This window comes from Salvelinus fontinalis, chromosome 42, assembly GCF_029448725.1.
Source record: "Salvelinus fontinalis isolate EN_2023a chromosome 42, ASM2944872v1, whole genome shotgun sequence".
Taxonomy (NCBI): domain Eukaryota; kingdom Metazoa; phylum Chordata; class Actinopteri; order Salmoniformes; family Salmonidae; genus Salvelinus; species Salvelinus fontinalis.
Window position 1 is genome coordinate 19,725,220 of NC_074706.1, and position 53,151 is coordinate 19,778,370.

At 42.5% G+C, this 53,151-nt stretch overlaps 2 protein-coding genes across 3 annotated transcripts; both read right to left on the bottom strand.

The window, feature by feature from the left end:
* Positions 1-11,921: 11,921 nt before the first annotated feature.
* LOC129841444 (zinc finger protein 565-like) lies at positions 11,922-29,835 on the bottom strand. The gene is made up of 7 exons (XM_055909709.1): positions 29,325-29,835; positions 28,768-28,898; positions 28,397-28,582; positions 22,548-22,712; positions 16,850-16,961; positions 16,481-16,608; positions 11,922-15,405 (listed from the first exon to the last, which is right to left on the bottom strand). The coding sequence occupies exons 1-7, from the start codon at positions 29,605-29,607 to the stop codon at positions 14,581-14,583; spliced, it is 1,830 nt and encodes a 609-aa protein (XP_055765684.1). The 5' UTR covers positions 29,608-29,835; the 3' UTR covers positions 11,922-14,580.
* Positions 29,836-33,341: 3,506 nt separating this feature from the next.
* Positions 33,342-49,877, bottom strand: LOC129841429 (uncharacterized). Of its 2 annotated transcripts, XM_055909691.1 has the most exons (8): positions 49,362-49,877; positions 47,664-47,794; positions 47,318-47,482; positions 43,837-44,001; positions 43,412-43,522; positions 43,091-43,202; positions 42,740-42,867; positions 33,342-39,866 (listed from the first exon to the last, which is right to left on the bottom strand). In XM_055909691.1, the coding sequence occupies exons 1-8, from the start codon at positions 49,642-49,644 to the stop codon at positions 38,823-38,825; spliced, it is 2,139 nt and encodes a 712-aa protein (XP_055765666.1). In that variant the 5' UTR covers positions 49,645-49,877; the 3' UTR covers positions 33,342-38,822. The 2 variants fall into 2 exon arrangements, with proteins under 2 accessions (XP_055765666.1, XP_055765667.1); XM_055909692.1 differs by lacking the exon at positions 43,412-43,522.
* Positions 49,878-53,151: the final 3,274 nt, after the last annotated feature.

Sequence of the window (53,151 nt, forward strand, 5' to 3'; positions counted from 1 at the left end):
AGATTCTCCTGCTCCCCCTACCTCGGGCTTCCAGTGGCAGAAACACCAACGTTTTGCTGTATTTATTTGAAAGGAACCATTGATGTGCCACATTTGCTTAATGCCATGATATGTTTATTCGCCCGAAAAGGATTGTATACTTTGATCTGTATTTTGCCAACCCAATCTCATACTTCTGAGTGGGAGACCTTCCCAGGCAGTAGCCTGCCCAGCTCACAAACTAGAATCAGGGCGCCCACTCCGACAAGGTTAATTGACCCATAGTCTCACACGGTGACATGATATCATTGACGTGACGTGCAAATGTGCGGGTGCCCCGTGCCTCCCCGGCAAGATGCCGCCCGGGGTGGCTGCCCATGTTGCCAATACCTAAATCCGCCACTGTCTGCACATTGTTTTCCTGCCTCTAGCTGCTTTTGCCATAGCAAAAGTGATATCCAGTCATATCATGAACTCATACATTCCTCTTTGGATGTGTTATGTATGAGTTCATGATATTTTGATGTGCTATATTTCCAATATTGTCAATTAAGGTGACCAGATTTTGGAAATGAGAATTGGGGAAATGTGTTGTTTTTTTTGCACTATGAATGACTTGATTAGATAACTCATTATTTGGGTTGATTTGGGTTCGACCATATCATGGGCTGGTGCTACCAGCTGTAAAAGTTTGTGACACCAGGAGAAAATTAGTTGGCGGCGCTCAGTGATGTGGGCTGGTGTGGATAAAATGCTAGGCCCGAATTCTTTGTCCCAGTCCGCCCTGAAAAAACCCATCGCACTCCTTCAGTCACATTTCAATTCAAGTTACATCCCTACTAAACAGGCTCAGGGGCCTGTGAGGGTAAAACATCCTTTACCTGGATTTATTGCAATGCCTCGGCTGTAAACAAAAGTATGGATGAAGTGAATTTCTTCACTCGATCTACCATACGGGTCAAAGTGCACCAACCACTCCTCCAACTTCCTCAGGTATTACATCTGCACGTACTTTATGCGCCACCCCAGAGATAACCCCCTTGATAGGCGCTCTGCTTTGAAGATCCATGCACAAAACATTCCATTCATTTCTTGAGGCCTAATGCACGCTTCTTCTGCTCCATTTACACACACAAAATGTGACCCTTACTGGCACCACTTCACCCAACGCCTCATGCATGACATTTATCGAGACTTCAAACGGATCTCCCAGGTTCCATTAGTTCAAAATCCTTACTCCAACTAAAAACGAGTCTAGGAGTTTCTTATTTTCCACCACAACTTTACTTCTCTTGTTTCCTTTCTTGTTCTCAACTGTAACCCAATAACAACATGATTTCTCATTTTTGTTGTACATAAAGGAACAGGTTTCACCTGATTATGCCAAATAATGTTGGGGAAAGGAGTGCTAAAGGTGTTATAACCAAAGAGGGACATTATATTTGTTATGAATAGAACATAGCCAAAACCAAATTCAGAGGGGAAATATGGTGTTACACTTCGAGTGTTTCAGCTATCGGTAAATCCATTTGAATTTAATCACTTTTTGATAGCATCCCTTTTTATTTGAACAAAACCCATGGTAAAAGTGCTCAGAAAGTAACTTTTTGGATATGAATACCAAAACATTCAAGCAATAAAGGTGCTCAAAGTTTACCCATTTTGCATACCCCACCATACCATGAGAATTCCATGTTTTCATCAGTGGAAAAGATAGACGGTTGAGATTGATATTTAAGGCCTCCCGGGTGGCGCAGTGGTCTAGGGCACTGCATCGCAGTGCTAACTGTGCCACCAGAGTCTCTGGGTTCGCGCCCAGGCTCTGTCGCAGCCGGCCGCGACCGGGAGGTCCGTGGGGCGACGCACAATTGGCATAGCGTCGTCCGGGGTAGGGAGTGTTTGGCCGGTAGGGATATCCTTGTCTCATCGCGCTCCAGCGACTCCTGTGGCGGGCCGGGCGCAGTGCGCGCCAACCAAGGGGGCCAGGTACACGGTGTTTCCTCCGACACATTGGTGCGGCTGGCTTCCGGGTTGGAGGCGCGCTGTGTTAAGAAGCAATACGGCTGGTTGGGTTGTGCTTCGGAGGACGCATGGCTTTCGACCTTCGTCTCTCCCGAGCCCGTACGGGAGTTGTAGCGATGAGACAAGGTAGTATTTACTAGCGATTGGATACCACGAAAATTGGGGAGAAAATGGGATAAAAAAAAAATTAAAAAAAGAGATTGATATTTAAAAGCTTACAAACAGGGTTGTCAAACTATTTTAGAATTTCTGGAGATTTATTTTATATTTTAAAATTATGTATTAATAAAAAGTAAATTATCTAAACCTGTAATCAGATTTTTTTCATATTTGCATCTTGGCCTATTTTTACATAATCTAAAATGTTTGTGTTGTGCCCGCCGTCAGGTGAGACACAACATGCTGTTGAATACAGGGTGGTGTCATGTGTTGGATGATAAATGTACTAAAATGTAAACTTTCAAATGGTACCAGAAAGATGGTTGGAGGTCACATCACACATCCGAAAATGTTGACGTGAATGGGAATATCTGTTGTTTCAAATTCTACTGCCAATCCTCCATAGGAAACCTATTGAAATATAGATAATAGAATAGACATGACCATTTAAATTGACATTAAATGGTGGGTGGACCAAAGGTCATAGTTGTGGTAGTAATTAGAAGTAAAAATGTCAATTGCAGTGGTCTGAAGGAATAGGTCCGTTCTATGAGTTATATTTCTATGATTGAAATGACACCCACCCTGTATTCAAGAGCATGTTGTGTCTCAACTGACGGTCTCAAAACTCAGATAAAGTGAAACAGGGTCCAGGCTGCAACATTGGAGTTTACGCGTCACTTTCTGACAACTTCTTCCATGGGCAAACATGTACAGAAAGTTATGTTCAAATCATAAGGGATGCTGTCAAAAAGTGAGTCAATTCAAATGGATTTACTGTGCCAGCACACCAAACAACAAGTCTGTATCATGTGAGAATGTGAGCATACCCAGATGCTCAACTGAGGGAATCCCCAAAAAAACTCTCTAAGATACTTCACATGATAACCATAAAATGTCAGCTAAATTAAAGAATGGCTCCCAGATATCCCCAGCGCACACTTCAAGCCACACTGCTACGACTTCTCCCTGTTGTGGACACTCCTATGTTTGATAAGATTACTCTGGAAGGAGAAGCTCTTGTAACATAGTTTACACTTGAAGGGCCTCTCCTTGGTGTGAACTGTCTGGTGCTGCTTGATCTATTTAGTCTTAGCGAAGCGCTTCCCACACGTGGGGCAGGCGTATGGCTTTTCGGCGTCCGTCCTAATGCTCGGCATCCCACGTTGTGACACAATGACACCAGAGGAGGTAGAAGCAGGAGCCACCACCCTCAGGGGGTTAGTGTTTGAGCTCCTTCCTTGACCTCTAGCCATTGTTTGGGTGTTGTTGGGATTGTGTGCTGTGTTATAGGCTAGGTACCTCTTGTGGTACACGCCAATCCTGGCCCTGTCTGTATTGGTGGGGTAACCATGAGGTAACTGAGGATGGCTAGACCCAGGCCCAGGCCTTCTATGAACCCAGTCACTAGTCATTAAAGAAGACTCTTCCTGTTAGACTACCACCAGGGGGGTCTCCCACCGCTCTCTGTGAAGGCTGAAACCCAGTGTGACCTGCTCTGTTCATCATGGATACTGTGGTGTTTGTATCATAGGAACAGGAGGATATATCTTTATCAGCCCCAGGCCCTGCTTCATCCCTACACTGAGACTGTGAAGAGAAGCGTCTGGGCTGCGGATTGGAGCCTCTCTGATGACCACCAGGACTGAGGTTGTATAGTCCACCTGCCCACTGGTTGTGTTCTGTGTGGTGGAGTCTCTGTCCCTCGTGGTTCAGTCCTGGTTCTGACTCGGGAAGTAAGAGCGATGGCTCCTGATCCAGGGTTCTGATCCGGGGCCAGAGTTTGTAACCAGCCGCTTCAGAAGTCCACTCTCCCCCGCCAGCAACACCGGATATCAGCAGGTCCTCATGGACTGCAGACTGTAAACAACGATTGTACAGAAAATCATAAAAGTTTATACAAGAAACTCTGTTGAGAAACATGACATATAATAAAATGTTAACCACAGTCAAGCCCATCTCTCACACTGTAATTCAAGTACGTAACAATATGGAGCCATTGGAATGTATTATAAAAAATGTTCTTATGTGTTGATTAAAGAATTTAGTATGTTTTGGTTTGACTAAGAAAAGGGAAACTGCCTGAAATAAAAAAAAATAAAGTCATTCAGCACAGAGTCGATTTTTTATTTAATTTAAACCAAATGGTCATACACTCACTTTTTTATTTAACTAGGCAAGTCAGTTAAGAACAAATTCTTATTTACAATGACGGCCTAGGAACAGTGGGTTAACTGCCTTGTTCAGGGGCAGAACGACAGATTTTTACCACATAATGTGAAGTACAGTACTTTTATTGCACAAAGTGATATGTGACAAATAGAATAACTTCTCACTATGGTAACACTTGACCTTTTCATTAAATCCGGTACCCTCGCGTCGATAACATTAATAAAAAAATATTTTAGAGAAGGTTCAACATTACACACAGCTTCACTACTTCCTGTCACGTAAACATGAATTAAGGCAATATAATTTCCTCATTATAAAACACCAGCATCAAACAACATGATAAGGTTGTCACTCTTCATCAGTGAAGCATTTTTACAGACACCATCACACCAAACATCACCATATCATCTACTCTGCCTCATACTCATTCTTTCCTCAGTTCACCTCATCCAGTTTCCTACTACATCCGAAAGCTCCTCTCTGAGAACCTCTTCCCACAGTGCATACAGGCAAACAGCCTCTCTCCCGTGTGGACCTTCAGGTGCATCTTCAGCTGGTAAAAAACAACAACTCCCAAATGGATTCCCATCCACTGACCTCCACTATGTCGCCTCTGGTATTGGCCTGCTCAATGATGTCGTCCCCCGGGGCCTTGGCTGCACCCATCTGGGTCTGGGAATCCAAGATGTCTGCCCAGTCTCCTCTGTTAGCCTCCAGCCAACCACCTGCAGGAAGAGGTTAGAAAATAGACGTTTAAAAACATGGCAGAGATAACTCTACATATGGGGACCGTACTTGTGAACTTTTGCTTAGACCATTGTTTAATCCATCAGTCTAAAATGGCTAGCTACTAGCTTTTCTCATAGGGCAACCTGGCCAAATTAGCCACAGCGCTGTGGACGGTCAGCTGAACATATAATTATATCCGGTAACAAAATAACAAATCAACCCATCAGAGACCTTAAACGGTAGAGCCGCCATCCATTCGCATTTGTTCAATAGGTCAATTTGGCCAACTGCTTGGTTGAATTTGTTACCCATGGTCTAAGCGGAGTAGTGGCGTCATACACTAAAGTGGTCTACTCCAGATGTTGGCATATGGTGGCTGTGAGTTCAAATCCCATTCGGGGTAAGAATATTTTTAAAAGAGAGAACCCTCCACTGTTGGCCATCAAGGGAAATAGCCGATTATCAAAATGCATATAAAACCTTGTACAATTAAGTGTACATGTCTAAGTAACTTCGCCTATGTTCATTGTAGCGACAAATATTTCTGTATTAAGCCTGTTTTATAGCAAACGTTTTGGTCTGAGTGACTATAAATTGTGAAGCCAGAAGGAGGCTAGGCTTCACCTCAGTGGATTCCTGGAGACGCTGCGCCCTCACTGAACACTTGCTGAACCTACCCAGACCAGTCAATTTATACTTTGTTACATGTGAGACAAGGTAAGCTAGATAATGATTCTAAAAACGCATAACAAATGTTGTAGCCCTATCCTACATGTAGGCAAGTGTACACAACCATGCAGCCTCATATACTAAGATATGTTTAGGACCTAGCAGTATGTTTGTGAAGAAAGGCCTAGCTCCTGATTAAATTAATTCTTAATTTTTAAGGTGATGACTGCACTTTTCTTCTCAACACAATACCACAATGAATGTCCACATGAACAAAGGAAAAATGATGACCCCATTGGGGATTTGAACTTAAGTCGCAAGTTGTGAAAAGTGTCAAGAACTAGGCGTCTTACACTGTGAGCCAATTGTCCAGACACATTTTTGCATGTGATGCAGTTAATTTGAGTATCGGAATGTGTGGGTGGACTACTGGTAAGGATGCTTTAGGGTCGTTCAAACTCAAGAAGGTGGGTGTCGAAATCCTCTTTCTCAGATTGTGCTGAAACTGTTTTTGTTGTTTGAAACAGATAAGATTAGCATTCCTGCAACATTATCTGCTTGAAATATAATTGAATCTCTGAGAAATTAAGCTAATTGATTGCACCCAAAATTGTCCATTTTAATTTATAGGATTCATATATTGTTCAATAAATATAGCACCTAACATCTGATTTGGATCCAACTTTTTTCTAACAATAATTTGGACATGAGGAATCCAAATAAACTGTCAAACTCCACCCATGGACCCTCCACACCAATTACACCCCAGTGAATTTAGTGAATTTGGTGACCCCCCCCCCCCCCCCCCCGTCAGAGAAATGTGTCTTTTTAAGTTGTTAGGTTTATATCCATTCCTACATCGTGATATTACTGTATGTAGGCTATATGTATTTCTCCCTTACCTTGCTCCCCCATCTTTAGTCCACTCAGCAGGTCAATGCTCTCTGGTTCATCTTCTATTGTCTCCTCTTTGACCAGCAGCAGATCAGGCTTCCCATCCTCCATGTCTACTGACTGTAAGAGATACAGAGTGAGAGGATGTTGGATTAAGAAATTCGCTACGAGTACTATTCAAACATTTTAGTTGATTTGATACTATGCAAACGTGTTAGTTGATTTTATTTTATTATTTGACACTCATTCATGGTTTGATCATTGAAAGACATGGCCCGTGTCCGAATACCCATATTTGCGTCCTAAATAGTAAGCGGTTTGAATATATGAAAAAATCACCTCAGTGAGACTGTGTGTCGTCCTGTGCTGCTCAGATGGTTCCTCTATGGGTTCAGAAGGAGGTGTAGTCTGGTTGTCCTCCATGACCATGGTCCCCTCAGGGTTCCCCGGACCCTCCTCACACCCATCCTCCTTCACCAGCAGCACCTCTGGACCCTCCTTCTTCTGGAAGAGAAAGGTGATACAGATTACACAGACACACACTCCCTCAAGTACACACACACAGATAATAAACACACTTTCAACATGGAGTGTTTACCCATCCCCACTACGTTTGAGGCCTATACTGTAGTTACAGAATGACTTCATTGTTGTTAAACCCATCAGATGGACATAAATATGATGTTGTGGGTAAATAAAAGTCAAAAGTCATCATCAGACAAACCCAACTAAACTATTTTGACGTATATAGTAGTTTTTTTGTATTTTTTCCTACCACCCATCCCCTAATTGCAGTAAACTAATGGACAACTTCCAGCTAATACATACTATACACATTTTACGGACATAGTATATTTGACGTTAGTTCTCTTTTTTTTGGCCCACCCTTCAGCTACCCTCAACCCCTCCCATTTATCCCTGAAGACCATCCCGTTTTGATTTCTAATTGCCATATATTTTTCAAATGTGCTGTTTGACCAAAGTTCTGAACCTTTCTATTCTCATAGTTTCTACAATTGTCAATTAATGATGAACATTTTTTCTAAGAGTATTATTATATTTTTGATTGATTGACTATGACTTTTCAAATCACCCAGCAGTGCTATTTGCAGAGTTTGCACCAGGTAAATTAATAAATTCTTCAGCCATTCCTGAACCTGCGACCAAAAACAAGCTACATATGGGCAATACCAAAACAAGTGATCTAATGATTCTGTCCCTTCGCAGCAAAAACTTTTCGGGAAGTATTCAGACCCCTTCCCATTTTCCAAATTTTGTTATGTTACAGCCTTATTTTAAAACTGATTAAATTAATATTTTTCCTCATCAATCTACACACAATACCCCATACTGACAAAGTGAAAAGAGGCTTTTAGAAATGCTTGAACATTTATAAAAAATAATTATCAACTGAAATACCTTATTTACGTTAGTATTCAGACCCTTTGCTATGAGACTCAAAATTGAGCGCAGGTGCATCCTGTTTCCATTGATCATCCTTGAGATGTTTCTACAACTTGATTGGAATCCACCTGTGATAAATTTAATTGATTGAACATTGGACAGAGCGCTCAAAGGCACACACTTGTCTATATAAGTTCCCACAGTTGACAGTGCATGTCAGAGCAGAAACCAAGCCATGAAGTCAAAGGAATTGTCCGTAGCGCTCAGAGACAGGATTGTGTCGAGGCACAGATCTGGGGAAGGGTACCAAAACATTTCCGCAGCATTGAAGGTCCCCAAGAACACAGTGGCCTCCATCATTCTTTAATGGAAGAAGACTCTTCCTAGACTCTTCCTAGAGCTGGCCGACCGGCCAAACTAAGCAATTGGGGGAGAAGGAAGAACTCAATGGTCACTCAGAGAGCATCTGTGGAGATGGGAGAACTTTCCAGAAGGTCAACAATTTCCTCAACACTCCACCAATCAGGCCTTTATGGTAGAGTGGCCAGCCACTCAGTAAAAGGCACATGACAGCCCGTTTGAAGTTTGCCAAAAGGCACCTAAAAGATTCTTTGGTCAAATGAAACCAAGATTGAAAACTTTGGCCTGAATGACAAGCGTCACGTCTGGAGGACACCTGGCACCATCCCTACGGTGAAGCATGGTGGTGGCACCATTATCAGCATCATCATCCCGGATCCGGGATAATTGTCATCAGAAACGCTGACTAGCATAGCCTAGCCTAGCGCCACAGGTATATAATATAATTTCATGAAATCACAAGTGCAATATTGCAAAACACAGCTTAGCCTTTTGTTAATCCATCTGTCATCTCAGATTGAGAAATTATGCTTTACAGCGAAAGCAATACAAGCATTTGTGTAAGTTTATCGATCGCTCGACAAAACAATAAGTACACCTAGCATCAGGTAACTTGGTCACGAAAATCAGAAAAGCAATCAAATTAATCGTTTACCTTTGATGATCTTCGGATGTTTTCACTCAGACTCCCAGTTAGACAACAAATGTTCCTTTTGTTCCATAAAGATATTTTTTATATCCAAATACCTCCGTTAGTTTGATGCGTTATGCCCAGGAATCCACCGGAAAGAGCGCTCGCGACAACGCCGACAAAAATCGCAAATTATATCCATAATGTCCACAGAAACATGTCAAACATTTTTTATAATCCATCTTCAGGGTGTTTTTCAAATATCTATTCGATAATATATCAACCGGGACAGTTGGCTTTTCACTAGGACAGGGAGGAACAATTGCCGCCTTTCTTTGTTACGCAGAACTCACTCAGAGCCCCCACCTATCCACTTACGCAATGTGCCCTTTCACGCTCATTCTTCAAAATAAAGGCCTGAAACTATGTCTAAAGGCTGTTGACACCTTAGGGAAGCCATAGAAAAAGAAGTCTGGTTGATATCCCTTTAAATGGGCAATAGGGATGCATAGGAACAGAGAGGTTTCAAAAACAGGGTCACTTCCTGATTGGATTTTCCCCAGGTTTTAGCCTGCACTATCAGTTCTGTTTAACTCAGACAACATTTTTACAGTTTTGGAAACTTCAGAGTGTTTTCTATCCCAATCTGACACTTATATGCATATTCTAGTTTCGGGGGCTGAGAAATAGGCAGTTTCAAATGGGCACGTTTTTTTACCAAAAACAAAAAATGTCGCCCCCTAGTCTTAAGTTAATGAAAACATAACTACTGTCTTTCGCTCCCGCCCGCCGAACACCTGCCCTCGCCTTCGTTAACAGAACTGTGGGAAACAGGTGGGGATGAAGGACACTGTCTACCATTGTCCTAGCTAGCTAGCTAGCTAGCTACAATGAAAAACAACTATATGCTACCGCTGTCGCCCCCGCTTCTTCTTCTATGGGGTTTATCAGAGGTTGGCATCCAACTTATGATGCCTTACCACCACCTACCGTAATGGAGTGCTTCCGCCTGTGTACCGGAGTCCAAGCTTAAAAATTGACCAATAAAAGTATAAAGAGGTGTTTCAATCAACACTCTGAACTGCACTCTGAACACTCAGAGCCAGCTTGGAAAATTCCAGGATATGATGTTATGACTTTAGAAGCTTCTGAGAAGCTAATTGAGATCATTTGAGTCAATTGGAGGTGTACCTGTGAATGTATTTCAAGGCCTACCTTCAAACTCAGTGCCTCTTTGCTTGACATCATGGGAAAATGAAAATAAATCAGCCTAGACCTCAGAAAAAAATTGTAGACCTCCACAAGTCTGGTTTATCCTTGGGAGCAATTTCCAAACGCCTGAAGGTACCACGTTCATCTGTACAAACAATAGTACGCAAGTATAAACACCATGGGACCACGCAGCTGTCATACAGCTCAGGAAGGAGATGCGTTCTGTCTCCTGGAGATGAACGTACTTTGGTGCGAAAAGTGCAAATCAATCCCAGAACAGCAAGGACCTTGTGAAGGAGGAAACAGGTACAAAAGTATCTATTTCCACAGTAAAACGAGTCCTATATCGACATAACCTGAAAGGTCGCTGAGCAAGGAAGAAGCCACTGCTCCAAAACCGCCATAAAAAAGCCAGACTACGGTTTGCAACTGCACATGGGGACAAAGAGTGTACTTTTTGGAGAAATGTCCTCTGGTCTGATGAAACAAAAATATACATGTTTGGCCATAATGTCCATTGTTATGTTTGGAGGAAAAAGGGGGAGGCTTGCAAGCCAAAGAACACCGTCCCAACCGTGAAGCACGGGGGTGGCAGCATCATGTTGTGGGGGTGCTTTGCTGCAGGAGGGACTGGGTGCACTTCACAAAATAGATGGCATCATGAGGAAGGAATATTATGTGGATATATTGAAGCAACATCTCAAGACATCAGTTAGGAAGTTAGCTTGGCTGCAAATGGGTCTTCCAAATGGACAATGACCCCGAGCATACTTCCAAAGTTGTGGCAAAATGGCTTAAGGACAAGAAAGTCAAGGTATTGGAGTGGCCATCACAAAGCCCTGACCTCAATCCCATAGAAAATGTGTGGGCAGAACTGAAAAAGCGTGTGTGAGCAAGGAGGCCTACAACCCTGACTCAGTTACACTAGCTTTGTCAGGAGGAATGGGCCAAAATTCACCCAACTTAGTGGGAAGCTTGTGGAAGGCTACCCGAAACATTTGACCCAAGTTAAACAATTTAAAGGCAATGCTACCAAATACTAATTGAGTGTATGTAAACTTCTGACCCACTGGGAATGTGATGAAAGAAATAACATCTGAAATAAATCATTCTCTCTACTATTATTCTGACATTTCACATTCTGAAAATAAAAAGTGGTGATTCTAACTGACCTAAGACAGGGAATTTTTACTAAGATTAAATGTCAGAAATTGTGAAAAACTGAGTTTAAATGTGTTTGGCTAAGGTGTATGTAAACTTCCAACTTCAACTGTAGCCTCGTTGTGGTGTTACTTTTTTTACATTTAACAAAAAACTTTAGTGTATTTGGTAAATATTTTCTTAACTCTTCTTGAACTGCACTGTTGGTTAAGGGCTTGTAAGTAAGCATTTTACAGCAAGGTCTACACTTGTTGTATTCGGTGCATGTGACAAATAAAGTTTGATTTGCATCGACAGACAGCAGCATGGCACAAAAGTGTGTAACAGGCATCAACAACAGTCAGATGTTGACAACCTAACGAGGCAGGACTCAGCTAGAGCTGACCCGTTCCTGGACCAACAGGTGAAGTTATGACAGTGTGACAGTGCCCCTGATAATGAAATGGATGGCTAGAGAGTAACGTTATTTTGGATAAATGTATGGTTATAGCGGGTCTACATTGAGTTATGAGTCATGACATAATCCCATAAAACATTCTGATTCATGTTTATTGGTAGTTGAGTATGAATAGTCAGAATAGAATTGTCTATAGGCCGATATTACAAATGTAAATCGGTAATTACTATGGAGAGGGGCTAGCTACTCTTATTATTATTATTGTTATTTTAAAATCAGAATAACTGATTTTGCCTCGTTTCATCCTAGATATAACCCAGTCAAGAGCAGAGGGGCCCAAACAGTCACATCTGTTGTTTTTCTCTCAGACCCTTCAGGGGGATAGAAGACGGGGCTTCATGAAAGAGTGGTACAGTATGCATAAATGGCTAGAATACTCTCAGAGTAAAGACTCTGCCTACTGCTATGCTTGCCGGCACTTCAGTCTCTACATCTGAAGAGGGGTTCAAAAATGTGAAAAAAGCAACTTACAAAGATGGGGGATTTGTAGGCCATGCCAAATTAGAATCACATACTAATGCTATGTTAGCATGGGCAGAATATGAAAAGTCGACTACAACCAAATGCTCCCTCAGCCTCCTTAAATGCAGAATCTAATAAATTAGTGAGGGGAAATAGAGAGTAGATTAAAACTGTTGGAGAAACCCTGCTCCTCACAGCTACGCAAAACATTGCACAAAGAGTATAAAGAAACGGAAGGTCAGAATAAAAGGACATTTCCTCTCTATTATGGAACTGCTAGCCAAGCATGATCACAGTCAAAAGAAAAATGACAAGTCAAAGAAATGCAACATACTTTGGGCATAGTACACAAAAAAAGTAATTGATTGCCTGGCTGAAATGGTCCGCACCTCAATAATTAGTGAAGTTGCACAAAGTGAGGCTTTCAGCATTATGGTTGACGAGACCAAAGACATTAGCAAGAAGGAACAGATGTCCTTTGTAATTCAATACTATTACAATGGGTCAATATGTGAACGTTTCCTCACCTTTGAAGCAGCAGAGCGCCTGGATGCTACAGCACTTTCACAGAAAATTGTACAAATACTGCAGATGTTTGTCCTTGACTACAGAAACCAACTAGTAGGGCAAGCATATGATGGTGCCTCTGTCATGAGTGGAAAGAACACAGGTGTGCAAGCACGCATTCAATCAGAGGCCCCATTTGCTTTTTATGTTCACTGAAATGCACATTGCTTAAATGTAGTATTAGTTGACAGTGTGAAATGCATCCCTGAAGCCTATTGTTTCTTTTCTATTTTGCAGAAACTGTATGTCTTTGTGTCAGGGTCATATGTGCACCAAAGGTGGCTAGAGGTACAGAGGGTGATGTTTCGGGGGGCCCCGAGAGAGTTACAACGGCTGATAGAGACACGGTGGGCATGTAGGTACAATGCTTGCAAGACAGTGAAGGACAGACTGCCAGCCATCATACGTCTACTGAAAGAAATATCTGACGAGAGAAATGGTGACAGAGCTGTAAAGGCAAGAGGTCTATTAGCCCAAATATATCTAAAGTTTGTTGGCCTCCTTGTAACATTCACCAATGTTTTTGGTGAGATAAAACACCTGTCAGATATTTTACATTCCCCCACAATTCAACTTGGGCACATCAAGGGTATTACATTTCCACTCCAATAGTTCAAAGACAGGTCAACACAGATGAGGAGTCATTTCGGGCAGGTTCATTCATTCCAATTGTTGATGTGCTTCTCTCTGAGGCGAAGAGAAGGTTTTCTAAAGAAAGTTGTGTGATAATGCAAGGGGTAGAAGCCTTAAATCAGAATGTGAGCGCAGTTTTCTGTGCTAACGTTAACACCCCCAAAATTGCTCGTCACTCATTGTATTTCTCAAGACAGTCTTGATTAAGTGTAGAGTCCAGAAGGGCTCAGGCCATAAATCTTGATGATTTTGTGGATGTGTTTGCCAAAAGACCCCGCAACAGGCAAAGAAAGCTGTATTGAAAAGAATGTAGCCTAATAAAGCAGGGATATGAATATATTGTGAGTAGGCTATAGTAAAATGTATATTGTTGTCCATGATTATGCTTTTGTTTTGTTTTTCATTTTGGGACATATATAATATTTTAGTTTACAAAAAGACACAGCAACGGCCAAATAAAGCTGTATTGAATATAATTGGAGGCCTCTGTGTGGTGTTTTTAAACTTGAGTAGGCTTGTTCCCAGTAAATGTTTTGTTCCTTACAATCAATGTACTCCTTCAAATTTAAAGCTGTATATTTGTCTTTTTAAGGAAAAGGACAACTAGCCTATTTGAAGAACAATGAATCGCCTAACACATGTATATTCAGATACATAACACATTAAAACAGGATTGTTGTGGAACTCAAAATGTTAACTGTACCGGTATTAGTCTATGCACATCAGATAATTAGTAACATTAACTGTAAAATAAGAAACCAAAGTATATCAGTATGTGATTCCTTAACTCTCATTTTGACATCGTTTTCAACTAGCCTATATACTACAACAGCATAATAGAATTCCTGAAATTCAGTTAAGGCTTTTGGTTTTGGTCTGCCACCCCAATATTTTCAGTGGCCCCATCTGGCCACCCTTATGAAAAATGTCTGGGGTCGCCACTAAACTGAGGGACTTTGAGTACTTAAAAAAAAAAATTCTTACCCCAAGACACTTCACATGATAACTGTAATATGTCAGCTAAAGAATGGTTCCCAGATATCCCCTGCGAAAAAGTCAAGCCACAGTGCTACGATTTCTCCCCATTGTGGACACTCTTATGTCTGGTAAGGTTAGTTAGGAAGGAGAAGCTCTTGTAACATAGTTTGCACTTGAAGGGCTTCTCCTTGGTGTGAACTGTCTGGTGCATCTTCACATAATTCGCCTGAGCGAAGCGCTTCCCACACGTGGGGCAGGCGTACGGCTTGTCGGCATCCGTCCTAATACTCAGCCTCCCACGTTGTGACCCAATGACACCAGAGGAGGTAGAAGCAGGAGCCACCACCCTCAGGTGGTTAGTGTTTGAGTTCCCTCCTTGACCTCTAGCCATTGTTTGGGTGTTGTTGGGATTGTGTGCTGTGTTGGTAGGGTAACGATAAGGTAGCTGAGACCCAGGTCCAGGCCTTTTATGAACCCAGTCATTAGGCATTAGACGAGACCCTGAAAGAGAAGACAGATTTCCTGTTAGATTCCCATCAGGGGAGTCTCCCACCACTCTCTCTGAAGGCTGAATCCCAGGGTGTCTTGCTCTATTCATCATGGATACTGTGGTGTTTGTATCATAGGAACAGGAGGGTCTATCTCTATCAGCCCCAGGCTGCAGACTGGATCCCTGACTGGAGCCTCTGTCTCTCTGATGACCACCAGGACTGTTGTTCAGTCCATCTGTCCACTGGTTGTGTTCTGTGTGGTGGTTGTGGTGGAGTCTTTGTCCCGGATCCGACTCAGGAAGGAAGAGCGGCGGCTCCTGATCCATGATCCTGATCTGGGGCCAGGGTTTGTGACCAGCCACCTCAGAGGTCCAGTCTCTCCCACTAGCAACACCGGATATCAACAAGTCCTCATGGACTGCAGACTGTAAAAACAAATGGAAGAGAAATCATAAAGGTTTATATAACAAACTTTTTGCTGTACACACAGAAACATGACAAGATATTCAAAAATATTAACCACAGTCAATGGGGGTATAGGGGATATAACCGGGTTGGGTTGGGGGATACTTTGGAAAAGGTTCAACATTACATGAAAACATTCTTCCCTCAGTTCCCTACTACATCCCAAACCAACAGAATTAACTACAAACTATCTAACTAGTACTACATTACATGTCACCACTATACATGGACTATGTGCATTTTCTGCTGGTGTATCCTGAGGTAGCTCCTCTCTGAGAACCTCTTCCAGCAGTGTGTGCAGGCAAACGGCCTCTCTCCCGTGTGGACCTTCAGGTGCATCTTCAACTGGTGGGAAAACCTCGTCTCACACTGAGGGCAGCTAAAAGGTTTCTCCCCTGTGTGGACCCTCTGGTGCCTCTTCATGTGGGACGAGTCAGAAAAACGGGCCCAGCACAGTTGGCAGCCCAACAATTTCTCCCCTGTATGCATCCTCTGGTGGATCTTAACCTGTTTGGGGAAACTGAATGCTTTCCCACAGAACGAACACGGGAAGAGCTTCTCTTTGCCACCAGATCTACTGATAGCATTACTTCTACTGTCATTTGTGAATGGGCTTGTGTAGCCATTTAGTGTCGAGTCACTGGCATTGTCTGAGGTCTGGTTTAACATCAAGAGAGTGTGAGGAGGACGAAGACCAGGGAATGTCTGTGTTGTCGCAGGGACCATGTTCCAGTTGATAGATCCTATAGAAGGCAGGATGAAGGCTGCACCTGTTAGGGGGTTAACCTGAGGCGCCATCAGTCTGTCTGAATCAAAACTATAGGAGCAGGACGGAGCATTGCTAGCCGAGTCTGTGGCTGTTCTCATACAGACACCTCCCCGTCCCCGCAGACCAAATCTATGCCTCACCCTGGTCTCAGCCAGTCTGTTGTCATGGAGACTAAGTTCGGTTGCTGTTCTGTGTTCGACTGTCTGTTTCTGGTTAACAGTTTTGTTCCCCAGCCCAGAGTTGAGCACGCTATCCCATCCACTGACCTCCACTATGTCGCTTCTGGTCCTGGCCTGTTCAGTGATGTTGTCCCCTGGGCCCTTGGCTGCACCCGTCAGAGTCTTGGAATCCAAGATGGCCGCCCAGTCTCCTCTGTTTGCCTCCAGCCAACCACCTGCAGGAAGACATTACAAAAATAGACTTTACAAACATGTCAAAGAACTCATAGACCAATGGAGTTTGAGTCAATTACCTGGTCAAGTTCATACATTATAATGTGTGTTTTAGTATGTAAACATAAGTTGTATTGATTTCATATTACCAATGAAGAAAATCAAGAATGAATAATAGCCAGGTGCATTATTATTCCAATTGAAGATCCATTACTGTATGTAGGCTATGTATTTCTCCCTTACCTTGCTCCCCCATCTTTAGTCCACTCCGCAGGTCAATGCTCTCTGGTCCGTCCTTCATTGTCTCTTCTTTGACCAGCAGCAGATCAGGCTTCCCATCCTCCATGTCTACTGACTGTAAGAGACACAGAGTGAGAGGATATTGGATCAAATGAGCACCCTGCTATGGAGCATCTTCTGATGGGTCAGTGAAGGATTGCTATAAGTACTACGCAAACATGTTAGGTAATTTGATACTATGAGAGCTTCAGCCGGGTGGACTGAACTCTGCCAACACTGCTCACCCAGTTCATGCTCCAGCCATTGCATCCAGCAACTTTAAGGAGGTCTGTCGAATGCTCACGTGGATGGCCAAGGACCTGGCAATGTCTCAGCTCACTCAGCAAATAGCTGCAGATGATCCTATGCCTGTTAACCCTTAAGTGAATGAGCTGAATACCCCCTCTAAATCTCCTAGGGGGCTAATGCACCTACATGTGCGTAGTATGATTTTTAAAAATGGGCAAAATTGACATTTGGATACATAACTAGTGTCCTGTCATTCTGGTTCTCTCGGAAACATGGTTAAATTGTTCTGTCTCTGAAAAAGACGTTGAAGTATATTATTATAATGTATTTAAATGTGACAGATTACAGAGGGGGGGGGGGGGGGGCTATATACAGTGCCTTCAGAAAGTACTCTTATCCCACATGTGGCTGCGTTTCAGCGTGCATTCAAAATTTAGTAAATATATTTTTTTAGCTCACCCATATACACACACACACACAATACCCCATAATGACAAAGTGAAAACATGTTTTTAGATATTTTTGCAAATTTATTGAAAATGAAATACAGAAATATCTATTTTACATAAGTATTCACACCCGAGTCAATATTTTGCACCATTGAGTACAGCTCTGAATCTTTCTGGTTAAGTCTCTAAGACCTATCCACACCTGGGATGTGCAACATTTGCCCATTATTCTTTCCAAAATTCTACAAGCTCTATCAAAATTGGTTGTTGTACATTGGTAGACAATCTATTTCAGGTCTTGCCATATATTTTCAAGTAGATTATCCACTCAGGAACATTCACTGTCTTCTTGTTAAGCAACAGTGTGTTAGGTTCTTATTTCTCAGAATAAATAACTCACGGACACTAGAGAAGCTTTAACCAAGTTTAATTCTTCCCAAAGGTTCTGTACAGCTGTAATCAGACAGCAAAACATTTTCCTCCATCACAGTTATATACATCCTACTTAAAACACTCCTTCTCCAATCCTTACAGTTTATGGCTCCACAGGAAGCTAATAAAAAGGGTAACAGGATAACAAACCTTTATTACTCCCTTAAAAGAATCTGACCTCAACCCCTCCTTCATCTAATCCACAGATGTCCATTGGTTTTTCTTCAGAGAACCATTAACTTCTGACATAACCCAGTCTAATTTCCTATCATTCATGTACTATCTCAATGATCAAAGTTTAGCCGATTCCAACAAATGTATATTTGGCCTTGTGTTTCAGGTTATTGTCCTGCTGAAAGGTGAATTCATCTCCCAGTGTCTGGTGGAAAGCAGACTGAACCAGGTTTTCCTCTAGGATTTTGCCTGTGCTTAGCTTTTTATTTTTTATTTTATCCTGAAGAAATCCCCGGTCTTTGCCGATTACAAGCTTACCCATAATATGATGCAGCCACCACTATGCTTGAAAATATGGAGAGTGGTACTCAGTAATGTGTTGTATTGGATTTGCCCCGAACATAACACTTTGTGTTCAGGACAAAAAGTGAATTGCTCTGCCACATTTTTGGAAAATGTATTCTGTACAGGATTCCTTCTCCCCCTCTCCCCCAGTTTTTTTCTATCACATCCATTAAATTCTGTAACTGTTTTAAAAATCATCATTGGCCTCATGGTGAAATCCCTGAGCAGTTTCTTTCCTCTCCGGCAACTGAGTTAGGAAGGACGCATTTACCTTTAGTGACTGGGTGCATTGAGTGTACACCATCCAAAGTGTAATGAATAACTTCGCCATGCTCAAAGGGATATTCAATACCTGTTTTTGTTTTTAACCATCTACCTATAGGTGCCCAGCTTTCCGAGGCATAGTAAAACCTTCCTGGTCTTTGAATCTGTGTTTGAAATTCACTGCGCGACTGCGGGACCTTACAGATAATTGTATGTGTGAGGTACAGAGATGTGGTAGTCATTCAAAACAATCATGTTAAAATGTTTTGTAAACATTTTGAAAAGCATAATTCCACTAACATTGTGGTATTGTGTGTAGGCCAGTGACAAAAAATATAAATGTAATCCATTTTAAATTCAGGCTGTAACACAACAAAATATGGAAAAAGTCGAGGGGTGTGAATACTTTCTGAAGGCACTGTATGTAAAATATAATTTTATGGCGTCCCATTTTTAAAAATATATTTCTGTTCCCAAGAAATTTGAGCTCCTGGTTGTAAATGTGTCCATAAACCAGAATACACATTTACTTGTTGCTGTGATTTACTCCTTGCTGCCATGGAGGATGTGCTTTTTCTGAGTGTTTATCCTTTTCCCCCGGCCTCAGATCAATTAAAGAGTACTGTGCCTTCGGAAAGTATTCAGACCCCTTGACTTTTTCCACATTTTGCTCCTTATTCTAAAATATATGTTTTTTAAATACTCAGCAATCTACACACAATACCCCATAATGACAAAGCAAAAACAGGGTTTTAGAACTTTTTGCAAATTTATTAAAATTAAAAAACAGAAATACCTTATTTACATAAGTATTCAGACCCTTTGCTATGAGACTTGAAATTTTGCTCAGTAAATGCACTGAAGCGTAGAAATTGCTCTTTTTCCCTGCCTAAGCAAGTTCTGTCTGACTCTGGCTAACTGATTTAGAATGAGATAAGTGATGCTTTTAATCATCATTTTACCTCGGCAGAATTTTATTTGAGTTAAACTGTGGTTTAATTTAAACTGGTCAGTCAATCGACTGCTCTTCCCTCTGCCAGACGCTTGCTGACTCGACGGTAAACCAACTTCTAGTGAGTCTGTTTAAATTTCACCAATTTACTACCTGTTATGTGCTAGATGACTTGCTGTTATGTGCTAGATGACATTTCATCATCTCCAGCAACACCATCAACATCAACATGAGCAAAGGCATGTGGACACCTGCTTGTCGAACATCGCATTCCAAAATCATAGGCATTAATATGGAGTTGGTCCCCGCCTTCGCTGCTATATCCACTCTTCTTGGAAGGATTTCCACTAGATGTTAGAGCATTGCTGTGGGGACTTTCTTTCATTTAGCCACAAGAACATTAGTGACGTTGGGCAATTTACCTGACTCGCAGTCGGCATTCCAATTCATCCCAAAGGTGTTCGCTGGTGCTGGTGTTGGTGTCAGGGCTCTGTGCAGGCCAGTCAAGTTTTTCCACACCAATCTCAACAAACCATTTCTGTATGAACCTCACTTTGTGCACGAGGGCATTGTCATGCTGAAACAGGAAAGGGCCTTCCCCAAACTGTTGCTAGATAGTTGGAAGTACAGAATCGGCGAATGTCATTGTATGCTGTAGCGTTAAGATTTCCATTCACTGGAACTAAGGGCCCTAACCCGAACCATGAAAAACAGCCCCAGACCATTATTTCTCTTCCGCCAAATTTTACAGTTGGCACTATGCACTGGGGCAGGTAGCGTTCTCCTGGCATCTGCAAAACCCAGATTCGTCCGTCAGACTGCCAGATGGTGAAGCGTGATTAATCACGCCAGGGAATGCGTTTCCACTGCTCCAGAGTGCAATGGCGGCGAGCTTTACACCACTCCAGCCAACGCTTGGCATTGTGCATGGTTCTCTTAGGCTTGTGTGCGGCTGCTCGGCCATGGAAACCCATTTCATGAAGCTCCCAACAAACAGCTATTGTGATGACGTTGCTTCGAGGCTTATGGCCGAGAAATTAACATTAAATTCTCTGGCAACAGCTCTGTTGGACATTCATGCAGTCAGCATGCCAACTGTACGCTTCCTCAAAACTTGAGACATCTGTGGCATTGTGTTGTGTGACAACTGCACATTTTAGAGTGGCTTTTTATTGTCCCCAACACAAGTTGTACCTATGTAATGATCCTGCTGTTTAATCAGCTTCTTGATATGCCACACCTGTCAGGTGGATGGATTATCTTGGCAAAGGAGAAATTCTCACTAACACGGATGTAAACAAATTTGTGCACAACATTTGAGTGAAATAAGCTTTTTGTGCGTATGGAGAATTTCTGGGATCTTTTAGCTCATGAAAAATGGGACCAACACTTTACATGTTGCTTTTATATCTTTGTTCAGTATAACTGGTTTAAAAATTACTTGACAGATAGAATTAAATGTGTATCTACAGATGGTGTTAAAACTGTTTTTCTAGACAAAACCAAAGGTATCTCACAGGGGTCAATTCTGGGTCCTGTACTTTTTACTGTTTACATTAACAATATTGTTGCAGGTTACAATTTTTTTTTACCTGCACTTGCATGCCGATGATACTATTGTGTATGCTATTGCCCCCACGATTGACCAGGCTTTATCTAAACTACAGTCTGTCTTCATCGTATTCCCGAAAAACTTTATTGACCTGAAATTAGTATTGAATCCAGGTAAAACTAAGCATATGTTGTTCTCTAGAGCGCCTAAAAATAACTCATAGCATATGTATTTTGGGCGGTCTCCATATCGATCATGTCCCTGCCTACAAATGTCTGGGCATATTTATAGCTGAAAAGCTGGTATTTAAAAAGAATATGGATGAGTTATTTAAGATGATGAGAATAAAAATAGGCATCTTCTAAAGAAATATGTCATACGTCTCGCTAAATAATAGAGCGCATATTATTCAGTCTATGGTGACATCGTCTATATGAACGCAGCTGCCACTTCATTAAAGCTGTTAGATGCTGTTATCATAGTGCTTTATTACAGGTCGACAGATTTAGTACTCATCAATGCAATCTCTATCAGAAAGTTGGTTGGCCCTTTTTGATGTCACGTAGGTTGATACATTGCAATGTTTTCATTTATAAAGTCTTTTTACAAATACTCCCACTGTACCTAACATTATTGCTAATCTTTAGACGTATGAGTTACCACACCCGGTGTTGGGGTTGGCGAACTCAGGGAATTCCTTTGGTCTCAGCTTTTAGTTTTCTTGCACCTTCTTTGTGGAACAATCTTCCAAATGTTGTTACATTTGATGTTTTGGTGCCTCTAAGGCAATTCAGAAGGCTAATTGAGGACCTTATTACTGATCAATGTGTTGCTGTTTTTTATGACTGTTTTTCTTCCTGGTTGCATTTTGGATTTATATTTCGATGTGTGTATTTTCTTAAATGTTTGTAATTCAGGGCTCATCTGTAAAAGAGACCTTGGTCTCAGTATGACTCCCTGATGAAATACATTTTAAATAAAAAAACATGTTAGTTATTTTGATTACTTGACACTCTAATGGTTTGTTTATTAAAAGGCATGGTCCCACAGTTTAGACCAAATTAAATCCACAAAGCATCTCAGAGTAAGAGTGCTGACGATTAGGTCCACACCTGTCTATATCGTCTTATTCCTTATGATCTAAAAGGCTAAACTGATCCTAGATCAGCACTCCTACTCTGAGAAGCTTTGTAGATACAGACCCTGACCTAATACCATACAGACAGTAGTTTATAGTGGGCTCACCTCAGTGAGACTGTGTGTGGTCCTGTGCTGCTCAGCTGGTTCCTCTGTGGGTTCAGGAGGAGGTGTAGTCTGGTTGTCCTCCATGACCATAGTCCCCTCAGGCTTCCCCAATCCCTCCTCACATCCCTCCTCCTTCACCAGCAGCACCTCTGGACCCTCCTCTTCCTGGAAGAGAGGTGATACAGATTAAATAGACATACACTCCATCAGATACATAATGTACACACACCGATACAGTGGCTTGCAAAGGTACTCACCCCCTTGGCATTTTTACTATTTTGTTGCCTTACAACCTGGAATTAAAATGGATTTTGTGGGTTTGTATCATTTAATTTACACAACATGCCTATCACTTTGAAGATGCAAAATATTTTTTCTTGTGAAACAAACAAGAAATAAGACAAAAAAACTGAAAACAAAAAAAAGAACTATTCACCCCCCCAAAGTCAGTACTTTGTAGAGCCACCTTTTGCAGCAATTACAGCTGCAAGTATCTTGGGGTATGTCTCTATAAGCTTGGCATATCTAGCCACTGGGATTTTGACCATTCTTCAAGGCAAAACTGCTCCAGCTCCTTCAAGTTGGATGGGTTCCGCTGGTGTACAGCAATCTTTAAGTCATACTGCAGATTCTCAATTGGATTGAGGTCTGTGCTTTGATTAGGCCATTCCAAGACATTTAAATGTGTCCCCTTAAACCACGCAAGTGTTGCTTTAGCAGAATGCTTAGGGTTATTGTCCTGCTGGAAGGTGAACCTCCGTCCCATCCTCAAATCTCTGGAAGACTGAAACAGGTGTCCCTCAAAGAATTTCCCTGTATTTAGCGACATACATCATTCCTTCAATTCTGACCAGTTTCCCAGTCCTTGCCGATGAAAAACATCCCCACAGCATGATGCTGCCACCACCATGCTTCACTGTGGGGATGGTGCTCTCGGGGTGATGAGAGGTGTTGGCCAAAAAGCACTCATCACCCCGAGTACATTATTCTATATGTTTGGAGAGTCTCCCACATGCCTTTTGGCAAACACCAAACATGTTTGCTTATTTTTTTCTTTAAGCAATGTCTTTTTCCTTTTTCTGGCCACTCTTCCATAAAGCCCAGCTCTGTGGAGTGTGCGGCTTAAAGTGGTCCTATGGACAGATACTCCAATCTCCGCTGTGACGCTTTGCAGCTCCTTCAAGGTTATCTTTGGTCTCTTTGTTGTCTCTCAGATTAATGCCCTCATTTCCTGGTCCGGGAGTTTTGGTGGGCGGCCCTCTCGGCAGGTTTGTTGTGGTATTCTTTCCAGTTTTTAATAATGGATTTAATGGTGCTCCGTGGGATGTTCAATGTTTCGGATATTTTTTTATAGCCCAACCCTGATCTGCACTTCTCCACAACTTTGTCCTTGACCTGTTTGGAGAGCTCCTTGGTCTTCATGGTGGTGCCCCTTGCTTCGTGGTGTTGCAGACTCTGGGGCCTTATATACTGAGATCATGTGACAGATCATGTGACACTTAGATTGCACACAGGTGGACGTTATTTAACTAATTATGTGACTTCTGGAGGTAATTGGCTGCCCCAGATCATATTTAGGGGCTTCATAGCAAAGGGGGTGAATGCATATGCACCACCACTTTTCCGTTGTTTATTTTGTCGAATTTTTTTAAACAAGATATTTTTTTTATTTCACTTCACCAATTTGGACTATTTTGTGTATGTCCATTACATGAAATCCAAATAAAAATCAATTTAAATTACAGGTTGTAATGCAACAAAATATGAAAAACGCCAAGGGTGATGAATACAAGGCACTGTAAACCAGGGCGAGCGCCAGAACGAATCCGTTGGACAGGCATTTGATTTTTTTTTATAGGGGAGCACGTTTTTTTGTAGATATATGCTAATAATAAAAATAATAATTCAAGTGTTCAATAAATTGTAATTGTGAAGTGGCTTTGTTACAACTATGAAACAGAAAGCATAGGTGTTGGCACCCGGTATATTTATAACAAGAAAATAAAAATAAATACACCAACAGCCAAGACGCACGGTCAGCAAGATGCACGGTCAGCAAGATGCACGGTCAAATGACAAAAGTAGCCTAAATGTCATTACAAGCGAAAATCATCAAAATAGCAATAATGGCATAATGAACATAATTGTTGATACGAGTCAAAAAGTTAATTATCAGTTAGAGCATGTACACGTCACATAGCCTAGACAATGAACGCTGTGGAGTGCGTTGCTGAATATGTTTCTTGCTTTAGATGTAGGACCTACTCTTTGATAGTGGCCTGTAGAATTCTCACCGGCTTGTTCTATTCCGAATGGTGCCGTCCGCTTTCCTGTCTCACCATTTCGTTTGGTGGTGGCGCTGGCACCTGCTCAGTGCGCACAATTATGTATTTTTTGCACTTAGGACTCGGAGGAGTAGGTTCAGGTTGAGGCTCAGAATCAGAAGAATACTCAGAGATGTGATCATGATTCATTCTTCCCCAAAATCGGAGTCGTTTTTATTCAGATTTTGTAGCAACGCTAACGAATGCATCCATTCATCTTGGCCGTCTTGCCATTGTAAATTACGCACGCTCTCACTGTGTACTCCAAGTAGGCCAGAATAGACTGAAAGAGTACATACCATATTTTTTATTAGAATAGATCAATAAAATAGAATGGCCCGCCCTGTCCTTCATCAACAATTGGTGATTACATAATTATGCATTGTTCGCTTCCCCTTGCTCATCAACCCATCATACTTTAGCCTAATTCATTCATTTAATCTGTTATTATGTGTGTGAATTTAGTTTCGGTATAGTTTAGTTTCAGCTTCGAGATAATTATCAGCGTGATTATCAACTGGGCATGGCATTTTCAACTATCGGATAAGATATTTTTTTTTATTCATGAGCAGTCCAAATGATTGCTTTAGCGCTTCTATTGTTAGTTTTATAGTAATGACATGTCGTTTAACTGTAAAAATGTATTAGTCTACCTTTTAATGTGGCATGAACACAACACGTCATGTTTTCATCTGATTGTAAAACAAATCACTTCAAAAAGTAGGTTACCTTCGCACGTTAGTCCAAAATAGCATCGGAACGACTGACAGAGTGCCTTTCTGTCTTACAATGTGTAGCCCATGTATCTGATGCGGTCAAATAAGAGAATGTCATGCCATACTCTTTTAGTCCAGACAGCATCAGATACATGGGCTACACATACTGAGACAGAGTGGTGCTGTTTTGGTTGCTCGGATGCTTTATCTGACAGCGATGGGTCTTTCTGTCGGCGCACGTCTCGGTCAAATAAATTATAAATATTTCAATGGGTATGTAGATACGGTATGGCAGGCCAGGCCCCCTAAGACCCGCCCATAATGCTGTAATAAACACACTTTCAACATGAAGTGTTTAACCATCCCCACTACAGTTATAAAGCTCTGTCGGGTGTATGCAGAATAGGGTGAGATCAGATGTGATGTATACTAAAGAGTCTCAATGCAAGTCTTGAGAATGAGAAGTCCCATTTTGTGTTTATTAAACATTTTCAAGTGTTAAACACACCACATGAAAACCACACAGTCTCTGCATGCCTGGCAGACATCTCAGCTTGTATGTGGACCCACCACCTCAAGCTCAACAAGACAAAGCTGCGGCTCCCCTGTGTCACCCTCCCAGAGTGCAAATAACATCGAAGCAGTGACTTGCTCCTGCAGGTTCATGCTCTACAACAGGGGTGTTTAGTTTGACACGTGCTCTATAACATCTATAGAGTACGACCCTTCCTCACACAGGAAGAGGCGCAGGTCCTAATCCAGGCGCTTGTCACCTCCCGTCTAGACTACTGCAACTCTGTTGGCTGGGCTCCCTGCTTGTGCCATCAAACCCCTGCAGCTTATCCAGAACGCCGCAGCCCGCCAGGTGTTCAACCTTCCCAACCTCTCCCATTCCACCCCGCCGCACATTCCACTGGCTTCCAGTCGAAGCTTGCATTCACTAGCAGACCATGGTGCTTGCCTACGGAGCAGCAAGGGGAACTGCCCCTCCCTACCTTCCGGCTATAATCAAACCCTACACCCCAACCCGAGCACTCCGTTCTGCCACCTCTGGTCTCTTGGCCATCCCACCCCTACGGGAGGTCAGCTCCCGCTCAGCTCAGGTAATGCTCTTCTCTGTCCTGGCACCCAATTTGTAGAACCAGCTTCCCCCTGAAGCTAGGACAGGAGAGTCCCCCTGAAAACGTCTGAAACCCTACAGTACCTCTTCAAAAATAATCTAAAATGAATCCAACCCCCCCCCCCCCATTAAAATAAATAAATACAAATAGTATTTTCCTACTTGCACAGATATTGCTGATAACTACTTTGATGAGGTAAACTGTACTTGCTATGACTGTGATAAGTTGCTCTGGATAAGAGCATCTGCTAAATGATTGAATTGTAAATGTAATGTCTCAACAAAAAAATTATCAGGAACTTGATAAACTGCATTACATTTCTCCTAAAAATTGTCTTGGATAAGAAATTAAGTAGTTGAATGGAGGTAATGGAACAGGCATTTCTGAACACCAGATAGCCTACACAGTACAAACCCAATATGTAACAGACTTTTTAGGCTTATATATGCGTTGTATATCACACAATATCTGGATGCAATATTCTACCCAGTAATATTCAACATTGAAATCTGTTACTCTCATTATTCCGAATGCATCTGTGGATCTTTTCTGCTGACAATGAAAATCAGAAGCTATCGAGTGGAATGGTTTTTCTGCAGGTGTATCTTGAGGTAGCTCCTTTCTGAGAACCTCTTCCCGCAGTGCAAACAGGCAAACGGCCTCTCTTCCGTGTGGACCTTCAGGTGCATCTTCAGGTTGCCAGCCTGGGCAAAGCACATATGACACCGGGGGCAGCTGAAAGGTTTCTCCCCTGTGTGGACTCTCTGGTGCCTCTTCAGGTGGCAAGCCTGGGTGAAACGCATCTGACACTGGGTACAGATGAAGGGTTTCTCCCCTGTGTGGACCCTCTGGTGTCTCTTCAAGTTGCCAGCATCAGCGAAGCGCATGTGACACTGGGTACAGCTGAAGGGTTTTATCCCTGTATGGACCCTCTGGTGGATCTCCACCTTCTGGGGGCAGCTGAAGCCTTTGTTACAGAACACGCAGAGGAACTGTTTCTCTTTGCTATTGCCGGATGTTGGTGTCTGTCCCTGAACCTTGGCCCTTTTGTCTTCTGAGTTCAATACCTGATCGAAAAGGACGCAGCCATGTGAATTGGAAGGCCCCATCGACGTGGACACAGGTTCACGATCTCTGAGCACGTGCAAATGGGAGTGGGTCGCGACATTTGGATTTGTCTCCAAGCTTTCCCTGTAATCTAAGAAATATCTGCCTTTTGAGTGTCCTTCCTCTAAGTGAGTCTTGTCTACATTCCACGTCAGAGGCCCGTCGCCCTCCACTTTCACAGTCACATTATCTACCACTACATCCTCCCCTTTCTTATCGTGGCACCCTTCAGAGTATACACTACTACTGTACCGGTTCCAGTCCCCTCTAGACAGATCAGTCTGTGTCTCTAAACCCAAGGGCATGTTGCCAGGGTCCATCTCTGTAGTGTAAGAACAAGACAGATCATTGCCAGTCTCTAACGCATAACCTGGGTCCCGATGGGAATGAACCGTCCTCGGACTCGTGATACCGTAAAGCAAATACTCTGAGCCGGGAGCAGGAGGACAGCCCAGTGGTCCCAACTCCAGTCTCTCTGGGTCTGATCTGTGGTCAGGTCCTGTGTGTAAGAGCCTGTGTATTACAGTTAAATTCTCGCTTTCTGTCTCTGACTTGAGGACGGCGTTCAGCGTTCCACTGACCTCCATGATGCTGCATCGGTTCTTAGGCTGGGGCGGGGCAGCGGGGTCCTCCGTGGCTAAAGAGGGCGCCATACCAGCCACTATGCCAGTCTGGATGTCTCTGCTGTGTTGTGGGTCATCTCCTTCAGTACTCTCCTGCTTGACCAGAGACGATCCTCCAGGACCTGCAGCCTCTCCATCTGCAGACTGACACATGAAGAGAGGAGGTTATTGTCGGTACATGAGTTGAATTGGATAACAATGTTGTAGGGAAGTCTCACAAGCTCCCCTGTGGCAGATAAATAAGGACGTAGAAATGAATAGCTGAGGGGAGCCTTTCTGTAATTCTGTAATGACGTACTGTAATTTTTATGTTTCACTATGACACTAACCTCTATTATGATAACATGCTGAGTTGAGGTTCCACTCCCCTCATCTACAGCTATGGGTTGGTCATCTCTCCACGCATTGTGTCCCGCTGGCTTCACAAAGCCCCTGTGTCCTCCAGTAAGATGTCCTTCACCTGAGAGTGATTGGGGAAAAGAGGTGGTTAGGTACTGTCAATGCTCAACGGTATATTGTACACTATTGTCACTGTCTACAATTGGCAAGGATGTAAGGTAACACTTATAACACTATTCATAACGTTTTGATATACAATTTATTGATTGATTATATTCCATGCCAAAAATATTAAGTATAACAAAAGGAAATTCAAGAATTTGGTTAGAATATGATAGTGTCTTTGTCCAAGAAGAATTTGTTGTTAATTGATGTGCCAGGTAAAATAAGATTACTTTTCTTTTTTTTGTTGCAAGATAGCTAAGTAATCAGGGGAAGTTGCATACTATCCAAAGACTGACAAAGACTCAATTCTGGGTAACACATCTGAACACATGAGCAGAGGGAAACGGGGCGACAGGCCCCTGCAGGCTTCTGCAAAATGTACCTCTTGCCATTCCTCTGTATCGGTCGAGGATCTTGACACTACTGGGACGACTGGCGAGAACGCGCTCTCGAATTGTCCTCTCTGCGCGCTCCCGTGACACCTTCAGTTCCAGTAGCTGTAGTTTCCTCCGCAATCCCCTGTTTTCTTTCTGGCTTTGAGAAATTTCCAAACGACACACTGCATAGTCGTCGTCTACGAGTTTACAGATCTCTGCCACTGCTGCATTCGCTAGCACCTCCATGATGGAGGCTATTTGAGTGTGAAAAACCATACAGTTAGCCATTGTTTGCTAACTTTGCAGCTAGCTAGCATTACCTAGATAGCATATATCAAGTTCTTTCTCCAACGCGAATTAAAGACTATATGGGGTAAATATGTGATGCTGTGCAGTTAAATGGGTCATATTTTAAGGTTCCATTGAGATAATAAACGTCAAAATAAAAACGTTAGCGTGGATATGGTTCTAAGTCACCTGTTCACTTCCGTTTACACAGAAGAGAAAGGATCTTATTTGTTGGCTTCATAGCTTAAATGAAAAATGAATGCGCGCTGTCCTTTGAATTACGGTACTCCTTATTACGTCACACATCAAATCTCCTATGATCAGTATCTTTCAAGCTCAAAGCAGACTTGTTTACAAAGAACAGTGTGTTAGAATAGAATAGAAAATAATAAATAACTTTATTATTACTGTTTACTTCTTCCTGTGAGTTTCCAGCAGGCAGAATTGACACTGTGTTGCTGTCTTTTTACATGTCGGATTGTGAATTGCACATTGTCACAGAAAAGAAGTGTGGAAAATAAATCGCACCACTATCTAACCCTACACATATACAACAATATACCAATACTTTAGCCCTACCAGATCCTACTCCAGGCCAACAGCTGCTGCCACTACCACATCTATTTTCTGGGATTTATGCTCCATCAGTGCAGACAATTAATAACCACAGCAATAAGAGCACTAAATCCTACCTTACTAAAATTCATCCTGGATTGCTCTCTTCAGGCCTACTCACTGGGGGCTCCCAGTCAAATCACTTACCCTTGGGCTATCCTCTATTCTCTTCACTGCCTCCGCATAGGAAACTTTCTGCCCCACTCAAACTCGTCTCTCTCACAGAGCACCTCGTATCCCCAGCTGTATGGGTGCCCCTACCCCATTCATAGACGTTAACTACCGCCAATTAATGATAGAACCGATGTTAGCTCTAAACGTCAACACGTATCGCTTGCGGTACGGTTTTGGAAACATAAGGAATGCAAGTTTCATATCAGCAAAAATAAAACAAGGTTAAAACAACAGGCCTTTATAGGGTTAGGATTAGTGTTCCCACACGTCAATGGCTGCATTCCAAACACTTAAAAGACACACCCTCTCCCCTCAGCTCTCAAATTAAGTGGACACTTCTGATGTCGTATCATAACGTCTGACGAGTTGACACTTGCAGGGAAAGGGGCGGGGGAAGAATTAATCATTTTAAATTGGCCGCTCTTGGCCGGAAATTTGTCACTCGTTCATCCCACCGTTGTGTTTTCAGTCATCATGGTAACTGTTGTGTGTGCCTTATATGCACTACAGTCAATTATGATTTCATATCTTGGCTAGAAGACAATGCATCCGTATACATTGAACGATAGCCACCCTAATACGTTATATCAGGTAAATTGGAAATTACAATGTATAAATGTGATGTCAGGGAAAGTTGTGCACAAATTAACGTTTCCAAAAGCTAACCAAACAACAACATAATTACTGATATGATACGTATTTGAGCCCTCAAGTGCAGTAGTAGCACAATTTCAAACTTATTTACATTATTTTTGACTTACACTTGTATGTTGACTTCTCCATATTAATGTTGGTTTTAAGTTTAGGCTGACTTTTCTTAGCGGATGTACAATCATCGTGAATTGAATTGTGGGGCGTTTCAGGCCCGGAGTGAACATAGTTAGTTGTACACTCGCAAACTCTATCAAAAACGAGGGCTGAGGGGCTTACGTTGCTAACTTCCCTTGCTTGACTAATCATTTGGACCAACGGCAAAGATGGCCGCGGGGATTCCCCAAGGGCATAAGGCGAGAGTAAGTCTTTTATGAGTTTGAAACGCAGCCCATATCTCAATGTTACAGCACATGTTTACGGAAGACAGAAGGACCTCCTGTGCTAATTAGCTATCTAACATGCTCTGAACCCCTGTGTGTAACCGAAGAAGGCTGCCAGAAACTTGTAACTGAATAATACTGTCTTTTGCAAATGCGATAAAGCCAGTTAAAACAGTAAGTGTATAATTTGCATTTGTGAAACTATTTTGATGTGGTATTAAAGTAAAGGGCTTTGTTTCTAGAACCGCATCGCAATTGGGAATAGATTTAGACTTTTTAAGAGTACATCTTGGGCGCCCCCCCCCATAGTTGACACACAGTGTTTTCTCTATCCTAGTCACTAAATTATGTAGACAACGAGTGTTGAATAAAATTATATTTAATCTTACTCTGCCGGTTGTCCACAGGAAAGTATTATTAAATCAACTTCAAAACGCGGGTCTATGTGTGTGGCAATCAATATGTTTTGCTCATGACCGTAGGCACACGCACGCAAACCATGCATACTAACCAAAGTCTTGCAGGTGTTTACATGTTTTTGCAAATGTGATAGAAATGTCTACTTCAGTACCACTCTAACAAGTCAGGTAAATAATACTTTCCTGTGGATATTTTGTCTCGAAGGACCTTGTAGAGGACCATTTCCAGAATGAAACACTGTCTTGTATTTTTAAAATTCTGGTCTCCAGGCATTCTCTATCCCAACTTTAAACTCCCTCTGACTATGCCATCCTGCACATATCTCACATTGTGGGATCACACTGCTGCAACATGTCCGAAACTAGGCCAGGTTCAGAACCTAGGCCCTCACAAAATAACAAATATGACCACACCAGGTAGAAACTCTGTCAAAGCTCAACAAGACAGACAGAGTATTCTCAGTCTTGCCATTGCCACCGGGTCTACGTCTCATCAAACAGCGGGTGTCACAAACAGGAATATTATTTTTTATTTGATCCACCTCTACACTCAATGCTACCCCATTGATCACTCTTTTGAACGGTGCCCTGCTCTGGAGAGCAAAGCACAACAAGGGTCGATCCCTGAGGGGAATGACGCGGAAAATGGCGCTGACGGATAGGGCTGCTGTGCTTCTAGCGCTTAGAAAACATTGCAGTATTTAGTTTTTTATGTGTTATTTCATACATTATTAGCCCAGGAAATGTTTTCTTATTACATACTGCTGGGAAGAACTTTTGGAAATCAGAGCGGCGGTAACTCACCAGCACAATCAGAATTACGACCAGGAATACGACTTTCCCGAAACGGAACCTTTGTTTGTACACCCCAGGGCGATTGAACTGATTCCAGAGGCTGATCCAAAACACCGCCGGCAGAAAAGAGGTGCTCGGAGTGGACTTCTAGTCCAACTCAGGAGGCGCACACACCACCCACCGCTTCCGAGTATGTTACTCGCTAATGTTCAGTCTCTGGATAATAAAGTTGACGAGCTCAGGGCGAGGATTTCCTTCCAGAGAGACATCAGGGATTGTAACATACCCTATTTCACAGAAACAAGGCTCTCTCAGGATATACTGTCTGAGTCCGTAAAGCCAGTTGGGTTCTCAGTTCATCACGCAGACAGGAATAAATATCTCTCTGGGAAGAAGGGTGGGGGTGTATGTTTCATGACTCATGGTGTGATTGTGATAACAAACAGGAACTCAAGTCCTTTGTTCACCAACCTAGAATACCTCAATCAAATGCCAACCGTATTACCTTCCAAGAGAATTCTCTTCGGTTATATTCACAGCCGTGTATATTCCCTCTCAAGCCGATACCACAACGGCAATCAAAGAACTTTACTGGCTTAATGCAAACTGGAAACCACATATCCTCAGGCCGCATTTATTGTAGCTGGAGATTTTAACAAAGCAAATTTTAGAAAAATGTTACTGTTATTGACTGTAGTACTCGCGCTGCTAAAACACTCAACCACTGCTACTCCAACTTCCAGGATCCCTACAAGGCCCTCCCTTCAGAAAATCTGATAAACTCTATTTTGTTCCTCCCTTCCTATAGGCAGAAACTGAAACAGGAAGTCCCCGTGCTAAGGACAATTCAATGCTGAGCTGACCAATTAGAGTCCACGCTTCAAGATTGTTTTGATGAAAATAAAAATGTAAACTCAGTCAACGTATCAGTGAATTCGTCTATGTTGTTCTCGGAGGCTACCCGGAACATATCCTGAGTTTACATTTTTATTTTATTTAACCAGGTAGGCTAGTTGAGAACAAGTTCTCATTTGCAACTGCGACCTGGCCAAGATAAAGCAAAGCAGTTCGACACATACAACAACACAGACTTACACATGGAATAAACAAACATACAATCAATTATACAGTAGAAAAGTCTATATACAGCATGTGCAAATGAGGTAGGATAAGAGAGGTAAAGGCAATAAATAGGCCATGGTGGCGAAGGAATTACAATATAGCAATTAAACACTGGAATGGTAGGATGTGCAGAAGATGAATGTGCAAGTAGAGATACTGGGGTGCAAAGGAGCAAGATAAATAAATACAGTATGGGGATGAGGCAGATTGGATGGGCTATTTACAGATGAGCTATGTACAGGTGCAGTGATCTGTGAGCTGCTCTGACAGCTGGTGTTTAAAGCTAGTGAGGGAGATATGAGTCTCCAGCTTCAGAGATTTTTGCAGTTTGTTCCAGTCATTGGCAGCAGAGAACTGGAAGGAGAGGCGGCCAAAGGAAGAATTGGCTTTGGGGGTGACCAGTGAGATACATCTTCTGGAGCGCGTGCTACGGGTGGGTGCTGCTATGGTGACCAGTGAGCTGAGATTGGGCGGGGCCTTACCTAGCAAAGACTTATAGATGACCTGGAGCCAATGGGTTTGGCGACGAGTATGATACGAGGGCCAGCCAACGAGAGCATACAGGTAGCAGTGGTGGGTAGTATATGGGACTTTGGTGACAAAACGGATGGCACTGTGATAGACTGCATCCAATTTGCTGAGTAGAGTGTTGGAGGCCATTTTGTAAATGACATCGCCAAAGTCGAGGATAGGTAGGATGGTCAGTTTTACGAGGGTATGTTTGGCAGCATGAGTGAGGATGCTTTGTTGCGAAATAGGAAGCTGATTCTCAGGAAGTGTATAGGAGATGTTGGACCCACTGTGACTATTAAAACCTACCCTAACCAGAAACCGTGGATAAATGGCAGCATTCACGTAAAACTGAAAGCGTGAACCATTGCATTTAGCCATGGCAAGGTGACTGGGAATATGGCCAAATACAAAAAAAAAATTATTCCCTCCGTAAGACAATCAAACAGGCAAAACGTCAGTACAGAGACAAAGTGGAGTCACAATTCAACAGCTCAGACACGAGACGTATGTGGCAGGGTCTACAGACAATCACGGACAACAAAAGAAAAAACAGCCACGTCGCGGATCACAGACGTCTTGCATCCTGACAAGCTAAACACCTCGCCCACTTTAAAGATAACACAGTGCCACTGACACGGCCCGCTACCAAGGACTGTGGGCTCTCCTTCGTGGCCAACGTGAGTAAGACATTTAAGCGTGCTAACCCTCGCAAGGCTGCCGGCCCAGACAGCATCCCTAGCCGCGTCCTCAGAGCATGCACAGACCAGCTGGCTGGAGTATTTACGGACATATTCAATCTCTCCCCATCTCAGTCTGCTGTTCCCAAATGCTTCAAAATGTCCACCATTGTTCCTGTACCCAAGAAAGCAAAGGTAACTGAACTAAATTACCATCACTCACTTCTGTCATCATGAAGTGTTTTGGGAGACTAGTCAAGGATCATATCACCTCCACCTTACCTGACACCCTAGACCCACTTCAATTTGCTTTGCGCCCCAATAGATGCACAGATGATGCAATCGCCATCACCCTGCACACTGCCCCATTTCATCTGGACAAGAGGAATACCTATGTAAGAATGCTGTTCATTGACTATAGCTCAGCATTCAACATCATAGTACCCTCCAAGCTCATCATTAAGCTCAAGGCCCTGGGTCTGAACCCCACCCTGTGCAACTGGGTCCTGGACTCCCTACCGGGCCGCCCACCAGGTGGTGAAGGTAGGAAACAACACCACCACTTTGCTGATACTCAACACTGGGGCCCCACAAGGATGCGTGCTCAGCCCCCTCCTGTACTCCCTGTTCACCCATGATTGAGTGGCCATGCACGCCTCCAACTGAATCATCAAGTTTGCAGACGACACAACAGTAGTAGGCCTGATTACCAACAATGGCGAAACAGCCTACAGGGAGGAGGTGAGGGCCCTGGGAGTGTGGTGCAAGGAAAATCACCTCTCAGTCAACTTCAATAAAACAAAGGAGCCGATTGTGAACTTCAGGAAACAGCAGAGAGAGCACCCCCCCCTATCCACATCAACGGGACTGCAGTGGAGAAGGTGGAAAGTTCCTCGTCGTACACATCACTGACAAACTGACAAACTGAAATGGTCCACCCACATAGACAGTGTGGTGAAGAAGGCGCAACAGTCTAAATTGACCATAATTAGTGCTTGTAAAGTTACTGCCATCAGAGGTATTATGACGGTCAAAATTAGAGCTTTCAGGTCTGATATTTAGAATTCAAGAAATAGGTTCTAGAAATGTGTTTTATTCAGTTGCCTGTTTGCCTGTGAGCCAATGCCACAGATGTTAGAAAATTGAGACAAGATATTATGTGTGTAGTAAATCTGAGTAGGTTGATGTGTATAATATTTGATGTGATTTAGTGAGAGTGTGTACAATGTCTGTATAAGATTAAGACTATAATGTGTGATGTCCAAATACATAACCCTGCCAATTTGCATGGTTGTCTATGTGTGTAACATGTAGTGCGTATAGCCTTAATATTGTTAGATTCTGGGTTAAACTTGGAACATTGTTATACTCAGAAGTATAGTATCTAAGGATTGAAAGAGACTGATTTTTACATCAGAAGTTAATGGTCATCTGTAGGAGCCAGATGGCTTTGGAATGTGTTAGGGGAGACGGGTAGAGATCTTTGGATAAGGTGTCAAGGGGGTTGAGGTCAGGTCAGATTCCCTTAAGGGAGAAACAATGGTTTGTTATCCTATCACTTCGTCTTCCTGTCTAACAATAAAATATGTAAGGATTGGTGAGAAGGGGGGAGTGCCTAAATTGGAGTATATATACTTGTGGTGGGGGAAAATGTTTTCGTCTGAATGCAGCTGTATTGACCCTTTGAGCAGAATAAACTTGGTTAAGCTTTCATAAATGTCCATTGAGTTTTTTTACTCTGAGAATTAGAACCTAACAATATTCATGATGATAATTGTAATCCATATTGTATCATAATTACCTTTAACATCATTGAAAAACACATCCCAGCATTTCCATAGCAATTGACGTTTCACATGATTTTGAAAGAGACCTTACATTACTATAGACGGCTTCACTACAGTACAAATGTATCCCGTACAATATGTTATTATTCCCCAATGTCCCTATTCTGATATCTTCCCCTTGCTTGTTGGAAACATGTAGACAAAGACATAGACAGACAAGAAGCATTAAATTATAGAACAGTTCGACAATAGAGGGAGTGGGAGAAAAGAGAAGAGTGAGAGAAGAGAGCGAGATCAAGTATGTATGTATAAGTCCGTATGTGTAAGCGAGCATGTAGTTGAGTACGTGTGTTCATATCCACTTCATAGTGTTCAGATATTTTTACAGTTCCCATACTTTCTTTTTTTCGTAACCTGAAGTCCCTGTAGAATTTAGTACAGCCATGGTGTTATGGAGCTGTCTCGGAATAGCTGTCCATCTATAGTTTGTCCACAATGAGAAAGGCACACTTAGCCATCTCCCTCTGTTGCCTCTGTACAGGATACAGTCTCTTGCGACGTTCGTTTATCTCCCATGGAAATTGGTCAATAAGACTGAATTTGGTCCCTTTAAGCTCCCTTCCCCTGCTTTAGATCAGCTCCTTTTGTTGGTAGTGTTCACATTTTGCGATGATCGGTCGGGGACCCTTGGTCTTGTCACTCTGAGCTCCAAGTCTCTGTACTCGGTGGAAAGACCCCTTGTTTACAGTCTCTAGAGGAAGTTTCAAGGTGGATTGCATGAAGTCTCTGATCACGCCCTCTGGATTATTGGATGCGTCCTTAGGATTCCGAGAAAATATAAAATGTTCACGCATGCTACGACTTTGTATATCTAGTAGCGACTCCCTCATCACTCTGTTTTCCCTAAGTTGACAATCCATGTCGGAATTGTGGATTTTTACCTTGGCTGTGAGTGTATTGTTCTCTCCTAGGAGCATGAGAATTTTACTCTGGCTAAACTCCCCCCTCAGCCCTGCTACTTCCTCACACAACTGTTCCAGTGTTGCATGGATTCCAGACAGAGCACTAGCCTCTAGTGCATGGATTCCAGCCAGAGCACTAGCCTCTAGTGCATGGATTCCAGCCAGAGCACTAGCCTCTACTTAAACGGTAAGTAAATCGTCTGTCTGTAGATTAATGTGTCTTTTTCGGTGGGGGGGGGGTTCTTTTGTGAGATAGCCGGATCTTTCCATGATGGAGTATGTTGTTCCTCCATAGCGTAAAGCTGTTGATACTCGTCGATTTCCCTCAGGATCTCCTTAGTATCCAGGTTGGCTCTTTACTGCAACCAGTTGTTTACAAAAAGTTTTTAACAATGCGTCTTTCCCCCGACAACGACCAGTGTTTTTGTAGTACAGCCACCTAGCACTGTTGTTTGGTTAGCTGTGTTTCCTAGCTGTTAAAAGCTAACTGCGCCTCGGAATCCACGCAAAAACAAGTTTGGTCCATATCTTCCCTACTATATGTCAAGTAGCTGGCAGGTAGCCTAGCAGTTAAGAACCAAAAGTCACTGGTTCAAGTCTCCATGCCGACTAGGTGAGAAATCTGTTGATGAGACCTTGATCAAGGCACTTAACCCTAATTGCTCCTGTAAGTCGCTCTGGTTAAGAGCGTCTTCTAAATGACTAAAATGTAAATAAAAGTAAGTAAACATGAATTAAGGCACTATCATTTCCTCACTATAAAACACAAGTATCAACCTAAAGGACCAGTTTCACTCTTCATCAGTAAAGCATTTTTACAGACACCTTCACACCAAACATCACCATATCATCTACTCTACCTCATCATAATCATTCTTCCCTCATGTCACCTCATCCAGTTCCCTACTGCATCCAAAACCAACAGAATGAACTACAAACTAACTAGTACTACATTACATACACTATTCTCTATACATGGGCTGTGTGCATTTTCTGCTGGTGTATCATGAGGTAGCTCCTCTCTGAGAACATCTTGCAGTGTGTACAGGTGAATGGCCTTTCTCCTGTGTGGACCTTCAAGTGCATCTTCAGCTAGTGCTGGTGGGAGAACCTCTTCTCACACTGGGGGCAGCTGTAGACTTTCTCCCGTGTGGACCTTCTGGTGCCTCTTCAGGTTGCCAGCATGGGCAAAGCGCATGTGACACTGGGTACAGCTGAAGGGCTTCTCTCCATTGTGGACACTCCTATGTCTGATAAGGTTACTCAGGAAGGAGAAGCTCTTGTAACACAGCTTACACTTGAAGGGCCTCTCCTTGGTGTGAATGGTCTGGTGCTCCTTCACATAGTTTGCTTTAGCAAAGCGCTTCCCACACGTTGGGCAGATGTACAGCTTGTCGGCGTCCGTCCTAATGCTCGACCTCCCACGTTGTGACCCAATGACACCTGAGGAGGTAGAAGCAGGAGCCACCACCCTCAGGTGGTTAATCTTTGAACTCCCTCCTTGACCTTTAGCCATTGTCTGGGTGTTGTTGGGATTGTGTTCTGTGTTATAGGCTAGATACCTCTTGTGGTGAACACCCATCCTGACCCTGTCTGTATTGGTGGGGTAACCAGGAGGTAACTGAGGAAGACTAGACCCAGGTTCAGGCCTTCTATGAACCCAGTCACTAGGCATTAGATGTGACCCTGAAGGAGAAGACAGACTTCCTGTTAGACTCCCACCAGGGGGGTCTCCTGTCACTCTCTGTGAAGGCTGAAACCCGGGGTAACCTGCTCTGTTCATCATGGATACTGTGGTGTTTGTATCATAGGAACAGGAGGGTCTATCTCTATCAGCCCCAGGCCCTGCTCCATCCCTACACTGAGACTGTGAAGAGAAGGATCTGGGCTGCAGACTGGATCCCTGACTGGAGCCTCTGTCTCTCGGATGACCACCAGGACTGAGGTTGTTCAGTCCACCTGTCCACTGGTTGTGTTCTGTGTGGTGGTGGAGGAGTCTCTGTCCCTCTTGGTTGGGTCCTGGTTCCGACTCAGGAAGGAAGAGTAACGGCTCCTGATCCACAGTTCTGGTCCTGGGCCAGGGTATGTGATCAGTCGCTTCAGAGGTCCACTCTCTCCCACCAGTAACACTGGATATGAGCAGGTCTTCATGGACTGCAGACTGCAAACAAAGATTGTACAGAAAAGCATATAAGAAACTCTTTGCTGTACATATAGAAACATGACATGATATAATAAAATGTTAAAGACAGTCAAGCCCATCTCTAACACTGTGATTCAAGTACCTAACAATATGGAGCCATTGGAGTTTATTGAGTTTATTATAAAAAATGTCCTTGTGTGTTGATTAATCAATTAAGTATAATGTTGTGGTTCGACTGAAATAAGAGAAACTCAGTCCCTGCAATGATACAAAAATAACCAGGTCAGTCAGCACAGAGTCAATTTTGTATTTAATTTAAACAAAATGATCATACAATCACAAAACATGAAGTTGAGTAATTTTATTGCACAAAACAATACATGTGACAGGTACAATAACTTTTCTCACTATGGTAACAATTGACCTTTTCTGTAAATCTGGTACACTCGATTTAATGTTAAGATACTTTGGAAAAGGTTCAACATTTACATTTCATACAGCTTCACTACTTCTTGTCAAGTAAACATGAATTAAGGCACCATCCTTATCTCACTTTCAAACACCAGTATCAACCTAAAAAGGGACAAAGTTGTCACTCTTCATCAGTGAAGAGTATACAGTTGAAGTCGGAAGTTTACATACACTTAGGTTGGAGTCATGAAAACTTGTTTTTCAACCACTCCACAAATTTCTTGTTAACTATAGTTTTGGCAAGTCGGTTAGGACATCTACTTTGTGCATGATACAAGTAATTTTTCTTTAGAAGTTTCTGACAGGCTAATTGACATAATTTGAGTCAATTGGAGGTGTAACTGTGGATGTATTTCAAGGACTACCTTCAAACTCAGTGCCTCTTTGCTTGACATCATGGGAAAATCAAAATAAATCAGCCAAGACCTCCACAACCACAAGTCTAGTTCATCCTTGGGAGCAATTTCCAAACGCCTGAAGGTACCACGTTCATCTGTACAAACAATAGTACGCAAGTATAAACACCATGGGACCACGCAGCCGTCAAACCGCTCAGGAAGGAGACGTGTTCTGTCTCCTAGAGATGAACGTACTTTGGTGCGAAAAGTGCAAATCAATCGCAGAACAACAGCAAAGGACCTTGTGAAGATGCTGGAGGAAACCGGTACAAAAGTATCCATATAGACAGTAAAACGAGTCCTATATCGACATAACCTGAAAGGCCGCTGAGCAAGGAAGAAGCCACTGCTCCAAAACCACCATAAAAAAGCCAGACTACGGTCTGCAACTGCACATGGGGACAAAGATTGTACTTTTTGGAGAAATGTCCTCTGGTCTGATGAAACAAAAATAGAACTGTTTGGCCATAATGACCATCATTACATTTGGAGGAAAAAGGGGGAGGCTTGCAAGCCGAAGAACACCATCCCAACCGTGAAGCACAGGGGTGGCAGAATCATGTTGTGGGGGTGCTTTGCTGCAGGAGGGACTGGTGCACTTCACAAAATAGATGGAATTATGTGGAAGGAAAATTATGTGGATATATTGAAGCAACATCTCAAGACATCAGTCAGGAAGTTAAAGCTTGGTCGCAAATGGGTCTTCCAAATGGACAATGACCCCATGCATACTTCCAAAGTTGTGGAAAAATGGCTTAAGGACAGCAAAGTCAAGGTATTGGAGTGGCCATCACAAAGCCCTGACCACAATCCCATAGAAAATGTGTGGGCAGAACTGAAAAAGCGTGTGCGAGCAAGGAGGCCTACAAATCTGACTCAGTTACAGCAGCTCTGTCAGGAGGAATGGGCCACAATTCACCCAACTTATTGTGGAAAGCTTGTGGAAGGCTACCCGAAACGTTTGACCCAAGTTAAACACAATGCTACCAAATACTAATTGAGTGTATGTAAACTTCTGACCCACTGGGAATGTGATGAAAGAAATAACATCTGAAATAAATCATTCTCTCTACTATTATTCTGACATTTTACTTTCTTAAAATAAAGTGGTGATCCTAACTGACCTAAGACAGGGAATTTTTACTAAGATTAAATGTCAGGAATTGTGAAAAAACTGAGTTTAAATTTATTTGGCTAAGGTGTATGTAAACTTCCGACTTCAACTGTACATCTAAAACCAACAGAATTAACTAAAAGCGAACTAATATTAAATGTCACTATACTCTACACATGGGCCGTGTGCATTTTCTGCTGACAAAACCAGAGGTAGCTCCTTTCTGAGAACCTCATCCTGCAGTGCGTACAGGTGAATGGCCTCTCTCCTGTGTGGACCTTCAGATGCCTCTTCAAGTGGTGCTGGTAAGAGAACCTCTTCTCACACAGGTGGCAGCCAAATTATTTCTCCCCCGTGTGCATCCTCTGGTGGATCTCCACCTGTTTGGGGAAACTGAAGGCTTTCCCACAGAATGAACACGGGAAGCGCTTCTCTTTGCCACCGGATCTACTGATAGCGTCTCTACTACTGTCATTTGTCAATGGTCTTGTGTAGCCATTTAGTATGGAGGCACTGGCACTGTTTGATGTCTGGTTAAACAGAGTGTGAGGAGGACGAAGGCCAGGGAGTGTCTGTGTTGTAGCTGGGTCCATGTTCCAGTTGCTAGATCCTATAGAAGGCAGGCTGAAGGCAGCACCTGTTAGGGGGTTAACCTGAGGCGAAATCAGTCTCTCTGAATCACAACTATAGGAGCATGAAACAGCATCGCTAGCCGAGTCTGTCTGTTCTCTCCAGCCGTATATGGACACGTCCCCGCAGACCAAATCTACACCTCGCCCAAGGTCTCAGCCTGTCTTGTCTTGTCGACTAAGTTTGGATGTTGTTTTGTGTTCGACTGTCTGTTTCTGGTTGTGGTTAACAGTGTTGTTCCACAGCCCAGAGTTGAGGACGCTGTCCCATCCACTGACCTTCACTATGTCATCTCTGGTCCTGGCCTGATCAGTGATGTTGTCCCCTGGGCCCTTGGCTGCACCCGTCTGAGTCTGGGTATCCATGATGGCTGCCCAGTCTCCTCTGTTAGCCTCCAGCCAACCACCTGTAGGAAGAGGGTTTACAAAGCATGACAGAGAGAACTCTACGTATGGAGTTTCTTTACCTGGTCAATCACCTGGTAAAGTTAAGACATTATGTGTTTTCGTATGTAAACATAAGTTATATTGATTTCATTTTATGAATGAAGAAAACACTATAGCCAGGTGCATCACTATTCCCATTTAAGATATATTACTGTATGTAGGCTATATGTATTTCTCTCTGACCTTGCTCCCCCATCTTTAGTCCACTCAGCAGATCAATGCTCTCTGGTCCGTCCTCTATCGTCTCCTCTTTGACCAGCAGCAGATCAGGCTTCCCATCCTCCATGTCTACTGACTGTAAGAGATACAGAGTGAGAGGATGTTGGATCAAGAAATCTGATATGAGCACCCTGCTATGGAACATCTTCTGATTGAGCAATGAAGGATTGCTATGAGTACTATGCAAAAGTGTTAGTTGATTTGATTACTTGACACACTAATGGTTCCCGAGGGGCGTAGCAGTCTAAGGCACTAAGATGCAGTGCTAGAGGCGTCACTACAGACCCTGGTTCGATCCCAGGCTGTATCACAACTGGCCGTGATCAGGAGTCCCATAGGGCGGCGCACAATTGCCCCAGCATCGTCCGGGTTAGGGGAGGGTTTGGCTGGGGTAGGCTGTCATTGTAAAATAAGAATTTGCTCTTAACTAACTTCCCTAGTTAAATAAAGGTTCAATAAAAAATAAATAAAAATGGTTAGATAATTTAAAGGCATGGTCCCACACTTAAGACAAAATTAATCAATAGCTGGGCCCGTATCACAAAAGAATCTCAGAGTAGGAATGCTGATCTAGGATCTTTATATATAATCTTATTCATTATGATCTAAAAGGCTAAACTGATCCTAGATCAGTATTCCTACTCTGAGAGACTTTGTGGATACAGGCACTGACCTAATAGCATTCAGACAGTAGTTCATAGTGGGCTCACCTCAGTGAAACTGTGTGTGGTCCTGTGCTGCTCAGCTGGTTCCTCTGTGGGTTCAGGAGGAGGTGTAGTCTGGTTGTCCTCCATGACCATGGTCTCCTCAGGGTTCCCCAGATCCTCCTCACACCCCTCCTCCTTTACCAGCAGCACCTCTGGACCCTCCTCCTCCTGGAAGAGTCAGGTGATACAGATTACACAGACATACACACCTCAGGTACACACGTACACACATAAACACTTTCAACATGGGGTGTTTACCCATCCCCACTACATTTGAGTGCTTTACTGTAGTTAAAGAATGACTTGTTGTTAAACCCATCATGTTGGACATAAATATGTTGTGGGTAAAAATAAGTCAGCTATGATAAGTCAAAAGTCATCATCAGACAAACCTGACTAAACTATAATGACGTGTACAGTAGGTGTTTGTTAGTGTGTGGGTATGTGTAGGTATATTTAGTAAGTGTATATTGGTTATAAAGCACTGGTGGGTGTATGCAGAATAGGGTGAGATCAGATGTGATGTATACTAAAGAGAGTCTCAATGAAAGTCTTAGAATAAAAAGTCCCATGTTGTGTTTATTAAACAGAAACAAGTTTTAAATACACCATATGAAAACCACACACACAAGTCAACAACAAATCTGCATGTACTTGATGAACTGTATTCATTTTCTCATTAAAAGTGTATCAGGAATTTTTTCAAATAAAAAAACACGAATATATCTTGATTAGATAAGTATTCAACCCGAGTCAAAACATGTTAGAATCACCTTTGGCAACGATTACAGCTGTGAGTCTTTCTGGGTATGTCCCTGAGAGCTTTGCACACCTGTATTGTACAATATTTGCACATTATTCTTAAAACATGCTCTTCATGCTCTGTCAAATTGGTTGTTGATCATTAGACAGACAGACATTTTCAAGTCTTACCATAGATTTTCAAGCAGATTGAAGTCAAAACTGTAACTAGGCCACTCAGGAACATTCAATGTCGTCTTGGTATGCAACGCCAGCGTATATTTGGCCTTGTGTTTAAGGTTATTGTCCTGCTGCAAGGTGAATTAATTTCCCAGTGTCTGTTGGAAAGCAGACTGACCCAGGTTTTCCTCTAGGATTTTACCTGTGCTTAGCTCTATTCTGTTTCTTTTTATGATAAAAAACTCAGAGTCCTTGCCGATGACAAGCACACCCATAACATGATGCAGTCACCACCATGCTTGAAAATATGTAGTGTGGTACTCAGTTATGGGTTGTTTTGGATTTGCCCCAAACATAACGCTTTGTATTCAGGACAAAGTTAATTTCTTAGCCACATTTCTTGCAGTTTTACTTTAGTGCCTATTTGCAAACAGGATGCATGTTTAGGAATATTTGTATGTACAGGCTTCCTTCTTTTCACTCTGTCAATTAGGTTAGTATTGTGTAGTAACTACAATCCTTTTCATCCATCCTCAGTTTTCTCCTATCACAGCCATTAAACTCGGTAACTGTTTCAAAGTCACCATTGGCCTCATGGTAAAGTCACTGAGTGGTTTCTTTCCTCTCTGGCAACTGAGTTAGGACGGATGCCTGTATATTTTTAGTGACTGTGTGTATTGATACACCATCCAAAGTGTAATTAATAACTTCCTCATGCTCAAAGGGATATTCAATGCCTGCTTTTATTTTTATTTTACCCATTTACCAATATGTGCCATTCTTTGTGAGGCATTGGAAAACCTTCCTGGTCTTTGTGGTTGAATCTGTTTGAAATTCACTGCTCGACTGAGGGACCTGACAATTATCTGTATGTGTGACAGAGACGAGGTAGTCATTCAAAAATCATGTTAAACACTATGCAACTTATGTGACACATTTTTACTCCTGAACTTATTTAGGCTATCCATAACAAAGGGGTTGAATACTTATTGACTCAAGACATTTCAGCTTTTCATTTTTTATTCATTTGTAAAAATTTCTTAAAACATAATTCCACTTTCACATTATGGGGTATTGTGTGTAGGCCAGTAACACAACAAAATGTGGAAAAAGTAAAGTGGTGTGAATACTTTCTGAAGGCACTGTAATTATATGTGTATCACACAATACCTGACTGCATTATTCTACCCAGGAATATTCAACACTGAAATCTGTTATTCTGACAACAATGAAAATTAACCTTTGTCTTTAAAAGGAAGACACGTTATGTGGTTGCCACGAGCAGAACCACAGATATTGTGATGAGCATGATGGTCTCACACAGTCACAAAGAGTATCTGCACATGTACACGGGTTCGCTTCACGCCGCTACAAGGTGGTAGCTGCAGGACCAAAACATCAGAGAAGTTTAGCCTTGTGCATCAACGCTCTTAGTTGTTGCAGAAATTGACCAACTACCGCTGTTTACTTTGTGCATCTAAGTCATGTTGCTGAGTCTATCTTTATTGTAGGGTTTGATCTAAACAAACTTTCTATGTTATAGAGTGGAATGATTTTTCTGCTGGTGTATCCGGAGGTAGCTCCTCTCTGAGAACCTCTTCCCGCAGTGCGTACAGATGAACGGCCTCTCTCCCGTGTGAACCTTCATGTGCGTCTTCAGCAGGTGTTGGCGGGAGAACCTCTTCTCACACTGGGGGCAGCTGTAGGGTTTCTCCCCTGTGTGGACCCTTTGGTGCCTCTTCAGGCTGCCAGACTGGGCGAAGCGCATGTGACACTGGGGGCAGCTGTAAGGTTTCTCTCCTGTGTGGACTCTCTGGTGGATCTCCACATTCTGGGAGCAGCTGAAGCCTTTGTTACAGAACATGCAAAGGAACCGTTTCTCTTTACTATTGCCTGATGTTGCTTCCCCAAGGGCCTTGGCCCTTTGGTCCTTTGAGTTCAATACCTGATCAAAAGGGACACGGCCGTGTAAATCGGAAGGCCCCATCGACGTGGACACTGGGTCGCGATCCCTGAATGCGTGTGAAGGGGAGTGGGTCTCAACATTTGGATTTGTCTCTAAGCTTTCCCTATAATCTAAGAAATCTCTGCCTTGTGAGTGTCTGTTTCCTAGGGAACTATCTGCATTCCATGTGGGAGGAATGACGCCCTCTACTTTCACAGCCACCTCATCTACCACTATAACCTCCCCTTTCTCATCAAGGCACCCTTCAGAGTATACACTACTACTGTACTGGTTCCAGCCCCCTCTAGACAGATCAGTCTGTGTCTCTAAACCCAAGGGCATGTTGCCAGGGTCCATCTCCGTAGCGTAAGAACAAGACGGATCATCACCACCAGTGTCTATCGCGTCATCATCACCATCCCCACGGCAATGAACCATTCTCTGGTGAAATACCGGTAAGTAGTTAGAACCGGGAGCAGGAGGACAGCCCAGCCTCCCCCGCCCAAGTCTCTCTGGGTCTGATCTGTGGTCAGAACCTGTGTGTAAGAGTCTGTGTGTTACAGTTAAAGTCTTGGTGTCGGTCTCTGACTTGAGGACGGCGTTCTGCGTTCCACTGACCTCCGTGATGCTGCGTCGGGTCCTGGGCTGCGCTGGGACGGTGGTGGGGTCCTCTGTGCTTACAGGGGGCGCTCCAGCCTGGATGTCTCTGCTGTGCCGTGGGTCCTCCTCTCCTTCAGCCATCTCCTGCTTGACCCCAGGACCCGCAGCCTCTGCGTCTGCAGACTGATACAAGAAGAGAGGAGGTTATTACCGGTACATGGGTTGAATTGGATAACAATTTCATAGGGAAGTCTCACAAGCTTCCCTATGGCAGATAAATAAGGATGTACATGTAAGCTAGTGAATAGCTAAGGGGAACCTTTCTGAAATATACTGACCACATTTGACGTACTGTTACACTAACCTCTATCACAATAACGTGCTGAGTTGAGGTTCCACTCCCCTCATCAACAGTGATTGGTTGGTCATCTCTCCATGTATTGTGTCCTGCTGGCTTCACAAAGCTCCTGTGGCCTCCAGTGAGATGTCCTTCACCTGAGAGAGTGATTGGGGGAAAAGAGGTGGTTAGTTTAGGCACTGTCAATGCTCAACAATATATTGTACACTATTGATACTGTCTAGAATTGGCAAGGATGTAAGGCTAACACTTTTCATAACTTTTTGATATGCTTTGTATTGATCAATATATTGTTACTTGCATCACATTGTTTTAATTGAGGAAATAAAAGGAAATGCAGCACATCAGGAATCTGGTTAGAATATGATACAGTGTCTTTGCACAAGATAGTTAAGTAATCAGGGGAATTATTGCATACAATCTAAAAAGTGACCAAGACCCAATTCTAGGTAACACATGCAGAAGGGAACAGGGAAGAGGCAGTGAGCTATATATGAATGGCGACAGGCTGTGTCATGAACAACATTAGCATGAGCAACAATAGTGGAATGGTTCGCCTTCAAACTGAAAGTCACCCCTTGATGCAAAAGGATAAAAATTGTGGAATCATGCCACAATTGGACTAGATCATTCAAAACAAGGTTGGAATGTTATATAAACTAAATTGTCTTTTGTTGAATTTAACGCAACAAAAACTAAATATGTTAAATCGCACTGTGGATGTAGACTTCATAATTGCATTGAAGGCATACTTATATGCACTGTACAGCCTTATCCCATTTCATGGACCCAAGATCCATAGGTATCAGCCTACTCAGTGACAACCACAGATTACAATTCTGAAAAGTTTACACAAATATTAGCGGCGTAGCTCTTATGGTGTTACTTTAACTGTGGGAAATCACATCACTATTCAGTCTATTGTATTGAACATGCATTTTGCAATGTACATCCTTATACCTATGATCTTGGGAAGGACTAGGCTGTATGAGGTGATTTCCCACAGTTAAAGTTCCACAATGCTAATATTTGTTTAAACTATTCACAATTGTGTTCTGTGGGTGTCACTGAGTAGGCTAATACCCCATTTTATGGACCCAAGATCCATAAGTAAGGATGTACATTGCAATGTGAATGTTAAATACGCACAATATTTATTTAACCTTTATTTAACTAGGCAAGTCAGTTAAGAAGAAATTCTTATTTACAATGACGGCCTACCCCGGCCAAACTCTAACCCGGATGACGCTGGGCCAATTGTGCGCCACCTTATGGGATAGGCTGAAAGGTGAGGTGATTTCCCACAGTTCCACAATAAGAACTACGACGCAAATATTTCTACAAACTCTTCAGAATTGTAATCTGTGGGTGTCACTGAGTAGGCTGATACCTCATTTCATAGACCCAAGGTCCATGGGTAAGGCTGTATGTACACTGCAATATAATAATGCCCCAATTTAATTCTGTAGTCTATACATCCACAGTACAATTTCAACAGACTTGCACTTTTGTCAAATTAACTAATTAGTCTGTTGAATTTATATAAACAACATTACAACCTGGTTTAGCATTATCTATTGTGGCATCATTCCACTATTTTTATCCGTTTGAATCATTTTCAATGGGTTACTTTTATTTTGAATGCCGATTCCACTATTGTTGTGCACGCTGATGTTGTTCACAACACACTTATGCAAACTGTACCTCTTGACATTTCTCTGTTTCGGTCGATGATCTTGACACTGCTGGGGCGACTGGTGAGGATGCGCTCTCGCATTGTCCTCTCTGCGCGCTCCCGTGATACCTTCAGTTCCTGTAGCTGTAGTTTCCTTCGCAATCCCCTGTTTTCTTTCTGGCTTTGAGTTATTTCCAAACGTAACACTGCATAGTCGTCGTCTACGAGTTTACAGATCTCTGCTACAGCTGCATTCGCTAGCACCTCCATGATGGAGGCTATTTGAGTGTGAAAAACCATACAGTTAGCCATTGTTCGCTAGCGCTACCTAGATAACATCTATCAACCAAGTCCAGTCTCCAGCGCGTATTAAACACTACACGCTCTAAGTATGTGGTACTGTGCAGTTAAATGAGTAATCTATTGAGTTCCAGGGTGTTAATAAACGTCAAAATAACAATGAAAACGCTAAAATGGAAATTGTTCTTAGTCACTGTTCACTTTCTGTTTACTTCTTCTTCGTGTGAGTTTATGGTAGATTGGACGCTGTGTTGGTTATTGTTGCCTTTCACAGGTCGGAGTGTGAATTGCACATTTTGTCACAAAAATAATGGAAATGGAGAAAATAAATTGCACCACCATCTAACCCACAAAATGTATACAGCACTATACCCCTTTTTTATTTTTTATTTTTTTACATCTCGCACTATTTTTTATTATTTATTTACATTTTTGAATTTCAATAACTCTTTCTACTGACTTCAAACAAGGTTCAGAATGTACACGCAGTGGGCCTACACATTGCACACCCTTTAGTTTGTCCATTTTCATCTCACAAGTTTTTACATAAATTTGTCAAACTTTCACATTTCAATAGCTCCTTGGTCATGTGACCTACTGACTTCAAACAAGGTTCAGAATGTCCACTGACTACCCTTATATAGTCAGTGGACTACAGTTATTCCATCGTTCTGGATCTAATACATATTAGCATTTTACATACATTCATAAGTGTCATATTTTTTTTTACATACTGTGAAAAACTCTTGGCTGTGGGCTCTGTCACTTTCAGACATGCACAGAGCAGACTGAAAGGGGAAAGGTAGCTCTTGACTTGAACCACAGGGGTTCTCTGTAAAGAGAGAGTAATCCAAAAGACACAGACACACCCCTTGACTTTCAATTGGCACCCTTGATCTGTATGTATTCTCTCCTGATTGGTCTCCGTGGTGCTTAGTCAATGGGAACTCCGTTGCCGGCCCCATCATAAAGTTTTTACACAGTCTGGCTGTCTGACTAAAGTGCCAGAGGTATAAGGAGATACATCCTCCTTTGTATTTATGGGAACAAATATTTCCTAACACTTTGGATCCTATTCTTGGGCAGTTAGAAGACACAATGCATCAATGCAAAAAATATATAAATTACTAATTACTGTCCATGAGTAACCTCAACCTTGTAGGTCTGTGGGTGTTTGGGCCAATAAAGTGCCAACTCAATTCTACCACTGACTAGTCTCTCATGCCCCTATGAACGGGGACACAGGGCAATAGTTTTTAATCTAAACCAGCCCTTTTTTACTGGAGTACACTAACCCCTAATTGGGGCTCTTTTCTTGACACATAGTAGCAGTTTACCAGATAAGAAGTCAAGAAGATCAAAAAGTAGATTGTTATAAGGGTGTATTACGTCTTGTGCTGGCCACATTGTCATATCCATTCTGGATTCTGAGTGGTAAAATCATAGCTGAAAAATGCCTCTCTATGTGTATACTGTATGTGGGAATGTCTTATGTCCGTCCTACATGTAGTGTTGATACATGGAATAAACTGCATATATCATAAATTGCTATTGCAAATAGAAGTATTATGTTCAACAACTGACATTTTCAGATATTATTTTGATAAACACACTTAGTTGAGAACACACTTTGGTGCTTACAATTCATTCTCTATTGTCAGACTTGATGGGCACTGTTTAATTTAATTTTTATTTCACCTTTATTTAACCAGGTAGGCTAGTTGAGAACAAGTTCTCATTTGCAACGGCGACCTGACCAAGATAAAGTAAAGCAGTTCAACACATACAACAACACAGAGTTACACATGGAATAAACAAACATACAGTCAATTATACAGTAGAAAAAGTCTATATACAGTATGTGCAAAGGAGGTAGGACAAGGGAGGTAAGGCAATAAATAGGCCATGGTGGCGAAGTAATTACAATATAGCAATTAAACACTGGAATGGTAGATGTGCAGAAGATGAATGCGCAAGTAGAGATACTGGGGTGCAAAGGAGCAAGATAAATAAATACATTATGGGGATGAGGTAGTTGGATGGGCTATTTACAGATGGGCTATGTACAGGTGCAGTGATCTGTGAGCTGCTCTGACAGCTGGTGCTTAAAGCTAGTGGGGCAGATATGAGTCTCCAGCTTCAGTGATTTAGATTTTTGCAGTTCGTTCCAGTCATTGGCAGCAGAGAACTGGAAGGAGAGGCGGCCAAAGAAAGAATTGGCTTTGGGGTGACCAGTGAGACGGGGCGAAAATCTGATATCAACCTTGGAGGGGACAATTACATGAAATTTTCTCAGGAGCAATTCCTGAGGGGGACAGCAAAAGTAGTGCTGTAACACAGCCTACGTTGTAATATGTTAAATGTATATTGAGGAACCATAATTACTACTACTGGATAATTGATAGGTACAGTAGTTAACTGAAGGGTTGTCCCAACTTGTTTAAATCATTATAATACTACTACTAATAATAGTTATAGCAGTGTTCCTTATCAGTCCAGTATGTATGCAGGTATTCGTACTTACAACCAGCAATATCAAGAAAGGCCAGTAGGCGGCAATGGTACTGTACACTGTATGGGAGCAGTTTTCGTAAGTACAATGAACATGGTGTGATCTCATCGTAAAGAATCTCCATTGAGAACCATCACAAAGTTGGTCTCCGTATAGAATTGACCTTTTAATTTGACTTTGTGATACATTTATATAGTCATTAAATATGTGCACCTGGCCTGAGTCTACTACAATATCTTTACAAGAACAAAAAGCTTAAAATAAGTACAGTTCTAAAAGCAAAATAACTACTTCAATGAAAAACCCAAATAAATCAAACAAAATATCCTTCAGTCAGTGTCTCAACTCTTCAAACAGCAGCTATGGACAAGTATGTCACACAAATTATGCAATTTTAAATAAAATAACATGAAATAAATAATTTGTAAGTGTACTGTCATGTACTAAAAACTACTAAACAAAAGAACAATTATCAATTACACCAGGGGTTCTCAAACAGGGGTCCATGGACTAATTGCAAGGTGTCCGTGAAATAAAAAAGTGTAATGAATGTAGTCAGTACCACAAGGTTTCCAGTAAGTTTACATATAATATAGAGGGGGTGGTGGTCCCTGAGGACCGCTGAAAACCTTGCCTGCCTTGCCTCAAAATATGCAGGGGTTCCAGTACCCAAAAAAGGTTGAGAACCACTGCTATACACACTACTGAACAAAAGAACCGAACATATGTTTGTGGGTTTCAATGGATCCAACAAATTGCTGGCAGATATTTTCCCTCTTGAGACTGTCCAGCCTGTCTCTATGTCAGGGGTGTCAAACATACGGCCCGCGGGCCGGAACCGGCCCCCAAGGAGGTTCGATCAGGCCCGCAGGATAATTTGAAAGTGGAAAAAATGCATAAAAGACATGGAATTAATATTTTTAATTCGCTGCAATTCATGGATTATCCGCTAAGGGGCGCACTCTTTCCATCAGAGTAGAAGACAAGCCGCATCACTGAGACAGACT

Bases quoted from the DNA above. Each gene is read 5' to 3' on its own strand.
- LOC129841429 (XM_055909691.1), bottom strand. From the start codon at position 49,644: ATGGCTAACTGTATGGTTTTTCACACTCAAATAGCCTCCATCATGGAG. The intron at 44,002-47,317 runs GTCAGTGGAACG...TGACTCTTCCAG, and splicing joins CCCGACGCAGCATCACGGAG to GAGGAGGAGGGTCCAGAGGT. The intron at 39,867-42,739 runs GTCAGTGGATGG...CTTTGTTTGCAG, and splicing joins CCAGAGATGACATAGTGAAG to TCTGCAGTCCATGAAGACCT.
- LOC129841444 (XM_055909709.1), bottom strand. From the start codon at position 29,607: ATGGCTAACTGTATGGTTTTTCACACTCAAATAGCCTCCATCATGGAG. The intron at 28,583-28,767 runs GTTAGTGTCATA...TTCATGTGTCAG, and splicing joins AGCATGTTATCATAATAGAG to TCTGCAGATGGAGAGGCTGC. The intron at 22,713-28,396 runs GTCAGTGGAACG...CCTCTCTTCCAG, and splicing joins ACCGATGCAGCATCATGGAG to GAAGAGGAGGGTCCAGAGGT.